Source organism: Lonchura striata, chromosome 2, assembly GCF_046129695.1.
Source record: "Lonchura striata isolate bLonStr1 chromosome 2, bLonStr1.mat, whole genome shotgun sequence".
Taxonomy (NCBI): Eukaryota; Metazoa; Chordata; class Aves; order Passeriformes; family Estrildidae; genus Lonchura; species Lonchura striata.
In genome coordinates, this window is record NC_134604.1 from 11,478,530 (window position 1) to 11,550,618 (window position 72,089).

The following is a 72,089-nucleotide window of genomic DNA, read 5'->3' on the forward strand; positions in this document are numbered from 1 at the left end:
AAATAGTATGGAGCTGGATAGCATTGTTCTGGGGGACCAGACAAGAGTGGCTTATGTAAAAATTTCCTAGAAATGAACAGCCTTGGATCTTTTCTGAAAAACTTTCCTTTCAGATCATAAGCAAAGGAGCCTTGGCTGGGGTTTTCCTTGTTTGTTTTGTTATGTTGTTTGGGTTTTGCTTTGCTTTGTTTTGTTTTCAAATCCATTATAAAGAGCTCTACTGCTGCTCTGGAAAGGCTTTATGCTGGCTATGGATGAGCAACCTGGCCAGTGGGACAGAAAGATTGTAGAATCGTAGAATAGTGTAGGAAGGGACTTTAAAGGTCATCAAGTTCAACCCTGTTAAAATGGACAGAGACATTTTCAAGATGACCAAGCTGGGGAGGGTCCAGACAACAGCCACAGGCTCTGGGGCACATGTGGAAATGTTGACTTTGCTTGATGAGAGGAAGGAAAAGCCAACAGAGTCTCTGCAGCCTCTCAGCACCCAAGGGTGCCTGTCAGGATGAAGATGGAGCCAGGCTCTTCTCAGAGTGCACAGCAGAGAAGCAACAGGCCCAGCTCTGCAATGACACTATAGAAAAAGACAATTTTCCTTATGGCCTCTGGCAGAGCAGTAGAAGAGGCTGGCTAGAGACTCTGTGTGTTCTCCACCCTTGGAGATTTTCACATCTCAGCTGGACAAAGCTTGGACCACTCTCTCTAACTTCAGTGTTGGATCTAAGTTTGAAATTGACTGTGTTCTGTGGAGGGGGATTGACAAAATGACCCCCAGTGGCCACCTACCAACTCAATTATGCAATGATTCTGTTGAAACTGCTTAAATTTAGAGCACAGTCTTTCCATATATGATAAGTTAGACAGATCAGGGATTTGAATTTCATTTCACATATGCCAGATAACAACCTTGTACCACTGAGAACAGAGTTGCTCAAGGTAATTATATGTAAATGAATTTTTAAGCAGCCTGAATTACCTGCTTTAACTGCTCAGCCTGGAAAAAGCCAACAAGAGCAATTAGCCTATTTTTAATTTTTTTCTGTTCCCACAGCAAATTGAGATAGGTTTTTATTTTTATAAGAAGACTAACTGAAGTCCTCACAAAGCTCATCTCTTTTGACTCTGAGAGGAACTCCAAAGTCCAGCTGTATTAAGACTTGACCTTTTAGACCTTTCCATTCATGAGAAAAGCAATATTTACACCTTGATGGCAATGCAACCTGAGAGCACAGCTGTTCATATTTTTAGTGTAGACATAACCCAAATGGTTAGTGAATAAGGAGATGCCATTGGAGTTTAATGATCATTAGATCAAATACAGAAACACTTCAGGTCATGATTAGACTTTCTGAAATGGGAGTAGCCTCATGGTGTTTCTGACCCAGAGGTTTGAGTAAATAAATGCCCATGCACTGGACCTCAGGATGCAGCCTTTACCAATTACTAATTGCCCCTTTGCCAGCCAAGTTCTTCATTCATAAAAAGCATAATGTAAAAAAACAGGGGCAAGAAAGTGAATTAATAAAGTTCCAACTCCAAAAGATAAAAATAGTTGGTTTATATATTTACATTATTATAAATTATTTATAAATATTGGTCATATGGATAGACATAATTAAAATAACAGACATAATTAGATAACTATTCCTATAATATTTATAAAGGCTTATATATTTATGTAATGTAACACTGTTGAATTAATTGTCACGACTCTCTATTTCCAACACTTGCACTTCCAGCAAAGATAATAAAGGGAAGACAGGAAGTGCACTTGCAAATGCTATTTGCCATGCACAATTTACTGGAGGATTTTGTATTCTCCTTGTTAACTGTGACTAAAAATAGGAATGCTGCTGCCTTTCCACTGTGTGGATTTCAAAAGAGGTTTGAATTTTTCTTTTATTGTCTTTATATGTTACAGATAACAGAGACTAGGATCAAAAGGAGAGCTGTGTATTTCTTTCTCAGCAATAATAATCACAACTGCAAAGCAGATGACTGCTGTATAATTCTTTCACCTCTTAAAAACTTGGTTATGGCAGCAAGGCTCTGTTGCTAAGCCTCATTTTTGCTAGTTCATTTCACTATAGCACATTTCAGGGAAAACAAAATCCATTGCATTAGGAGACACTGCTATTTTTTTTGGTCGAAAATTGCATTTGTAGCTCAGGTTGCTGTTATTCTGAGAAATTACAGGCAAACAAAACCCATGCATACTGAAATAGTAGTAAAATGGCTTGGCTTGGAAAGGTCATCACCATCCACACAGGAAAGAATTTCTTCTTAATATCTAATCTAAATATCTCTTCCTTTAGTTTAAAACCATTCTCCCTTGTCCTAGTACTACATGCCCATGTAAAAAGTCACTCTCCTTTTTTTATAACCCCCCTTGAGGTACTGGAAAGCTGCTATAAGATCCCAAGACAGAGCCCTGAGGATCATCACCAACCCTTACCTGGACAGAGAGCCACTGACCACAACTCAGAGGCTGTGTCCCTCCAGCCAATTCCTTATCCAGTGAACAACCCATCCCCCAAATCTGTGACTCTGAAGTGGTGATAAGTGTCCATGATGTACCATAAACATTTGATTAAAGAGTATCTAATGTTTCTCCACTATTCTTCCTCTTTAATTATTAGCCGGGCTGAGAAACTGCTGGGCTGAGCTCAAAGCATCAGCAATACAGGAAGACAGAGAGGTACACTAGGCTATATTTTGTTGAGAATATGATATTCAGTCTCAATTTATTGCAAGCTGCTCTGCTTCCAAGAGTATCTTAATTTAATATTGTCTTTTCACGATGTTGAATTTTCTGCATATGTCTCATTAGGACCCTATGTGTTTGTTTCCTAGTCCTGTAGTAATTTGGTAATTCTTATGTAAAAGGCCATTCTTATCTTTGGTAGATTGTCCAAAGAATAAAATATATTGGCTCTATTTTCCTTGTGAAATTTCTATTTTCTAAATAAACCTGCTATTTGTTTACATGTAAGGAATTTTAAAACAATACTTTTTTTTGGTCATTATTTTGCATTGGTTTCTACTTCAGGGTTTGCTCAGCCTACTTCAAGATATCAGCCTGCTCAATTTTCCTCATTTCCTACCTTCCCTTGTCCCTTTATATGGACTTTCAAACATTATTACACCTCAAATATGCTGAGTTTATCTGTTATATAACTTGAAGAAGAGCTTCAGCCATCCTCAGTTCTCACTTACAGGAGAACTTGGGAGACTACATGGTGTGAGTAACTGTGAACCCTTTAGCCCCTCTGGTAAGAAATCTAGCCCTCAATCTGCTTGCAAATTCCCCCAGTTATCACTACGGATTCCTTGGTTTTACAGACATCTGAGTGCTGCAATCTCATGTACCACTGATACAGAAATACCTTTTTGCAATCGCTGAGATATGAATTCAGTAGTTCCTTCCCTACTAGTTGGAAGAGGCTGATAATTCTTGCAAAGTTTAAATCTATTTCAGAGGCAATTTATTTCAGTAGACTTTATTTCTCTTTTTTTTTTATTAGTCCTCCGCAGTTTAATTTAAAATTTAGAAGCTGAAAGTGCACTTTTTGTAAAAATAGAAAACAGATATCTACTATACATCACAACATAGCCATTAATAAAAAAAATGTGTATCCACCACGTAGAAATTCTCCTCTAAATTTTATATATTTTATATTCACATATAATACACATGCACAGAGCTGTTATACTGTCACAAGAGTGTAAAGTATGTATTAATACGGTATATTCAAGTAGATCATTGGTATTTACTGAATTTAGCTGTGCCTGGTTAAAGTCAAATCACACACTTTCTTTGGCTTAAATTTATGTTATTATTACCCTTGAAAATGATAGAAATAGTCACACAATACTTCTTTGTAAGGAAAGATTTCACAAGACAGGGAGTATATAAATTAACCATAACAGTTCAGTCTCCTCTAACATCTTGTCTTTGTATGTAGGATTTCTATACTAGCAAACTGATGACACTTCACAAAAACTTTAAGTGAATTATAATGACAGGCTTTGTCTGCTGCAACTTCTTTTTTGTTCTGTTTGAAAGGGTTGGGTAAACATTCAATTGGACTTCCATAAACTAGAGTTTCTCTCCTCACACGTTTAAGTAACTTTCATCTGCAAGCATTTCCTTTGTTCCATGGTTTGAAAACTGTCTATATTATTGTTATTATTTTAAAAAAAAAATTTCTTGCAAATTCCAAAGCTAAAGTTCAAATACTTAGGCAATATATCTGAAAAGAAAGACACACAAAATTACCTAAACCATACTCACAAACATCCCATTTGAAACTTGTTACTCATGCAAATTTCAATAACCAGTTGTGTGTTGGTTTCCCTAAATATAGACTTGCAAAACTGATCACCCTTCTCTAAACCAGAAAGATTTATTCAGAATAAAGGGATGTATTTGTTTGTGCTGTTTAGATAACATATGTGGAAATCATAGGTAATAAGAATGCTTCTCTAATTGACGTATTATGACACTTTTGCAACTTCAAGCTTGTGTCCAGATAGCAGCTATCAGCTGAAATACCAAACTGTTCCAGGTGTTACTAGAGGAATCACTCTAGGACATCTTCAAACCAAATAAACCAAATAAACTGGAATGTGCTGGTACATGAAAGGGAAAAACTCATAAAAATAGAGAGCATGCACTGAAACCATAGATGTCCCTGTTCCAGCACTGAGCTTTTTTCTAAATTGATTTGGAGGGCAATGTGAGGACAACATCTTTGAAGGAGCTATAAGAGTACTTAAGATTATATAATTTGAAAAATTATTGAGTTGTTCATAGAATTCTATTTTCAAATATTTGTTTGTCTTTTGAAGTTCCTGTATAGCTTCTTCATGCCTTTATTTCTTTTCAAGAGGTCTGAAATCTGCCAACTCATCTTCTGATGCTATCTGGATTTTCATCAGAGCAAGGACACTGACACAAACCTTCAATGTAATTGAAGGTAATTATTCAATCTGTACACCCTAATTTTCTATATACTGTATGAAAACCCATTATGCAACCTGATTTCTTTCAGAGGATTCTACTTGTCTGCCTTCCAATAGCCAATTTCTTTTTATATACACCAGAGATTCCAAAATTGAGGCAAATAAACCCCTGATTTCTTTATGAGGTTTTCTTTATGAGAAACTCCTTCTGTCTCTAAACTTCATACTTGTAGTCTGTCTATCCAAATATACAGCCAAGTTTCAGACTGAATATGGTTTTTTACTTCAACACCTTCATTGAGTAACTCCTTTATAACACTGGTTCAAAGTGAAATTATATGTACTTTTCTCTGCTTTGCAATTTAAAATTTAAAAGGATTTTGAGCCAGTCAGTTCAAAGGTGACATAGAAGAACAAATAGTATTCCCAGACTGCAGGTATTAACATGTGCTGGAAAAAAGTGAGGAAAAATTTTACATTTCTCTACAAAAATGCTTGTGCAGGAGGATATTACTGAAGGGCTTAGGGATACAATCCCAACAGGCCAAAACAGCATTTTTATTGTGTCTAAGGAAGGAGTTCCATTACCAGTGAGAAAACATCTTTCTAAATGTAGCTTGAAAAAATTGTAAAGCCCACAGAAAAATAGGCTCTTTTCATTGATTTCTTTAACTGCAAATCAGGTGAGAAAGTACCTTGTGTATACTGAATCTATGAGAAATTTGGCTGAAAATTTTCAAGTTCTGTTAGACCAGACAATTCTTTTTATCCACAAGATTATCTTTCATATAATTTATTTGTATATAACCACTTCTGGTCCCTATCTACTATAATTGGGACAGTCAGGAATAGAATATCCTGAGAAACTGTTGTTCCTCACATAAATTGTTGACTTTTCTACCCTAAAGAGACACAAAAAGTCTAGCTTAGTGAGGAAATTTTTTGTTTTTGTTGTTGTCACAGGGTTTTTTATTTTTTTAAGATCCAATTTATGTAGAACATATATGTATACAAGTAAAATAACAGATTCCTGGATCATCTGGTTGTTCAGTTATTTTCTCCCTTTTTGACTGACTGAGAATATGAAAACAAATTGAGTGCTTCTTTACAGAGATGATGAAAAATATGATGATACACACTTGTCTCTTCTTTACAGAAAGAGTTGTGTGTCTCTCGGGTATGGCAGATAAACATGCTTGCATACAACCCAAAGTACATTTATTAAAAAAAAAAATGAAACCAAATTTAGTATTTTTGAGTCTAACCATGACACAAATGCCAAACATATGGTATATTTCAGCAATTTAATATCGAGAAACTACTGACCTTCCAGCCTTATTTTTTGGGTACCATTTTGGTAGACAAGACCACCAGAAAAAGAGTTATGAAAGGCTTGCTCTCTTATCAAATAACTTATTCTGAAAATATCATTAAGTTTAATGAGAAGCAAAAACTTTTCTACCAGATGGACTGGAATATTAGAGAGGGAATTCTGGACCATTTTGTTGGCCTCAGAATGAACTTTTCCTGAAGCACCATTATATGTAATTTCTGATAAAAGTTTGCAATAGCAGGATAAAATCTGCTTGCTTTTATGCTGCCACCTTTACCTCTAAAAAGTCAGATTCAAAAAGATTAATCCTTTAAATGTGATTAGATTTATAAATGGTCCTACCTGTTTTTTTCTTGTCAGTAATTTACACGGAAAATATGAAACTGCAAATGGCTCATTCTTAAAGTACTTCAGGTTCTGTGAAGTAATGAAGTCACTGCATTGCTCTGGCTTCACTATGCAGATTTTTTAAATTTACTTATCAACAAACTCTAATTCAAGAGGTGTGAAGGAATTTTTAATCAGAAGAAAATGACAAATTTTTTAAAACTTTATAGCAATAACTGTGGTAGTTTTCATAAAAGCTTTAATAGCATATATTACACTCCTTTTTCATAGTAAAATAACTTTACAGAATTCTTTCCATTCAAAAATTTCAAAATAACACAAATGATCTTTTCTTCATACAATCCAATAAATTACAGGTCAAATTATTACATCAATACTTTAAAAAATGTATTATTTTAAAAAGAAAAAATTCATACTCACATAATTCTTATTAATGTACACTTAGTAATATGTAACATATTATGAAACTCAAACATGACTGATTGCTTACATATCTCTGAAGACAAAGCAGATGTTTAGCTGTGGTAAATTATTCCTGTAAGTCCTGATAACCTTCCACTAACTTTCATGGGTAATGCATCAGCCCTTAAAAGAATGAAAAGAGAAAAATTTATGTCTCCCACAACAATAACTGCAAGGTTAGGTGAGATTATTTCTCCTGAACATACTTATAATGAGCAATGGTCCTTAAATTCTTCTCCTCTCTTCAAAAAAGCAAAACAAGCAGATTTTTTTTTTTTTTTACTTCAACAATTGGTTTTAAAGTATTGTTCAAGTCAGTGTTTAAATATCAACTTGTTATCATGATCACAAAAAAAAAAAAGTCAAGTGTTGTGGCTTTAGGATTTACAATAAAGAATGATCCTTAAGGATGGACACATCTTTACAGAACAAGTATAAGAGATATAGATATTTGAGCAAAAATGTTTGTTTGTAAGGATGTAGTTCCTTGGTTTTCTCTTTACATAATAATTTCTTTTCTGTCAGAAATTTATACATTCTTTTTACAGAGTGAAACTTTATATAGATATGCGGTCTGATACCATTTCCACCCTGAGGAATTGTTTCCTTCGGTCTTTTTGGAGTAGTGTTTAATAAGAGAAATAACGTTTTAGTTGGTTTATTTGAGACTTAAAATATCTGTAAAAGTAAAACTCCTTTTCAGTTTTATAGCTATTATTTGCACGATGCATGTGTTGAACTCAAACTCTCTGTTTCTGGGAGTTTTCTCCTTGTAATGAGATATTTTCACTGTCTCTTAAGTCCCTACAAGCTTAGAGTTTGGTCATCTACTAAAAATTCAAGATCTGTTAGCCAATGGTCTGTTATTTGATTTAATTAAAATTCCTGACAATATTTATTGGAGAAATAGATTGTTAAGGCAAAGGAAAAAATCAGTGGTGGAACAGTGACCCAACTTTATAAATCACAGTATAAGACTCTCCTGATACTGTAGGAGGGTAAATATATATGTGACAATGTTTGTATTTCAGCTGGGAAATTAAGCAAATGCTACTGAATTTCTTCTTTCTTATGTGTTCTGTATGGTGGCAGCACAGTGGCAGTTAAATAGGATTTTTCTACACCCCCAACACAGTATTCTTCAAATGTGGGGGTTCATTTAAATGTAAGCAAATGTAGAATTTTGAAGAAAAGTCAGGCACTTTAAAAGTACAAAGGACAATAGGCCATTGAGACACTCATCCTGAGGGTACAGGACCATCCATATAAAAAAACTTACATGATTTCCATGGCAGGACAAGAAATTTACAGCTGAAGTCATTGTCCTTGATGATACCAGGTATTACCATCTTCTTACTTAACACTTAACCACTTCCAAGCTCCTGCTCAGTTACTTGCACTGATGCTTCCAAAATAATTTCCATTAAAATTACTGACATTAAGTTTAAATAGATTATATTTGCAACCCTAACGCTTTTTGCTTGGCCTTGGCCTGAAAAAGAGCTCAATGAGGTAATGAGCTCATATTAGACAAGGTGCAGACTGTCTTCATTCAGCATAGAATGGTCTGGAACAAAAATTTGGGTCAGCAATATTGTAAGACTCAATGTCAGAGAGAGTAAAGAGTTATTTATTAAGAGAGCTAGATCACACAAACATTAAAAAACACTCTCTGGCTAGGAGGCAGGAATCTGATTCAGGCTTCACATCTTTTGTTTTTTTTTCTCATTTTGACCAGCAAAACTACCCTGAATCAAGATTTTCATTTTTCTTGTGGAAATTGTCTTTCAGAAACAAAGGTGGAAAAAGAAACAAAACAATTTTTTTGTTGTTGTTTTATAGCTCACAACCACAGAATAAACATGGAGAGAACACCCATAAAATAATAGAACTCAAACAAAGGAATGCAAGGGATTTCCTACCTTTTGCTCTCTACTACTACTATTGTAAAACACACTTACTCTTAGAATCTGTCATATTTATGAAAGAAGACCTTCAAAAGCAATAAAGGTTTTATCAAAAGTACCTTTGTATCGAAGATTTACCCTGTGTTCTGCAAGCTTTAAATCATAAAAATATCAATCCTAACATATTTAAGTGTCTTTATGGAAAATTTCTCAAGGAATTTTCATTATCTTCAAGTGAATATATAATGAATACTATTTCATACTATTCATTCAGGAATCCTTTACAAGAGTTTTACAAAACATGAAGTTATGAATGAACTTTTTTAATCAAAGGATCAAATTATGTCATGCTTAACAGTATACTGGGGGTAGTACGAGTTTTGCCCTTTAAGATGGACAGAAAGGAAAAAATGTCACATATATATGTTAGATGTGCTATCATATTTCTGTATCACTGTTTTGTATTTTTTCCCTTTTGCTGAAAAGCTGCAAGATCCTCTGAGTGCCATTAAGTGCACAAATCTTTTATTAGGGTGTTCAATACCTAAAGAGGACAGGTGGCAGGACCTGGGAAAGAAAACGTGCCAAGGGTGTTTTGCAACAGAAAGCCTAAAGGATATTTTAGAAATTGAAGATATACAAGGACATTAATGATAAGTTTATATATATTTGTGTCTTTGTGTTCAAACAAGGGACATTCTGTAAACTACAGTGCCTTGAAAGTTGCCTTGCAGAAAATACATTCTTGATAGTGACTCTAGAGAAAATCTCTGAGCATCTCAAACTGAATCACCACAGCAGAACCAGGGAAAGAACCCTCAGAATTTACAGGGGTGAAATCCTGAGACTAAGGCCATAGGGCAGAATGCATTTAGCCTAAAAGATCCTAGAAGGGAACTTTCAGAGGCCTTCAAAACAAAAGTTCATCTCATTTCAGGTTGACCTGATGGCTTCAGTGTTATGTGTCAGGGCATTGCCCAAACATCAGTGTCAGGATAAATAAAGTGTGTTCTCACTGTGTCTCTTCTGCTGAAATCTGTAGGAATTGCAGGTATCCAAGTCATTCTCTGTGACAGATAAAACCCAGCGTCAGTCACTAAAGATCATTAGAAAACACGGAGCTACTGCAAGTCCAACTCACTAAAATGATTTTCCTGAGAAGCATTTTTACAGCAGCCAAGAAGTGCATGCAGGGCTCACTGGGTGCAATAATAACTTCCAGCAAAGTGGATTTGTTTGTAAATACACATTCCAGAGGGGCCAGCCTGCTGCTTGAGCGTGGAAAATATACACACATTAACTACCATTTATGCTAAATCTTACATATATTATGACTTATCTTCAGCTTAATGGTATTTGTGAAATGGTAGAGGCAGCACAGAGTAGCAATAATGCAATAAAATGCTTCAGCAATATTCATTTGTTGTCTGCAAGAGGGGATCTGTGCAGTGATTCATCTTTCCACGAGTTACATACAAAGATAACTTTTAATTCCCAAAGTAAAGCAAATACATCAGAGAGGAAAGTTGCTGCTTGCAAAACAACTCTGTCCTAACAGTTCTTTATAATGATGTGAAATTTCAGCTCTTAACATAATTAAGTGAGCAATTTCCCATCATGACCCTTATGGGTTTTTATGTTGCTGTGACTGAGGAAATTACTAACTTCAGGTCTAAAGTCAGATACTTGTCTTTCATAGCTTTGAACAAATATGAATCTTCTATGGAAAAATAATTTCTAAGATACAGCAGGAAGATACGTTATCTAGATAGATCGTGATTAGTGTGAAATGAGGAAGGGAGCTTCCAAAATCAAATCTCTGGCAAATCTTAGTATTTAAAACTGGGATTTCCTAAAAAAAAAAGGAAAAAGACCCAAGGAAAAAAAAAAAAACAACAACAAAAAACCACAAAACCAAACAAACATAAAAGAAAACCCCAGGCAAACAAACAACAACATAAAACCCCTTACAAACACACAAAACAATTGAGAATTTTTTCAACAAATTCCCATTTTCACAGTTTCACATGACTTTTAATCCTTCAGAGCAGACAGGTTGATGGGCAGATAATTTTTATTAACTCCAAAATCAGTATTTTTCAGCAGGTTTTCTTGCACATAGGTTAACTGGAGAGGTCCTAAAATTTCTCAGGATTGCAGAACAATATCACCCTGGTTTATGACATCCTTGTGTAAACTGAGTTTCTTTTGTTAAATCTGGAAATTATTCCTTAAGCAGAAAGATGAACTGTACTACATTCAATTGGAGTGCTCTGCTTGCTGTATTTCACAAGGGCTTTGAAAAGCTTTTTTAAGGAACAACTAGGAAATCATATAATCCATTTTCTAATCACTTCTTGCATTTGACAGAGATGTGTGGGAGAAAGGTGGGGTGGTGGAATCTACTCAGATGTTTCTTTTAGGTTAAATATCATTCAAATAGTAATTACTGGTGCTTAAGGTGGAATATTAATGGCATTCAGACCATTAAGATAATGTATAACATTATGTGCTATACATCAATACCACCCAGGCTTGCAAAACCATTAGGACTTGCTGTATTAAGGGGAAACCCACTCACTCAAGGGCTTGTTGGTGACTAATTTATTCCTCTTGCCTTTGACTATGGTCTGTTGGAGACTGAAAACATTTAAAGTGAAGCAGTAGAGAAAAACTGTGCCTGTAAAAAAACATGTACTCAAAAGCTAAATAACATGCAATGTCATTTGAAAGATTCTCCTAATCTAATTCCCTCTGTTTCCATACATCAAAAGTAGATTACAATTTTAAGTTTCATGCTACAATTACTCACAGGGCTTATCTGTAAATGAAATTCAAGAACATGACATGAACATAATGTGCTGGCAGAAGACAGGGAGACACAGCTAATCTGCCTCCTATCACACTTTATGTCACTGTCCCCATTCATAAGAGGGACTGCAGTTGCTGGAAGATATGTTGTGAGCACAGTCCTGCTTTCTTTGCAATCCTTGACAAGATCTCCCCCACCTCGGTGTAAAGCTGTGCATTAACCATTATCTTCTCTGTTAGAAGTGAAATAACCCAAACAAAAGCCTGTCTGGAAAATATTTTTCTTCGGAGCTTTTATCAGAAAGGCATTGACATGTAAATGAAAAATTAAAAAAAAAAAAAAAAACCTCAGGTCTTGCAGGTCCTCAAGCCCTTTGTTATCCACAAAAATGCATTGTGAAAATATTAGTTCAAATGGCACTGGGTTTACTCCTCTTGTTTAAATACAAACACTACAAAAAGCAGTAAAAAGAAAGTTTTTCAGATGCAATTTCACAGAAATCTGAAGATGAGAGCACAGAATGTGACAGCATACCCACATTTGCACACTAAATAGGACATCATAAAGAATGGCAGGGGCCTGAGTTTTACTATGTATAGGAATCTAAAGTATTTTCAGATTTTTTGAGACTGTTTTTTTCACTCTCTTGTTTACCAATGCCTCCTGGAATATTTAGCTCCCTGTTCTTTAAATGATGCAATCAGAAACTTCTGGAACAAAATGGAGAAGAGTGTTCAAATGAGCCTCTTTCTAGCAATCCTAGTTTAATATTCCCGCAAATATTCTGCTGGTGTCAGGGAAATGTTCTGTTCATGTAAAATCCAGAAAACATTATTTAGGATAGTAAGGAGCTCTACCACTACCAGAAGCTCCATTTAGAAGACAAGAAGAAGCCAGACTTCTTGTATGCAATGTATTCTCAACAAGCCAGCTGACAAGCTTGATTTCTGTTTCTGATATGTGTCAGGGGTGCAAGGGTTTAACAGCAGCAAAACCACAGGAGAAATAGCAAATGACAGAGATCTACCAACTTTTTAAAATTCTATGATGTACATTTATGCAATAAACACCAATCAACCAAAATAAACTAAGATATTTTTGTTAAAACTTTTATTATGAGCTACTCATAGAAAAAAGATATTTTGTTAACAACAACCTAAACTAAATATTACTATTTTTCATAATTAATATTATACCATCAGTACAATAGCTTAAAACCTCTCAATCTCCATTGCTGACACGTAATATTAAAGTCAGAAAATTGTGTTCTTGGTATCTGGAGAAGTAAAGAAACGTTAACTGATATTTTTTTTTTCCCAAAGAAAATTTTGGTACAGAAGAGAACAGTATTTAAGTCTTACAACAGTATTCATTAGATTAATCTTGCTCATTTAGTAGTGCCTTGCTATTCTCAGGTATTGCAAAAAAGTTCAGGAAGGTTTAGATTGTCTTAATGCATATTTAATTTGCACCAGTTTTCAGATAATGAAATTATTAAAAAATATTACACCAAATAAATACACAAATTTCCCAATTTTACTGTATCAAACTTTCTCTGTTTTTTTTTTTCATTGGCATCCTGGTCTGCATTCTGGGTTTGAGTGTTATGTGTATTTGTGGTACTACAAGTAGGTGATAGCAAAAAAAAATTATGTAAGTTGAAAAAATGCACTCTTCCCTTTAAATAAAATTCACAGCACTTCTTGTGGCAGGAAAATGGTTAATTTTCTTTTAAAAACATGGAAAAAATTTAAGATAAGCATCCAGGAAATTGCCTTGCCTCTTCCAAATGCAAGTATAACAAGCAACTGACCCTCCATCCAAACTGAATTTTACCTTGCCTTCTTCAAATTAACAATATCCACTTCATTCTTTTTGTTCTTGGATTTTGCAACAGAACATTAAAAGGGAATTATTGCCTTCAGGATTGTGACCACCTCTGTCAACATTCCAGATCAGAGTATTTAAGTAGAAAATAGAAGAAATGCAGTATTTGCTTCACCGTTAGGGTTACTGGTTATATGGGACACACAGCAGGAATAGATTGCATCAAAATGCACCATTCACAGTCTTTCCAAGTGAGAATTACTCTTTAGTGATTGGAAATATGTTAGTGATGATGGCAGGAGGTTTTCTGATTTCCATTGTCTCTTCTGAGAAATGCTGTCCTGTTTTTTGACTAAGGACTACGGGCTCAAACTGCTGGACACAATGGTCCCTTCTATATTTTAATTGCCAGGGCATTGAGGCACTTTGGCTTAGTACAGATGTACATAATTTCCCTTGGCTAGTTCCTCAGCTATCCCCCTAAATTGCCTCTAATTTCCTGGAGTTAATTGTGTAGAGTGCAATGTAAATTTGGTTGTTTTTGTCATAGCTCACCATCACTGGAAAACCTCCAGTGGCTGACAAGTGGGTTTAATGAAGCACCTGACCTTCAACTGGGTCATCTCCAAGCTTGTTAGTGCTCACGTTAATGACAGACTTGGAAGAGATACTTAGTGGTGTGCTCAGGGGCACATACACACACCGTGCTACACGAGGAAAAACATCCCCAAGATAATCTTATAAAGCATTCCTTAGTTTGGAACTTGCAGGTTTCGAGGCAAACTTATTTATTGCACAGCTAGGAAAAGAGGTGAATTACAGTTTAATTGCTGTGTTATTCTCCATTTTTACATACAGGAGCCAAAGGCATTTACTCATAAAAGTATTTTTATTGTAGTGTAGGACTCAACGTGATTTTTTTTTTTTTTTTTTTTTTTTTTTTTTTGTGGTTTAACCCTGATAGGCAGCTAAACATCACACAGCATCTTACCCACAATGAGATGAGGAAAGAATTGGGAGGGCAGAATAAAAGAGAGAACTCATGGGCTGAGATAAAACCAGTTCAACATGCAAGCAAAGTAGAATAAAGAATTCATTCACTGCTTGCCATGGCCAGGAAGGTTCAGCCTTGTCCAGCAGAGCAGGTCTCCATCACACATAATGATGGTTTTTTCAATGCATTTTTCAGGTCTCATGCTGAGAAAAAGTTCAGCAATTTGCCATATCCACAACAGACTTTTCAGGATGTGGGTCAGTTCTTTTTTCTTTCAAAATAGGAAGCAGGTAAAAAACTTGCATTCAAATATTCACTGAATTCATGAGCATGCCTGTAGGGTGGCCTCCAAAGTGTTGAAATTCTGTTGGAATAAAAGAAACATCTATGACTCATTGATTATTTAAAAACTACAAAGAGTTATGGTACTTTTGTAGAAAGACTCAGGTGAGTTAACTGGAGATATAAAATATTTCCTTGTGTCAGGAACCCACCTGGGCTCCTCTCTCTGGCTCTGTAGAAGGTAATTGTGTCTTGCTCTTAGAAAGCCCTGAGCTCTTTTGGCTCAGGTAATCTTGGAAGAGTTCAGCCTGAGGCAGAGATCAGCTCAGGAAATTTTAAGAATGAAAAAAAGGGCTCTTATTTTACAAACTGCTAGTGAGGCAGCATTACCAGCCACACATAATTAGAGAAGTCTGTGTTTTGTGGGTTTTTTTTTGCCTTTCTGTGTTTGATTGCTTTTTTTTTTCTGTTCTGTAACAGAGAGCAGCAATTATCAACAGACAGGGGATGGGATCTTTAAAACAACATTGTCTGCTTTAAAGGTCTATTAATTTCTTCTTACAAAAGCTATCAGCTTTTTGGCTATTTTCTGTTGATTTTCACAGTTTTGTTTCAATTCCCCTATGTCAACCACATTAGTTGTAAAGCTAACCTTGAAAGCAAGAAGTGATAAAAGGTAATAAAAGTCAATTAATCCTGGTAGTTTAATACCTACTCTATTAAAATGCTTTTATCTGCAATATTTCTATAATTTCAAGATTCAACTATTAAAATGTTTTTCCAGATTTTGTTTTTCCCTGAAAACTTACACAAATAGAAATTTACATAATGGGAAAAAATCTAGCCTTACTTGATTGTACACTATCTTTTTCAAAAGTAAAAATTAATTGCGCAGAATTTTTAAATAGACCCTACTTTTAAATAGACTTTCAATAGACATTTTAAATGTACATTATACCAAGCAAAATAATACACTATAGATAAAAGATGACTACTTATTTCTTGTGGAGTTTCTTGTATACTCACTGAAACAAGTGAAAATCCTGATTAAATAAGACCAAAGATAATTTGGTTCAGATATTTTCAAAATCAGGAGAACTAATTATTTATGTGTGACCATTCTGAAGTTACCTTGGGAAACCAAGCAGTCTTTAATGGAGTAAGAGGAAAAAAACCTTATAGAACAAAAACAAGAAAATCTAATAAATTTAAAAAAATAAAAAATAAAAAAAACCCTAAACAAACCAAACCAAGGATTAGAATTACAGTTTTCAAAACTATCACCCTGGTCAATATTATTTTCAAAATTGTTCCTAAATATCTTATTGTTAGACAACATTCTATTTTTTTTTTTTAATTTCTCATTTGTTCATTTCCATTTGGCTTTAGATGTCAGGATCATAATGAAATTATTAGAGTAAGAAAATAGCTAACATGAATCATGTAGTTTTTAATTTCCTTTTCACAGTTTCATATTCCATGGGGTCAGGCAAAAGAAAAAAAAAGAAAAGTTAAATTCCTAAATGTATCAATTGATGCTCACATTTTGAAATAGACACAATGAATGGTGTGATCCTGATGAATGAGAAAAAACCTGCCCCAATATTTCACAATTTGCCAGGCTGTTATTGTCATTGACAAATGAAGCTTTAATATATCTAGTTCTTCTAAGGCAAGCTCTGCAGAACAGATGTTTTTTTTCCTAATATGACAAGTATTAAAATATCTTGTGAGCATCTTGGAATTTTAAGTCCTCCTAAATGAAATATGTCAGAAATAACATGGACAGGAGGCTCTTAAATAGAAGCAACACAGGCAGTCACGTCTGAGCAGGATCCAGATCTCAAGCTCACACTTGGCTGTGACATCAGCTTGCTCTGGGACTTTGGGCAAGTCATCCTCAGCTCTTTTTTTTTCACTGTGTAATTGTTCTTGTCTACTTACATTGTACAAGTTCTGTGGCCTAGATGGTCTCTTACAGCATTTCTACACTACTGAAATCAGAACACATGTAAATATCTGTACTGCTGTCCAATACTTAAATGCATCTGACATCTCTGGAAATACATAACTCATTTATACAGTCTGCTGAATCACGAAATCGGAAAGTAAATCACAAATCCACAAATTCACCACAATTATTTTTCCCAGTTTCATGCCATCATCCTCAAAGAATATGTATGATGCATCCCCATAGTGGCACTCTATTTATTTCAGTAGTTCTTAATGATCTTTTAAACTTCATTTATTACATAAGCATGTAACATGCCATTTACAGAAACAATATGTTTCCCACAAAATTTTGTTAAACTCCTTTTGAGTATAACAGAAACTGAAGGAACATAGTCCCTTGTAATTATGCATCCCTTTTCTAGACTGAAACCTGGAACAGCCTTAGCAAGTCTCTCTGATAGTATCTGTTCTGCTGGGAGGGAACTAACATTGTGAAATGGAAGTTTTTGAAGTCTGTCTTATTTTTTATGATGTTGCTTGAACCAGGCATAAAAAATATAAGTATATAACAGTAATCAGATTTAAAATCAGCAAAATATAGTGTGTGTATATATAGATATACCCCATGAGGTTAAAAAACCCATATGATTTATACATTTACGCACACACATAAATATAAATAAAACATACAAGTAGTAAGCAGACAATTAATTTACATTTTCCTCTCTTAACCATGGGGCTGCTCATCTCACAAATCATATTTCTGTGGGAAATGAAAGGTAGACTGCTGCCAGCATTTTGTAAGAAATAATGACACACTTTACTACCTGTAAGTGCTGACTGAGTGCTTCTGCTTTTCCTTCCCAAGGTGACTGTAACACAGATTGATGAGAGATTCCGTAGGACTGCAAAGGTTAAAGATGCAGACCTGGAGCTAGAAGGCAGCCCTGACACTGATGGAATACAGTACAATGAGAGTAGCCACATTATTGTCCCATCCTCTGATAACCAATGTAATATGAAAACTGACTAGAGGAGAAGGGAACAAATTAAATCCATTAATCAAGCATATCTGTGCTAAACAGTTGCTCTGAAGAGAGGAACAAATGAAAAATATACTGTTTGTTTCTATACTTGCTACCACCAGAGAAAAAATTAATTATAAAGCTGTGGCTCAACTATTAGTTAAGTTTTTTCTTGAAAAAACATTTATTGCTTTGTCAAAGAACAAATGAACCTCATTAGGGAGATTAGTTTCAGCTGATCATTTTGCATTAGGACAGTCTAATAATATATCCTTTAAAGATCCATTCAAGGAAATAACTTCAAAGAAACAGAGTCCATTCTATTGTATTAGACCTAAATCAGAAATATATGATTTGCACTAGCTAGAAGTCAATTTTTTTTTTCATATTGCCCTGGTAAAGTGGTTACTCTGTTGCCTGGAGTCAGCTGTTTGCAGGTATTCACAACGGGGTCTCTCTGGTTAAGGGGTCTTACAATTCACTCCCAAAACTCTGCTCTTTAGTGCATTATCTGAAATCTGTCTAGTTCCTGAAACAACTCAAAAACCCTAAGTAGGGATTGGTGTGGGGGGAAGGGGGTTGGTTTTTGTGTGTGTGTGTAATAAAATAAGTTGAACCTCAACAGAATTCTTCCAAAACTTTCTATTTATAAAGGGAAGGAAGGTATGTGGAAGTTCTCTAATCTAAACAGAGCAAAGAGTAGAGGTTGTTTTCATGCATTGCTCTGTCATCCTGATGGAATCTTATGAAAGCAGTCCCTCCCCTTTGGAAAAAAGAGAAGCCAGCTCTCTATGAACTGGAAGCCTTCAAGGCAAATAATTACCTGGAGAAGGTCAGAGAAGTTGTGCATCTATTAGCAGAAATGGGTGAGGGTTTGAAGTGCAGCATTTCTGCCAAAGTTTTTAATCCCTTTTTCAAAAAGGAATTTCTTTATGGTGAAAGCCTCAGGTTTGCAATGGGCTCTTCTAGAGTGCTAGGCTCCTCATGATGTAAATGACTCCTCTGGGGAATTGAACTGAAACTGTGAAGATAAAGCAGGCAGATATCACACAATAATTAACTTGTCACTACTCAATTGACCTGATTCCCACTGGGAGTCTAGAGGCAAAGAGGCAGTTGTCAGACATCACAGCTAAGGAAGTCTGCTTCCATTGTTTTTAGGTCTCATCAGTAGCATCCTTGATGGGCAAACCTATGGGAAGAACTTACAAAGCACTTGGTACATTTGAGAAACACTTTCTTCCCCAGGGAAGTAGTCTTATATTGCAAAAAACGCCCTGCTATTATTTTTCACACTTCAACACTGATACTGTGTATTTTCTTGCCCAAATATTTATTTTCCAAAACCTTGAATAAAACTATATTTTGCCTGTGTCCTCTGCTGGAATTGAAAAAAAATTTAAGATGTTACTGAGGGGGATGGAGAAGGAGTTATAACAGCACATGGAAACACAGATATGCCAAATTAAGCAGGCCTGATTTTCTTAGACCAACTAAGAGTTGCTCTATCCAATTATTAGTCATCCACAGAGCAGCACAACATGGATTCTCACCTGCTAAAAGAACAATATTTAAAGATTAATTTTTTTTCAATTGTGAATGGATTCATGGTTCAACACCAAAACCAAGAGCCCCTTCAAAAAACAAACAAACAAACAAACAAGCAAACAAACTACAAAAAAAACCCTGATAACAGATTAAATAATTTTAAATCTAATTTGTTTAAATATGGAAATCTATCTGGAGCAGAACATAAAGTCTGACCCAGAGTCTCCATTACCTTCTGTTGAAGTGGTTTAGCTGGCTTTCTCTTTCCAGAGCATGGTGTAAAATGCAGTAGATATCAACCCAACAAAAGCAGCTGCAAAGAGACCCTTGATAGTTCCTCTTGAAACTTACCTTCAATTGCAAAGCTGCTTTTTGTACAATAGACACAGATGTTTCCTGGGGGTAATGTTCAAAATTATTGAGATTTAACTGCAGACCTCACACTTGTACTGAATGTCCAGGCATTCTTTCAGTTTAAACAAGACAACCTTGTCTGTACATTGCTTTAACTCCCATTAACTCCATTTTGGTAACCAATCCATCCAGCCTTAAGCTATTTTAGCAGGAAAGAATATATTCAATAGAAGTCTCACAGGGTGTTTCAGTGCTTGTCTTTCATAATCCACCTCTGTGGTAAGTGACCAGAGGTTATCTTTAAACACATTTCTCTTTTAGGTGCATGACAGGATAAAATCTTTGACATTATGTCCTTAGCAGGAGATGACTGCATTAGCCTGTGCTCCCCATGGTGCCATTTGACAGACTGAAGTGTGAATGGTGATATCTGGAAGGGAATGTGTCATGGGCATAAAGGGCCATGATTCAAACCTCCCTTCTTGTTTTTTCCACTGCTGGAGAACTTAAATAGCCTTAGTTGTGGGAACCCCAGCCTTGCTCTGGGGTCCTATGTGGTGGTAAAATTCCTCCTCCAACCCACGCTTCCAAAGAAAAACTGCACAGGCTCTTGCTGTTCGGTCTCAAGGCAGTTTATGGTGAGTTATCTAAAATATTGTCTTCTCGAGCTGCAGCTGCTTGGTCAGTGGCCTGGGCAGAGGCACACACACACCCTGACATCCTCCCTGTCTGCTGTCTTCTTCTTCACCCTCCCCGCCCTGGGCTGCGGCTATCTTTTATATGATATATTACGTATTACATGTTCATAGTTTTCCCCCAATACGTACTACCTATATTACAAAGTGCTTTTCTACTCTAAACCAATCTGGAGTTCCAACATCACTAAGAACATGGAGGTAAGGAAGAAGAAGGAGGAAGAACAGGATCAGCCCACTTTCCTCCATCTTAGAACTTCTGACTCCCATGTACAAAATAACAACCCCCCTGTACAGGTACTAAAACACCCCTGTAAAATACTAAAAAAAATTCCCCTCTGTTTTGTAACTACTTTTACTATATTATCTAACCCTTTGTGATTGCTTGTTCCACCTCCAAAGTTGGTAACTCATTCCATGGCTCAAACTCAAAATCACAGCTGTTTCCAGCCGCCTGCCAGGGTCTAGAATGCTTCTGACCAAGGCCTGGAACCTCTAAAAATGTCTGAGAGACATTTTGAGTTCCAACACTTAGTCAGAATTCAAGTCATCCTTTGTGGAAAGAGCACTTTAAAGGTTATCCTGAAGAGCTTTCTCTTTTACTGTAGTAAATCTTCTGTGAATAACAGGCAACTGACTACCATAAAAAGACAATATTTTCTGGAGCCTGTGCAGTCTCTGATGACTCTGGCTTGTAGCTGCATTCATGATTTTGAATGATAAAAGCAGCTTCCACTTTCTTCTGTATAGGTGATAGAAAAGGAGATGGCATGTGATAAAACTATCTGAAATATCTGTTACTGTGAGAGAAGTTTGCAAGTCAAGGAAGGTGACTAGCCAAACATAATACCGGCAACAGTAAATATTTATGAAACAATAATTTGGACTACTGGTGCTTAGCCACAAATGGTAAAAAGCATGTTTGGGTTTTCTTCTAAATATGGAGAGTGTGTGTGTCTCTAAGTAAATGAACTAGAAAATGGATAGTGGATGCTATTATATCTACAGCATTTCATAGAGCTGAATAGCAGCAAATAATGGATTAGCAGAATACATATTAATAAAATTTATTATTAATAAATAACATGTTTTTTGTTCAGCTGTCTTATTGGAAAACAGAGATTAATGAAAAATGGAGAACCAGCAAACTTAGGATAACTGAATTTTGAAGAATCACAAGAGATTATCAATATAACTCAAGATTGCTTTAAAATGAGCTTGAAAAGATTGAAAATTTCAAATTAACCTTCCACTGACAGCACTTGTGTGTGATGTGAAAAGTTGGAGTTGTAGACTGAAATAGGCAAATCTTGAAACTCAGTGTATCATTTTAGAAGGCAATTGTTTCTCTTTTTTGTGTGTGTTTGGGATGAAGTGTTTTCCTCTGTTATTTTTTATATGAAATGCTTTTACAAGTGTTTATTATTCAAGACAGAATAAGCAGACAAATTTGGAGAGGGCATGCAATCAAAAATATTTATTGACAACTTTTTTTAGGCTGGATCTACAGAGAGCATGGCTCTCTGGCTTGGACTTATTGGAACATTTGAATTTTTGTCACCTATTTTATCAAAATAATCTACTGTAGTCTCATCTCAGAAAACTACGTTGACACAAACTCTTTTTACAGGTTTGTTGACTGAAAACTCAAGTGTTTATTTTAGATTTATTCAGGAGGTAATTTGTTCTGATACAACTACAGCTCTTGAGGCTTTCTACACAGCTTTCAAGATAATTTTCTATTTCTCAAGAGGTTAACTTGATATGTAATGGGTTTGACTGCCTGCTAGATATGGAGTCTTCAAAAATCATTTATGATTAAATTTTTGAGACTATAATCTGAAAAATGTGCTTGTATTAGCATTTCATCAGAAAGCTCAAATGACACTTGGAAGCATAATCCATCTGAATTCAGATGCACCTTGTGGTAGCTCCACCACTCTCTCCCCAGATATGCAAACCTAATCAGGCTTGAATCTTGAAGATTTTAGTTAGCATTAATCAGTTTGAGGAGAAAAAGTTAAAACACTTCAGGAATGTCTCTGGAGACTTCATCTTCCCTGAGCAAGGAGGAGATGTTATTGCAAAGGGCAGAGCAGTGTCTCTGGACACGCTCCTGGCACTGCTGCAGACACAGGCACAGGATTTCTCCTCCTGCTCTCAGAGCTGTCAGGAAACTCTGAGACACCAGCTGTGGTCACAGGAACTGAATTAATGACCACAAACTGCAAACACACTGTAACCCCTCACAAACTCTCACTCCTGCCGAGATCAAGTTCAAGCTTCTTCCCCAGTCGAGAAATTTGACCACTAAATTTCTTTGTTTGTTTTTTTTTCTTTGTTACAAACAAATTATGTTTTCTGCCTTCAGGACTCATAAGCTTTTCTTCTTTCAGAAACAGCTGATTTCTAATGCTGCTGACCTACAACATTTCTTACCTTATTAAATTCATTTATCTCAGGGAGGGCTGAAAGCTGAATTCCTTCCAGGAATCATTCATTTATTAATAACTGTCTCTTTCACATAAATAGTTTGTTTTATTAATTTACGTTATTCTAGCTTTGACCAGTGAAGTTATTTTGCCTTGCAGTGTTAAACCTAGAGTGGAGAAAAATTTTAAGATGCAAAACCCCTAAAATTAGTTTTGTGGGTCTCATAAATTACTCATTTTTTCAACAATTTGATAAAGTTTTTATCTAAGTTGTTTATTACTTCTGTAATATAAGGAATTGTTTCTCATACATTAAAAGTTAATATCTAAGGAAGAGTAATGTTAATATAAGCTAATGTTAATATATGCAAATCTCTAATATTACACATTTTAAAAATGTGACTAATATTATCAAATATATAATTTCAAAGACTTTTTGAAGATCTGAATTCTCCAGCTCTTAAGCTAAAATCAAAATCCAGACATATGTCAAAAATGATTTTGTTAAATAGATTAATTACATCTAAAGTAGATAACAGATTTAAAAAAAAGCAAAACTAGAATTTTTCCCCATAGAACTACATGTTAAATACTACTACTACTACTACTACTACTACTACTACTACTAATAATAATAATAATAATAATAATTCCATATTAGATGAGAAAGGAATCGAATTCAAACAAAAAAGTCAAATAAAATTCTTCTTAATATCTAAGTATCACTATTTCTAACACTTTAAAGACTTTCTCACATAAACAGAAGTTTTGTTCTCTGGTTAAGCTAAATTATAAGGAACAAGAATTTGATTGCAGCTCCATGTAGAATGATTCCACAGATTATAGTGAGAATAACAATAACGAAGTCTATAGTATTGCAGTTTAAGTTAACATCTCATGAGGATTTACACTGAAGAAACTTAAATCAGGATGCAGACACTGATGATCCAAAAAAAAACCAAAACAAACAAGAAGACTCTAAACTCAACTAACCAAACAAAAAAAAATCAACAAAATTAGTGAAAGGAAGCATTTTTTAAAGTTACTTTTGTGCAATTTATATTCTCTTTAAGAAGCTTCAAAATAAATCAGATTCTATCTAATTACAAGGCCCACTTCTGCAATTTCTACTTATCCATTCATAACTGGTTTTTCATTTAACAGCAGTATTTAAAATTAGGTGTAAGCAAAAGACAGATGGCTGGGGGCTAAATTCTATATTCCAGACAGGTCTGTTATACTTGTTTCTCCTATGCATCACCTATTCCTTTTTCAAAGTTGCATTATTTTGTACTGAAATTGAGTGAATTTACAACAAAATAAAATTAATTTTACCCATGTCTCCAAAGTGGATGGAATCTAGCAAGAGTTCAAGATTTGCAAAACTTGTGCAGGTGCCTAATTATGAGTTGGTTTTTTTTTAATCTTAATCACAGGATATATTTCTCTGTTGAAACATGTAACAAAATAAATGAGATTATAAAAAAAAAACAAAACAGAAACTATTTCATTTTCACTTGGTTAAATTTCTAGACAGGTAAAATTTAGATGAATGAGCTCTAAGTCAAGCTTCTCATTTTGACAATCTTATTACAAATAATACAAATTAAAAGAAGCCCTCCCTCAGATCCATGGGAAAGACCTCTCACATAAGGATTTACAAATTTCTGATCATCATCATCACAGCTTTTCTTTGTATTTTCAAGGCAAGTATTTCAAAGAATCCTTATTTTCCTGGAGATAAAGATCCTCTATTTATGGAAATTCTAATTCTTTTTCAAAGCCCACCATTCAGAACACCCCTATCAAGTGGATGTTATTCCATATTCAACTCTCAGCCTCATACTGGTGCAAATGAAGTTATTTCTAATTTTGATGGCCTTTCTACATTTCTTTGCATTATCTGCCATACTACAAATACTACATTATGCTGTGTGTTAGACCGTGGTGCTATAGTTGGTTTAGGTAGTGTGGACAGAACACATTTTCCTTATGTGCCCATCTCCTTATTCAAGGCACTCAACATCTTCATTAAAATTATTGCATTAATAAGCACAGGAGAGGCCACTGAAAACTGATTATCCCTGCAAAAAGGGATCTACAGGGTTTGAGGGGACCTACAGGGAAATTAAGCAAGAAAAATTACAGTATGTTTTTCCTTGCATAGGTGAATATTGGAAACCCCTGCAGGAAATCTGTAGAAAAGTGAGGTGCTGAGAAGTAATACATCATAAAAAAATGGTGTTTTGACATGGGAATTGATTTGCTTCCCCCTCCCCACCTTTTTTTATTTTTTTACTTTTTATGAAAAAACACCTATCAAATTAAATTAGTGTTTGAAAAAAAATGAAATGTTCAAATTAAGTTGTGAAATACAAACTCTCTTCTTTAAAAGAACATATTATTCAAATAGTACATAGTGAGTAGACAAAAAAAGAAAGATTTTCATCCTTTCATTCAATCTATTATTAAAGATTTAGGTTGACACAGCTGTAAAATAATGCAATTCAAATTTTAGGTTTTGAATAAAATAATAATTTAAAATTACACTGCACAATCCTAAAATAAAATGCTTACACATAAGTACCCCACATTTGGAAGTAGTCATTTAGCATTTTCATATCATGTTCAGCTTTGTCCTTTTACCAGCTGATGAACCCTTGGATGAAACAAATCAAACCACAAAGAAACTTCAACCCTTCAGCTGTGTTAACTGGAATGAATTTACTCAGAATATATAAATGCCTTTCTGGATCATTCCAGGAATAGAGATACGGTGCATATGAGTATTCATACAGACTTTGGGACCTGTTTAGAATTCTGTATAAAGCCTTGGGAGGCTACCTAGAACAGAGGCTAGAGAGAGTTAAAGGAATAAATATTAAATGGCCTTCAAAGGACACACCTTGGGCAGTACAAGAGCCCGGCCATGGCTCTGCCCAAGATGGACCCAAGATTAACAACTGGTCACAAGTTGTCACACTTTTATAAGTTTTACATATTGGGATTAATTGTTTTATCAGAGCTTTATATTATGAAGTCCCATCCTCCCAGATTGCTCTCCTCATTTCACTGTTGTTTACACTTTTTGGGCCTGAAGCTGCAGCAGTGTTCTTGGTTCTCAGGCTGGAAAAGGATTGTCTGACTAAACAGTGAGGAGAACTTGCTAACACTTTATGTGAAGTTCAGAGTCACACACCAATACAGTACAGAATCTGAAAATATGAAAGCTAAAACTTGAGGCATCAGTAAGACTGTTCCACAAAGGCTTAGGCTGGCCCAGGAGATGTTCCCTTGAGTGCAGAGGAAGCGTGGGATGCCTGGCTGACGCCAAAAGGCTGGGTGGGACCCAGTAATGGACTTGTCACAGCAGCAAGGAAGGAGGTGGGATTGTGATCTGAGGGAAATAAACGAATGCAAATGAAGAAATTTGACAGCTACTTCCAAGGTTGTCCCAATTAGTTAGACACTAGTAAAGGAGGAATATTACATACATAAATACCTTGCTATCCCAAGAAACTGTTTTCATGTAGAATTCAAGTCAAATGAAGGAATGTCACATAGAGTTCTGCTGGGCGCAGCAAAAACAGCAATAAAACAAGTCTGTGTGTATGGCTTCGTTTGCTCTGAGGAATGATGAGCAACGCAGAAAAGTGTTGAAAAAGTTCTCTCAGGGAAAATTGAATCCTGAAAGATAACTAGTAACAGGAGGAACTTTTGCTCAAATTGCTTATTCTTTGAAATAGCAAGGAATTGCATATCAATCTACAAAACCTGACTGTATCTGACAGCATCCACTGGGTGGTCTTTCGATTGAGTCCGAAGTGGAAATGGCTGGTTGGTCCTGTCTCTTCATTCAGCACCTGGCGTGCAGAATTGTCACTCTGATATCACCTAGCACTGTGTGTGTAAGCTGATTGTCAGTAAAGGAGAATTTTTTTTCTTTCTGGTGTTTTATCTGATACCCTGCCCTCAAAGCTTGGTATCCACCGAATCATCTGTAGCCAGCAATACAAAACAGATGATTTTTTTTTTTTTCTATCTCATAGCAACAACAATTAGGAGTCTTTATCTCTAGTTTTTGATTCATAAAGACAAAATATATTGTGAATATAATAAGGCAACGATGAAAATAAAACAACACTGCACCAGTGCTAGCTTTCACTGGATGTTTTACTGCAATCTCTACCTCTTACACTTCCAACTTTTCAAACAAATTAAATCAATTCTTCACTTTGGATGCCAGTTGGATTTTGACAAGTAAAAGATGAGATGATGTCCTTATAATGTGAATAACTCTAAAACCGACTTGCTCCAAATATTATTTCTGCAACTGCAATTTTTTAAAGAACCTTATTTTCATTAGAAATAAGCAAATGTATATGTAAGAGCATCCTAGATTAATGCTCATTAATGCTGGAAGGCAGCCATGAGTGCCTCATCTCTGATTCACATTGAGTCACTGCACCTTCTCCTGGTTTCAAAGTCAAAACCTCCCAGTCTAGATGTGAGATGTATTTAATCTTCAATCAGGCCTCAGAACAGCCTGTCTCTCTTCTGGCTTTAGCAGCACGAGCTCGGTGACACCAGGCTCCTCGTCAACATTAACAGTGTCTCCTGAGTGAATCTCTAGGAAGTAAAATGAAGGCAACTGAAAATAAAATATGCCTACCTGTGTAGGTGGCAAGAACACAAAGTTTAGGGCACAGAACACTGCTTTGTTGGTGTCATCTATTTTGGATTAGATAAAAAAAGAGCAGAGGGAAGTAATTTTTCTGAAGAACATTATGTAGAATCACAAGGCTATAAGACCTTTGGTCTGCATCCTGACACTGAAAAACTCTTCTCTACTGTACATTTCTTACCTTTCTAGCCCTAAGTAAAATAAGACCCACAAGGAATTTCATCATATCTCCTGCTAAGATTATCTTATAGAAGATATGTTGTAACATAAAGAAGCATTTTTCTCCTAACCATTTTGAATAAAATTAATTTCAGATGTTTCTGAACATTTCTTCTAATCCTGACTGATGCCTTTGCTGACATTTTTTTTCACTGGAAGAAATGGAGGAATATCTAAATATTTGAAAGTCAATATGTTTCCCTATTGTTGATCAACTCACAAAGTTACTATGGATTTATATTCTATTGTTTTCTATTGTTTTTATTTTCCATTGGTTTTGTTTTTCAAACAAATTACTTTAGAAATATTTAAAGAGAGAAAAAGATTTTGTATTGAAGGAGAAAAAGAGATTATACAATAGCAGTTTTAGAATTGCTTCAATTCCCTGCTTTTGCCAGGAAACCCACTTCCCATGCCACACAGAACTGGGTGAGGATGTCCTCCAGGTCCCAGGCTGGAGCATCCTCATCCTTTGAGTCCTGTTTCTTACTTTTACCTCAAAAATAACTCAATTTTTTTAACCACTGAACTGGTATCATTTGAAATAACTTTATTATATGTGAAATCCACAACAGATTGTCTCCTAGAATCTGCAAAAAAGCAGCAATTACCCAAAGAGACAAGAGATAAAAGTAGTTCTCAAGCATTAATGTTAGCATGCATTGGTACTGGAGAAAGATTATATGCATATGTATAAATATTCCTCCCTTTTATACTATAGAAATACAGAAATTTATAAAGAAAGTCCAAGTGAGGATGAGATTTTAGAAATCTTAATTTTTCCAGACTGAACTGCTTATCACTTTTAAATCACAAACTTTTGCAATCAACCTAAGAAGGAAATAAAAGGACAATTTATTTTTGCATAGTTATTTTCTAAATTTGAGATTAGAAACTGGAAGAAATGTAGGACTCTGTCAGGAGAGATGCAGCAAAGCCTTCAAACTTTTGGGTTAACCTTTATGAAAAGTTAGAAAATCACTAATTTCTTAAACCTCAAAGACAGGTGTTTTTTATTCAAGAAATAAAAAATGAAGCTAATTGGGGTGAAAAACTACATCTATATTTCCTGCTGTATTTCATTTTCTTCTGCTTTTTATTCTCATACATATACATACTTAGGTTTACGTAAAATCTTGGAGATCTGCAATGCTGAGGTGCAAATCATGGCTAGAAGTGAAATATTCTCCCTTCTCATCTACCTAAAAAACTCAATTGCTAAGCTGCATCTTTGGAATGCATGAGGATAAAGAAGACACTTGCTGTCACTGTGGTTTAAAATATTTTTAAATAAAACTTGTTTGGAACCCAGGTATGGGTTGCCACTCAAAATGGCAGTGGGAACTATTTACTATTTTTCTACAGTAGAAAGACTAGAAGTTTAATACTTTTAGACATAATAATGCTTGTGTAAAAAGGCTATAGGTGCTCAATATTACCTAAAATTCTGTCCTTTGTCAATTTTTTTTTTTAAGAGTAAGCTAGAATTTGGCCATCCTATTTGGGCGTAAGAAAAATCAGTAGTTATCTAACAAGAAAAATCCAGTGTTAGCATATTTAAAATCCTTTACACACAAAAAGTACATAGAAGTATTAGTACAAATTTTCTGATCAAACATGCATTTCATAGTCCTAGAATATTGCAAATGGTATTTGAAGTACAACCATTAAATTAAACCTACCAGGTAACGAGTCTGCTTTATCCAAGAATTTCTCGCTCATCTTTGTCCTGTTTTTTTTTAAACCTCAGATTAAAACATTAGCTGGCAATATGTCAGCTCTAAAATCTTTCTGGAAAAAGTCCTGTTTCTGTCAAAGAAACATTTTGATGGGCTGAATGATATTTTAGTGATGGGCTTTGATAATGTCTCAAACTACATCTGAAAGTGATCTATGCAGCACTTCATTTTAGGTGTTTGTCTTGGTCCTCTTCATGAAACCACACGATTTCCCAGAGAAAGGAGAGAAACATAATTGGGGGAAGGAGGCTGGTTGGATTGTTTTTCAATTGTTCTTCTCTTTTCAGCATTTTAAGAGCTTAGTAGGCACCCAATGTCACCAAGCACAAACTTCTTCAATATTGTGCCTTCACCCGAGATCCTTTTCAACAAAACAAACAATGTAAAAATAAGCACTGTTTATTAGATTAATAATTTCAGAGGATACATGTGAAAAGTCATGATGGAATGCAAAATTTGACAGCAAAGTTTATCACCGTTGTCCTGAAATATTCTGTTTTTCAACATAAACATTACAGCTAGTCATATTAGAAGTATTTGGTGCACATGTTCACATTTTGTTTTGTACTCTATGTTGAGCACGGTTGTCATATTTTTGAAAGGGGTGAATGGTGAGGAAAGGGACAAGAGGGGAGACAATGTGGTGGCTGCTAAAAAGCTACACAACGCCAAGGGAAAAGAGAACAAGTTCACGAAAAGTGGAAGACCACAATGAATTATTAATTATACATTACTTACAGCCATCCCTGGGTCAGACAGTCCCTGAGCAGCAAAATGGAGACTGGGAGACCATGCTGGGACATATCACTGTGTCCCTGCTCTTTCTTTGCTCTGGTCCCAAGGCAGCCTACATTGGTCATTCTCCAAGACAGGATTCAGGACTACCTGGAATCATACAATAGATACCAATATTACAGCTCAAAATCCCTCTTATTGGTGGCCAGTTTTATTTCATATATATAGATAAGCTTTTACAGAATGTTATCCCATTTGTTTCAGGACCACTGATAAGGTACATCTTGTTCATTTTATGTGCAGCTTTATTCCCTTGAAACCTGCTTCAGGAAAGAACAGATAGGCAAAACCTGCCAGACTGCAAGCTTTAAGTAATTTAAAGAGCAAAGTCTTATCATTCCAACAAAGTTCTCAGGCAGAAGTAAAACAGAAAACATGATCAATGCCACAAAGCAAAGTTCTCTACCTTATCTGGAAGGAGCAATAAAAAAAATACTTCCTGGTAGAACTGATATATTTCTGCTGCTGATATAATTCTATGGATAGTTTTCTTTAAAATAATAAAAATTAAATAATTTTTAGACAACAGAGATTTGAATAATAATCCACACAGATGATGCTCATGTACCCATGAAGTATCACTGCTAATTTTAAACATTGAGATATAAACATTTGATTTTCTCATTCTAATACCTTGTTTAATGTGCCAGCAGCACCCTACACAATCATTCCTAGTAAAAGTGAGTTCCAAAGTTATGTCTTTCTCAGTAGCCCATCATTTCAGGGTGACCAGCAGAGGGTGCCTGGAGAAGCATTCAGAGTCAGAGTACTCAAATTCTGCTGGATTCTCTGGCAGCTTCTATTTTGCTATGTTTTATGGATTTTCTGAGTCAGAATAAATGTTAAATATCAACAACGGATCTTTATTAATGCCATTGTGCTTAAATTAGTTATATTTAATAGCTCTTGCTTGCTTTTTATCTCATCAATGTTTGTGATCATTTTAGAACCAGTCTAATGCCACAACATCCTATGCAAATGTGATTCACTCTTTATCTGCCCATGATGTGAATAAGCATCTACTTTGTTCCAGTTAACAATCACTCCCTCCTTTTTTATGAGACATTCTTCATTTCCTTTCTTGCAATCTTGATTTTACTGTCTTATGTCATATTCTCCCTTCAGTGCTCTCTCTTTCGTTCTGAAGGGTCCTTGTCTATAAAATTATTCTTCATACAGAAACCATTCCATAACTCCTTTGATTTCCCTTCTATCTTTTCTAGTTCTTCTATTCCATTTTTAGATAAATGTTCTTGATAGCAAAAGATAATCTTATGGATAAAGCATTAGAGTGTGGTCCTGGAAAAAGGAATTATGTTTCTGCTTGTGTCACAGATCTTATGCATTATTCAGTCTTCTTGTCTGCTTAATTTTGAGTAACTATTCACTGCTAAGTGGAAATATTCTTCAGAAACATGGAACATTTCTGCCTTCAGCATTTAGAATATAACCACTACAGGATATTTTGATATGAAATTATTAATTAAATGACACTATGAGTCTACTTTGAGTATTTTTTTAAACTAATTGAGAACCTCAAATATTTGGAACAGACCCCTAAAGAATCTCAGAGAGCACACAGTACCTTCAGGAGGAGCTCTACTTCAGTGTCTGTGCCTCTCTCCTGTTTGGAATAGCAGCTTTTCAGATGTTGTTTCCAAACTATTCATAACTCCTAACTTTGAGTAAACTTGTGATAAAAGTCCAATATTCTGGATGTCTATGTAAGTTAAAACAGACCCATCTCCCATTTAGGTAATATACACCTAGATATTAAAAAGGTGTAAAAACTTTTACACCTGATAAGCAAACAAACAGTTCTCAATTTCCACACTGCAGGTGAATTGCTTTCATAAATGATAACTCACTGATTTCTCCTAATAGAAAAGCATTATTCATTTTATGCTCTAAAAATGGGTAATGCAGAGAAATCTAGAGAGAACATTGAATTTTTCTTTTGTGAATGTGCGACAATTTCTCCAGTGATATCCAATGATATCTGAATTCTATCATCCAAATGGCATCAATTGCACCACCTTTAATGGCAAACCTGCATTCTTAAACAATATGAGGCTTTCTAGATTTATTTTTACTAAGAGAGAGAAGCTTCAATAATGTCTGTGGCCTGATGCCAGAAAGGCAAACAAGGAGGATGTCAAACTAAATAAAAGAGCAGTTGGACTCCAAGCCTCAAATTAAAACATTACTTTCTAATCAGTGGATAATATCTGAGAATCTCTGTGCCTTGACATAGAGCCTTAGGTATCTCAGCTGCAGTCCAACGAGCCCTAAGGCTTTACCCACACTCACAGCTCCAAACTTAATTTATGTACAAAAAAGAGACTAAGAAAAATCCTCTGTAGGGGTCAAAAACTTTTTATGAAGGATTTGACATATTTTCCAATTGAGAGTGCTTGGTGTAAAGACAGTTAGTAAAGACAGGGAAACACTGTAAAGTTTATTTCTCTCTCTTTAGGCATTTATAAATGTGGACTTTCAAATATGCTGTGGCATAATATCAGAACATGTCCTAGGTATTTAACAGCTGCTTATTTAATTGGGAAATGTCTTCATAGCACTAAAAAAATATATTTCAAAAATTCTATTATATAGATAAGATGAGATTATACTCAGTTGGTTTCTCTGTGAATATAAATAAGACAATATATATAATTTGAATATAATTGAGAGTTTTGGTTTGTTTCACTGAATGCACAGAAATTGTTTTCAGGACTCCATGTGCAAAGCAGCACCATGAGGCACAGGTTGGGTTTGGTCTGTTATTTACAGAGGACAGGAAAACAAAACAGGAATTCCTGTTTCCCTAAGTGCTTTCCTGGGTGACTGCCAGAAGACAGGACTGCCTTTCCCAGGTTTCAGTGTAACACTTCAGGTACTCCTTTTTGGGAGGAGGAAAACCTTTTCCCCCAGTACAATCAACAAGTCAGTTCTATTCACAGCAGCAACTGTTAAAGCATCAACAGCTGTCAGTATTTTGGGTGTCAGATTACACAAACAAGAAAGGAAAGCAAAATTGGACAGTAACATCTTCTAAAGATGACTGCTCTCCTTACAAACCCACTCCAATCTCACAGCAAAGTGCTTAAGTGTTTAACCATTCTATTTTCCTGTCTTGCATTTAATTTGATTTTCCACTTAGGGAATGACTGCACTTAATTGATCCATAGAAGCCCATCTCAGTGGAAGAAGTGAAGTCTACAAAATTCATCAGGGAAAAGCTAATGAAATTATTAGACACAAGCGTCTCCCAGACATGGCCCAGTAAAATTTTATTTCATTTAAAAATGAAAGATACTGAAGCAAGGACTATTTGAGGGAAGGCATAAATAAATAAAATACCGTGGATGATTTGCTGCAGAACTATTGAAAATAGAATTTTAAAAAGTGTTTGGGTATAGTTCTAGGTGAGATAAAACTTGTGATGTAACATGCATTATGAATGATCTGCACTAGGAGAAGTATAATTTGTATCCCTTCATTTTATATAATGAAACAAAAGATATCCTGTAAATTAACAACTATGGCCATAAATCAAATATTTTCCATTACTTACTCTAAAATGACCCAGGCAGTGAATCTTAAAAGATAACTTCATTTTTGAGTATCAGAAGTATCACAAGTATCAGTAAAAGTCATATTTGTTCTTACACAAATTTTTTTCAGTCTTCTGCCTTTGAACAAAATTGTGTTTAGGCATAAAAAAGGTACTTTTTAGAAGGTATTTTCCTAAAAGTATTTATGGTCTATATATATGAAAAATAATATTTAAGCAATTCCATCATATTCTTAAATGCTGCTTTAAAACAATCCTATTTACATTAAACTTCATTTTTCTCCACACTATTTTCCCACACATGCACCTATCAGGAATGTTGGATTTTTTTCTTCTTCAAAAATGAAGTTTGTGTATATCTTTGACTATGACTGCACTAACACAGAGGTTTTCAGCCTTATGAAGTTTTGTTCTGCAAGATTTTGCACAAAGAACTGTGCCTCACATCTTCCAAAAGCACCTTTCAACACAAATCTTAGTTAAAATCTCTTTGTTTCACCATGGTTGTATTTTTACTGAACAGTACCAGTGGAGCTGCTTGGACTCTCTCCAGACCTAATTCACAAAACTTCTCTAAAGACCTTCAAGAATGCAAAGATCATGTGATGAAAATCCAAACTGGAAAAATCTCTTGCCCTTACTTGTGTCCCACGGGATTTTTTTCTTCACTATTTGCCAGACTTTGATAACCAGACAAGCTCCTCTGCCTCTCCTTAAATCTTTGAGTCCTTACAGCCTACAAAATACAACTTTGCAGTAAACAGAAAACTCTGGGACTAGCTGTTGTCAAAACCCACTTTATGGGATATCTTCAAATAAACTGAGCTACCATCTCAAGTCTTTTACACATCTTTTAAACCATTTCTAGCTGATTTTCCATGAAAATGCAGAGCTGGTTCATAAAACAAAATTCTAATTCTGGTGTCCATCTGGATAGCATAGCTGGAAATTGCCTTCCCTTCCTGCAGCTGAATCTCAGTATAATCTTTCAGGGCCCAGCATCTGGGATTTCTAAAGCCATCTCCCAGATCACCTGCTGTTCTCACCTGCTTCTGATTATCCATTATTATCATTGTCCATATTAATAGCAATATTATTTTTGAAATCAATAATAATAAGACAATAAGTCTAAAGACACAACATCTCTATAGATCACTTTGGTTCAGTACTTACCAGATGAAAGTCAGGTTTCCTCTTTTCCCCTTCTTTGTATAAAGATGTTAAAATAAATATATATACATTTTGACTTTTACAATGACAAGAGACAAGGATATTGTCATGTATGTGTCTTGTCTCTGCAGTTTCCAGGTAAATTATTTACTTATTCAGACTGTTGCACATGTTTGTTTTCACATTCAAATATTAGTATGACATCTCTTATTTTAGCCTCCCAGTTTGGAGCTCTTCACAAAGTGCAAGGACTTTGTACATTTAATTAGCTCAACCTCTGATTCAATATTTGCATGTGGCCAGCTCTGTGGAAACAAGGCATTGCAATGCTTCACTTTCATCTGAAGAACTTTTTTTTTTCTGTAACACTGTTGGTCCTTTCTAGGCTCTTCAAAGAAATTTCGCTGTCTTTTGTTTTTGCAGTACACAGGACCAAAATACCTATGGAAGATCTAATAATGAGATAAGTTTGCTGTTGTAGTTATTTTTCACCATGAAAGATGCAATGCCTGAAAGTACATTTCTAACTAGGAAGCCCATGTGAATAAATTCAAAGTATGTTATTCCCCTTTAAAAATGAGCTGACATTTATGTATTGTGTATGCACATGAATCCTTATACCGAGCATTTATGTCTCTTTTTAGGTTCCACAGATTACCAGATTTAATCACCCCTAACTCAGCCTACTGGTACTGTATTGAGGGTATTATAAGCTTGCTGTCATTGGCACAGAAATCTGGTTTTGGTGACAAGAATTGTGTCCAAGGAATTGTGTCTGTGTTTGGCAACACTGAGAGATCAAAACACAGAGTGCTGACTCTTCAAATCTGCCCCTCCTTACAACATCACCTGCTAGACTAGATAGTATACAACATAAAATACACTAAATGTCTTCATTTAGGAAAGCCCATATGGCTTTGTTTTTACTGTTCTTCTCATGGACAAAAGCCCTAAAAACTGAATTTGGTTTTAGTGTTACACAGTCATACACAGCAAGCTGCAAGCTGCACTTTAATAACTTTGGCTGTGTAACAAAAGGTCACCCAAATTTCACTGATGAATTGGTAATAGATGCTTTGATGATAAATTCTAATGACTATCCAAAAATCCAGTTTATAAACCAGTCCAAAAGAAAAATTTGCTGTTTGAAATATTTAAGTGTCAGATCTAATGAGTTGTCTCCTAGTTTCTGAAATACTTCCAGAAAACTAAAGTATACTAGAAAACTTTGCAGGAACTGGTGAAAATATGATAATCAATAGTGGAAATATCAAAAAATCCAATCAAATACCCTTATAAAAATATTCCCCTCATGTCATTAACCTTGTCAATCATTCCTTTAAATAAATCCCTGTTTAAAAATAATAAAAGGAAGGAAATGTACAAGTACATACTTCTAGAACGACTTCATAAATTGATTAATTTTTGACATATTTTACTCTGATTAATGAGAACAAGACAGCAGAAATATGTGAAATATGTTAACTGAAGAGACAAGTACACTCTACTTTTTTATAATATCATTTTTCAAAGTGTTTTCTGAGCATTATCTTAATTTAAATACCCAATACCCCGCATGAAATCTGTCAACTCAAGGATTGTTTCTTACAATCATTATGGCAAGACCTTTTATTATTGCTGTTATGAAAATAAAGTAATAGGTGATTTTATAGCTCTGATGTATATCACCTCACTAATATGTGTAGATCTTCAACTAACAGAGGTGGATCCCTCCATCTGTACTCTAGGAGAGCTAAAATCTATTCAAAGATTCCACAGGGACACCAAAAGACCACAAAATTCCTTTCTCCTCGGCTCATTACAGCACCAGGGTATTAGTAAATTAGTTATTAGTTATTAATTAGTTATTAGTTATTAGTATAACTCCACATTTCTAGAATATGATCAGTGCGTGAGAGATTGACAGGTTCCAAGAATCACATCAAAAGATTCAACAAGAAGCCAGCATTTGAAGTTAAAAAGGTAGAGGTGACTCAGTTTCCAGGGGTTTACTTTAAATGTCTAATCATTGTTCTGACTCTGGAAAATATTTAATATTTAAAAATGTAAAAAAAACTCCAAAACCCTGACTCTTGAGATTATTTTTTTTTTCTTTTCTTAATGTTGTTGTTCTGAAAGTGATAAGTGATATATCAGGACTATGCCTACTATTTGTACTCCATAAAACCTACAAATAAATTATCCTCACTGGTGACAGAGATGGAAAAAATAAGTCTATATTTAAGTTGATGGGACATCTGTGTATGCGAAATCTACAAGATCTAGCTGGTAATAATTAACATCTTTAAATGTAACTTCCTTTTCCATGTCTTTGTAAGGAATTCAAAGTCATCTGGAAGGTATTGGGTATGTAAATTCCAAGGGCTGCCAAAATCCATTAGCTGAAGCTGAAACTTGAGATAAAAAAGAAATAAAAGATTTTTCTGAGAGAGAAAAGTAGGCTGTGTTTCAGCCTGAAATGATCCTGATATCTGATACAATGGAAAAGCTGAAGAAGAGATTAGCCATTTGAAAAATGACCATTTCAGTGCCTTCATTGATTTCTTAAAGGTCTATTCACTAAAAATACATTTAAAGCAGAAATGGCCAAGACCCTACTGGTAGGTCATTACTTGGGTTCGAACTACTTGTAGTCTGCTGCCTCAAAACAGTAAAAAATATTTTTGCTCTAGCAATATTTGCTAGTATTTGCTGTAATTGTGGGATGGCACATGCAGGCACATGCAACAAGATTCAGTACAGCTGTTTGTATAAACCTGAAATTGTGTTGCATTCTACAATCACTTTAACATCACTAAGGATTCCTAGTGGATAATAGCACAAATCTTCATTCTGCAGAAAGATAAATGCCCTTTGGAAGGAAAGATGAGCCCAAAGGTCCAGCAGTTAGGGCCACAGTCAATGCTAGATTCAGTGGTGTGGGAAAGCTAATGTAGTAAAGAAGAGGACATAACAACTTATTTGCAGCAAATTACTGATGTCTGATATATTTGGATTGCTACCTTATTGTATCAGTATCAGGTTATTATTTTCTGGTTAGCTGCTACTCAGAATACCTGATATTTTAAAGACAGATGAGGTCCTAAAACACAAGAAAGTACGGTGACATTCTTTTAGAATTAAGAAAAAATCTGGGATGAATAAGAAAACAAAATATGCAATGCATGAAAGATTACAAATAAACAAGTAGCAGCTGTCAAAACAACTAGTGATGAAAATATTTTGAAAAATTTTTTTTAAACAAGTTAAAAAGTTTAGGGATAAAATGAGAAAAAAAAATTAAACCAAACACTGGGGATAAGATTCAGCTGCTAAATGAAGTATTCATTACCATGCAGGCATCCAAACAGACTTACAAGGCTGCCAGATATGACTTTTGATCCAAGTGAGACCTGCTGTCCTCTAGCTGGGAGTTGGAGGCCAGGCTGGATATTTTATGTAGCTGAAAATAAATAAATAAACAGATAAACCAGACTGAATTTCTCAAAACTTTGTGCTGTTTGCAAACATGCCAGGTGATGCTGGCCTTCAGCGTGGTGAGGTCACACCTGGAGCTCTGTGTCCATGGTGGGGCTCACCAGCACGGGAGAGGGATGGACAGACTGGAGAAAATCCAGGGGAGAGCCATAAGAAAAGGCAAGGGATTGAAGTATCTCTCCTATGAGGAAAAGGTGGGTGTGGGACAGTCCAGCCTGGAGAAATCTCAGGGAGAATCTCATTTGATGCACTACTTGTGCTGACCAAATGCCACCTTGCAAAGACTTTTGCTGGAAGCGATGAATGTAATGCGTTATCCCATAATTACTGCTCAGCCTGCGAGAACAATTAGTGTTTCTGTGAGATTACAAGGTAGTTAATTAATCTGAGTTAAACTTAATTAAAATTTCACTCCCATAAGAAACGTGTTGGTCCATTTAGCATATGTCAGTCTTTTTTCAGCTAATGACCTCAAAAAAGAAAATATTATGTGTTCTTGAAGTTTATTTGTAGAATTCCTGTATATAAACCTCTGCTCAAAAAGAAGAAAAGTGAAGTTTAGTATTTCTTATTATACAGTAATTTTTACTTAACTAAGCAAGACTAAATACTGGTAGGTAATTGTGATATCAGAGCTATTGAGTCAATCAAATTTGTATGCAGAATTTCTGGTGTTTTGTAATATATCCAGAGTCTGAGGAGACTGATTATGGGCAATAGAAATAGAATGTGGGGAGTACTCAGCTCCATTTTCATGGAATTTAAAAATCACTCGGCCACATACTGAAAAGCTCCATTTCACACCATTGCCTCTGCTGGGGAAGCAGCACCATAAAGAAAAAAATGTAATACTGCACATCCATAGAGCTTATAGAAGTTGTGGCTTGCAGATTGAGCTGCCCTTTTGCCCTCATACAGAATGCTGATGTCAGTAATATTTCAAAATTAGGACCTTATGTATCATCAGCGTGCTTTGACTATTTAGAGGCAAAACAGTCATAAAACCGAGCTCAGCTGGCTGGCATGCTCTGCTTCCTTTAGCCTGTGGGTGAATCTATTCTTAAAGTGGAAATAAATTATGACTTAAGATACTAGAAAAAATCAGAACTGATACAGAAATATCTGATTTTTCGTGTGCATTATTAGTACTTAAGTTCTGAAATAATTGGAAAAGATTAGAACTAATAGGTAAACATTCTCCTTATACTATTTAGGATAGGAAGGAGTTCTTTAAGCACAAAAGCATCACAAGGATGTGATAATTCCCCAAGAATAACTGATATAAACTAAAAAATATCCAAGCTTTACACAAAACAATGTTAGCCCACATGTGTACTCCTACTAGGAAAAAATATTTTGAGGAAATATGAAGATATCAACAAATAAAATTAATTGTAGAACATTTTAAAAAATGGCTAACTGGGAGAGGACAATTGTCTTGCATCATAACATATGCTAAAATTTGAGAAATGCAAAACTATTTTTACAAATATTTATGTCCATAGAACACAGACTTATAAACATTATTTCTGGGAAATCTATGAATAAACATATTCTGGCATTTCCATTAAAGCTTCCAATATCCTTTCTTGTTTTATCTTAAGTCACCTTTATATTTTCCTATTCCATCAGTTTACTTAAAGTATTTGAATACACTGAAGGAAAAACTGTGATTTGATTTTCACTATAAGATGTGGAAATTTTAAGGTGGTTTTTTAGTTTGCTTTTTTGATCAGGTTTTGGTTTTAGTTTACAGGACAGGAATCTGTAGAGAAGCTTGTCAGGAATACGTGCTTATTTTATGTATATATTTTAGTTGTTTTATTTTTGTTGTTTTGTTTTGGTTTTGTTTGGTTTTGTTTTGCAGAGTAAACTATTTTTATTTGAAATATAGAAGCCAAAATTTACTAATTTCAAAGTGTAGCAGTTTGACAATGACTGGATGCCAGGCACCCACCAAAGCCTCTCCATCACTCCCCTTCACAGCTGAACAGAGGAGAGAATATTTAACATGGGGTTCATGAGTTGAGATAAAAACAGAGAGAGAGAGCATTTACCAAATGCCATCATGAACAAAGTAGGTTCAACTCCGAGATGGTAATTGAATTCATTACTATCAAAATCAGAGCAGGATAATGAGAAGTAAAAAAATACCTTAAAAACACCTTCCTCCCACCCCTCCCTCCTTCCCAGCTCTACCTCCAGTGGTGCAGGGATGCTCTGCTCATCACCCACCATTTCTGCCTCTGCTCAGTGATAGGGTTTGCTCTCCTCATGCACCATTTGGTCCCTTCCATGGGAGACAGTTCTCCAGTAACTTCTTCAATGTGAGTCCATCCCATGGACAGCATCCTCCCCAGCCTGCTGCTGCTCTTCCAAGGGCTCAGCCCTTCAGGCACAGCCTGTTCCAGCCTGGGTTCCCCACAGGCTCACAGGTCCTACCACCAAACCTGCTCCAGTCTGGGCTCCTCTCTCCATGGGTCTGCAGGTCCCTGTCCCCAGCCTGCTCCAGCCCAGGGCTCCCACAGGGGCACAGCCTTGTCTCAGACATCCTGGAGCAGGTCTCCTCCCTGGGCTGTGGGTGGATCTCTGCTCCCCTGTGCCCTCCCTGGGCTGCAGGGGCACGGCAGCCTCACCTCGGGCTCAGCAGGGGCTGCAGGGGGGTCTCAGCTCCGGTGCCTGGAGCAGCTCCTGCCCCTCCTTCCTCACTTGGTGTCTGCAGGGCTGTTCCTCTCACACCTTCTCACCTGCTCTTCCTGGCCACAATACGTATAAAATACCTATATTCCTATATAAATCTGTTCTCACAGGGCCATTACTATCATTCCTGCCAGGCTCAGCCTTGGCCTGCTGCTTGTCCATCCTGGAGCTGCCTGGCATTGGCTCTGTTGGGCGTGGAGGAAGCTGCTGGCACCTTCTTACAGCAGCCACCCCTGCAGCCCCCCTGGCACCCAAACCTGGCCAGGCAAACCCAGTGCACAAAGATATTTGAGTAGCTTAGCGGGGGAAATGTGACACTCGCCAAAATTCAGGCCTGTAATTTCCTCAAGTACTTTTTAATGAGTTCTACTATTGCGCTGTATTAGGTCTAAACATTAAAATGTTAAAATTATTTATAGTTTTTGCTATTAAAAAAAGGCGTGGTAATGAACTCAATTGAGATAATTTAAAATTATAACATAAGAACATAATTATTATCCTTCATGAGTATGCAAAAAGCACCATGACATTTGAATTTTTTAGCTAAAGTAGTCTTTTGAAGAAATGGATAACTGTAGCCAGTTAGGTTTATTTACTGCAGACAAACACAACAGAAATTGCTTAAAATGTGCTTCTAGTTTCTCCAGTGCCTGGCCCTGGCATCCAGCAATCCTGTCACCTCCAGGACACCCCACCTGCCTTGGTGAAGGGACCACACTGTCCCAACAGTCCCAGACCAACCCTTATGGAGTTTAGGGGGCTGAATAGAAATTTTAAATGAAGACTCCACTGTGATCTAATTTTAAAGAATTCTAAAGCAATGTAATTTTTTTTTTTTTTTTAGGGAAAACATTACACAGAAGCTAATTACTATTGTTGATAATGACCTCTTATACACTGCAGCTGAGTGTTGGCAATCCAAACTGAATTCCAAGGCTATAGGAGGGAGCATAAACTAGTTAGGGACATTCAGTGTAAGCATCATTCAAGGTCTAAAGTGTTTATGACTTGAAACAAGATTAACTAATTGCTCATCAATGGGCTGCATTCTGAGAGACAGGTTTTTAACCAGGGTTATAGAGAATAGTAAACTTGAGGGTGAAAAAGAGAAGTTAAAATATATAGACTAAAAAGATAAACCAGGTCTAAAACACACAAATATTTACAGAAAAGGATGTTTCTCTTCAACAGAGAGAAATATTTTCCTGAACACATTATCACAAAATGAATCTTTACCCTTCCTTCCCTGGTAACAAAGCAGAAAAAAAAAAAGAATTTAAATTGTGATTCAAATTTAAGCTACGCAAACTCAATCTCTAAAAAAATTAGTTATTTTCTGCTTGCTCTGTTTAGTAATATGTTTGCAAATACATAACAATAACTTAATTACACTCAAGCTTCTTGAATGAGAGGTTTTGAAACAGCTCACAAAATGCATATGAATTATAACAGCACAACTTATTATGGTTTATACAGCAAATTTTGGTCTTTTGATCTTTTGATGGATGAAGTAGATATAGCTAAAGCAAAGAGTTAGAAGATAGGAATTTGAAATGAAACAGGCAAGATGAATTTGCATATTAACTTGAGAACACAGATGGAAATGAAGGTGTATTTAATCGGCCACTTTATATTAAGATTGTTGATTATCTAAAGGCTTCTGGTTGTCACAGGAATGTCAGATGCTCTAATTAGATTGTGGTACAACTTGTATATGAACTAATTTCACAGAGGACTGCATATAAAACAAATGCAGTCTGTTTTACACACTTTTCTTTCTTTTTCTTCCCCCTCAACAGATCTTTTACATCTGCTGGGCAATGACAGCATGAAATACAGTTTCTGAATGCAGATTTGCTTTGGGATGTCCAACAACTTTAAGTATGCAGACAGTGTGATTCCTATCCTGGGCTTACCAATGGGTCTATAAAGCCTTGCAGAAAGATTAATTACAGCTTACATCAATTTTGGCCTCTAGATGTCATGTAAAGTACATAACACCAAAAAGGAAGCATAAGAATTTCGATTATAGAGGGAAAAAAGAGAGAATCACAGGAAGGTAATGGAATTTTAAAAAGGGTTGGTTTACTGTTTGCATCTTTTTAGATAACTGAAGTTCTTAAAATTAAGTGAGAAGTAGGAAGAAGGAAGAAATAAGTTCAAAGAAAAACATGTTACTGATTGAAGAACTACTTCTATAAATCAGAACTACTTCTATAATCTAAGATTTGAGAAAATAATAAGCAAAGTTCAAGAACTCACAGATGTCATACCACTATTCAAGGTTAAAACTGGTACAGAAAATAAAATACCTGTCAAAGATGAAGTAGAAATATAGTTATATAACTGACTTTTGCATGAAACTCTACCTGCAGTTCCAGGCTTTTCTGAAAATACTTTCAACAACACCCATAAAACAATTTCACTCATAAAACCATTCCCCAAATATTTTAGTTGTAGTTTTAAAATGCACAGTGCAAAGACCATGAAACCACTTTGCTCCATGATAACGTTTATCCAAGGATCTTAAAAGGCATTAGTCATGCAAGTACCATATAAAGTAAACAATTAGAGTTATATTCATTTTTGCAGGTCAGCGAGCAGGAAAAAGCTACTGAAATGCAGGTCTGAACTCTAATTCCAAATTGATAGCAAAGCCAGGAAAGGAAACTCAAAATCTTTTTCCCACTGAATTAAACATTCCTTATCAAACATAAAACATGTGACAGGAAATAAATTTAGATTCTATAAGGGATCCTGCATGTAGGGCTTGTGAGAGATGATGTTTTCTATGTGGTAACATACTCTGGAGAGCTTCAGGTGCCTGCAGACCCAGTTGTCAACATCAGACTCCTTCTCATCCTTATGGGCACTGTGCTTCCCAACAACACCAAACACCCGCCTAAACCTGACCCCAAAGTGTGCTCATCCTAAAGGGTGAGTCCTGCACAGAACATGCAGGACAAGCCAGAGGGGAAAGCTGACCTGACCTTATCCTCAAGGCCAAAATCCTGATTTTTGTAAGCTGTGCAAGGCTAGAGCTCTCCATTGCTTCTGCTCTCTTTTGCTTTATCAGCTCTTTTTCTCCTAAATGTCCAGAAGCTTGTGCCTTTTACTGTCTTACACACTTCTAAGGTTATCACCAGGACTACCAGCCAGCCAACACCAAAATTTTATCTCCCAGCTTCGATTCCCAGTGACTGAAAATCACTTCCAAGCACAGAGTAGTTCAGGATACAGCTTGTGCCAGTTCTTTTCCTCCTGCTAAAAGTTATTTCAACATGACACTGCAAGTTACTATGAAATGCTTCTTGGAATATGATAGTTCTTTTGTACTACTCTAAATGCCCATTTCTCAATTTCTCTTTCCTCCTTTTTTTCCTTTTGAGAGAATAAATGCATTAATCAAAACCAGTTGCAACAGACTGACCATGCTGATCACACTTAATAGATCTAAGCCTTTAAGTATGCCTTTTCCAGGACTTGAGGAATAATGAGATTATACTCCACTTACCAACTAATACATTCTGCTTGAAATTTCCAAGTGCCTCAAAAGCATAAATACACTCAGCTTTGATACACAACATCAAGTATTTTTAATCAGTCTTTAGTATTTTTAAGCACTTGTAGCTTTATTTCACTTCTGTTAACAGTAAAAAGTGGAAGAGAAGCATTTGAAGACAAAGCAGTGCTTGCTTAATGCCACAGTTCACAAAATTGGACCCTGATCTTCACCTTGGCTTTTGCCATGCTATTTTCTGAGTCTGATGAATGTTAAATGTTAAGTAAAAAGCACCTCTAAGAAAATTGGCTCCAGCCTCAGCTTCTTGCAGTTGCACCCCAAGCAGGTCAGCCACTTTCCATCACTTTGTGCAAACTCTCTGTCGGTGACATGAGTCCAGTTCCAAGTTTTTCTTTTACCATTAAAAAAAAAAGTAGATGATTTTGTTCTCATGCAGATGACTTCTGCACCATAACAGAAATCTCATTTTTCAACTTCTGTTCTTTTCAACACCACCAGGGTATAGTAAGTGGTTGCATCAGCCCATTAAACAAAGATATGAACTAGATTCTAACAGAATGCAAAATGAAATTCAATATGACAATATGGTAACAATTCTGCAAAAGTGTGGGCTAAATGTTAACAACTTGAAATCTTTTGTGGTCGAAACCATCTTCTCAGGTTGGCAGGTTCTACTCTGGGGAGTCCCAGATTTCTGCTGAACTGGCCTTCGGCACATCAAGTCTTTGTAGGGTGAGTTCACAAACTCCCCAATAGCAGTTTATGATGGCAATGGATTCTCCACAAGCAGAAAAGGCATGGGGGCAAAAATGGAAGGAATAAAAAGGAAATAATTTTTAAAGTGTGTTTTTTCTCCTGTAAAATATTCTAAACTTGAAAAGGAAATAGTTTCTAGAAATTAAACAGTAAAATAGAAATGATTTTTTAAAACACCAGTTAATATTTTGTGCCTTGAAATTAATTAAATTAAAGTATATTTCAGGCATACAAAGTGCCTTTTACTCAATTTAATCACGGGTTAATTTGATCCTTCATTTAATTTGATCAAAAAACCAGGAATCAAATCAGCTGTATTAAAAATAGCAAAACTTTCACTCCATATTTTGATTAATTTTGATCGCCTTAGGCAAGTAATATCGTATAATTCAATCACTGGTTATAGTACATTGCCATTTTAATTAATTATGAAAATGAAAAAAATTGAGTGTGAACAGAGATAAGAGCCCAAGGAAGAAAATGTATTTATAACAAAAGGACAATTACAACTCAATGTTGTGTTATTAAGACATTGCTACTAAAATTCACCATTTGTCATGGCAGCCCTCTTGCTTACTGCTCAAGCCCAGTGCAGAACTCCATGCAGGAGTGTACTGTAAGCACAGGAAGATCAAAATTCAATAAAAAGAAGTTCCACCTCTTGAGATTTTCTTCCATGGAGAAGCCACTCGTACAATGACATGCAGCATTTTAGCCTTCTTGGGAATTTCTGTCCTGCCTTGAGGCAAATCTTCTCAGACAGGCTGCTGTTGCTGCTTTCCCACCTCTTCAGGGAAAATTTGCTACCAGAACAGGCACAGGAATGAAATCAAATTATTTAAACAAAGCTGAGGAGAGAAAAGGAGAAAGTATCCAGCAGGTCTTTCCATCACTTCCCATTCCCCTTGCTCCATTCTTCTTTCATTTTCACTACCCCCAGTGTGTAGGTGGGGAAGAAAAAGAGGTCATGTTGGTGACTCAAGAGACAAAGAAATCCCTGAAGATGTGCTGAGGCTGGGAGCACTCAGAATAATGCATAAGACTGGTGCCACAGTTAACTGCTGGTCAAGCAGACTAATATTATGTAGATAAGTGATTCTGTAACTTGTCTTCATAAATATGGCAGGAATACCAAAATTAGTGATGCACATAAATGATTCCAGACCTAGGGAACCAAGAGAATGGGAATAATAACAACCACTATCACCACCAGAACCAAAGGAATTGTTAAAAAATAAATGTGAGATCTTCTCAGCATTTGTTTCCATGTTTTCCTTTTTCTGATTTTTTTGGGGTTTTCTTTGTTTGTTTTTGTTTTGCTTTTCTTGGATTAATAACATTGACTCAATAGTCCATGAATAAGAACCCATTTGTTCAAAACTAGTGGAAATCTGAGATAGGATTTATCACCTCTCTGTTATGCACCAAGTAAAATTTTTAGAGTTCACCATTTTGCAAATTAAGATCTGTTGAGAGCTGGCCTTGAGGGGAAGTATTCACAACACCCAACTGCTCTCAGATTTTCTTGATACAGGTGATACTAAGAAAAGTGAAAATGTCCTGAGTGTATTAAGGGTCTGATCAGTACAAAGAGTAAAAGCCTTTTGAAATGACTCATCAAAACTTTGAAATATATTTTCCTCCCATCTCACACAACTTTTTGACTCATAATCCTATTTTCTTCAAAAAACTGCATTATAACTCTGCGATGCAAAAGTGTAAGGATAGTAATTTTTTTTACATGTAACAAGACCAAGAGCAACTGAGAATAATGCAGTTCCCATTATTTGCTTCCAGATAATGTTCTGGAAGCATCTTTTCAGACTCAATAGATCAAATTAGACATGTTACATTTCTTTTTATTTTTTTCATTTCTTTTTATTTAGTTAAATTCTGAATTTTTATTCTGTCGTCAATTCACACTGAAATGCAACAAAATTCTGAATTTTTGGGCTATCCCTCATAATTCTGAACCATTTAAAACCCTGACCTGGCAGTAGTATAGGTAGTTGGTATTGGATTCTGTGCTGCCTATTTATGCTCATTTTGAGAATATCTAAAAAAAAGTCACATTGAATATATCTATTTAACTTTTAATTAATTTCATTTGAGTTACCACAGTCATGACATTATCTCCTCTTGTTTAGCTCCCACAGATACTCTATGTCCATCCACAGAAAGCTGCTCCTTGTTGAGGTTGTTCTCTTCCCCACACACACTTTAGGTTTAAGACCATAATTTTCAGCATAAACAATATTCTGATGACTGACGGTGAAGGGTTTTATGTTGTTGAGGTTTCTCATAACCTAAACAGGTTGCAAATATTACTCATTTCTGGAATGTTCCCACAAATGAAACATTCCTTTTGGAGTTGTCTAACTTTATCTGTATTTGTCCTGTACTCCCCTCAGGATCAGAGATGTTATCGAGCACAAGATACACCAAGTTTCAGCTATTAAAATTAGCAATTGTTCAGATAGGCAGGAGAATATTTTTACAGACAGTTCATATTAAAAGTCATTTTAGGATCCTAAATTTCATTTTAAAACCCATAATTAATTTAGAATAATGCACAAAATAATTTACCAAGCTTTTGCAATGTTCTTTTTTCATTTCTTGGGTTTTTCTGGGTTTTTTTTATGTGACATCTATAAAGACAATTAAGGTGAGAGTGACTTAGTGTTTTTTTTTTTCAGTAAATAACCTTTCAAAAGTAGGAAAACATAGACTGCAATTAAGAGCAAGTTTGTGACTCTAAAAGATCATCTAAGAAACAGAAACAACACCGGAACAAAACTGCAAGTCTCTGAAAAACAAAGAAAGATAATGCATTTTTGCCAAGATTCTTTGCTCATTTCTTTATATTTTCTCCCACCATCAGATACTGTTCTAGAGAAAATGAAATAAACTTGTCACTTATTTCTTGGATTGTGTCTTCCTTGTCTTAAGAATATGTGGTATTTTCGGTTCTTTGTGTTTAAAACCAAAGTGTTGAAATTGGTTATTTGGGGGAAACATAATATTATGTAATATTAAAGGTATTAGAATGCAAAAAAATATGGATTGAAATAATTTTCAAATATAATTTTATCACTTTTCAAATTTAATTACTATAAGAACAGTATCACTATATTAAAACCTAATTACCTTATACTCTTTCTGGCTTCATGACAATGCTCATAAAATGCTTAATATTCATGTAACATGCTACCTCACCCTGTAATATCACCATATTTATGGAAAGAAATTGTAATCCTCTTTACTGGCTCAGGTTAATTCCAATAAAATATTAAATCCATTTTCTAATCTAAATGAGTTCATTAGGAGAAGCATGGTACTGAGAATACCAAACTCTCTACAGAGTTCAGCTTCATTACATTTCAGTACTATGCATTTCCAGAGCTGTTGTACTACATTTATGAGGATTTATCTGTACTGTTCCAAAAACATTCATCCTAATTCTACTCCTTCTGTGCATGCTAATCATGAATATGTTAAGTGGAAATACTAAGCTAGCAGCCAATCTCATCCCCAGATGGGTTCAAGTTATGATTACAGAAGCAAATTTGCCATAAGCACTCATATAACTGTGCCAGAGAAGAGGAAATGAAGGTTTGGAGATTCTTTTTATTTCCCCTTTTTTTCTTTCACTACCCATGCCATCTTTTTTTTTCATTGTAGTATAGTGGGGAAAAAAAAATCTTTGCTAAGGTAAAAAAATGTCATAGAACAGTTAGAGGGTTATTTCCAGTCCATGCAAACCATTTACATTATGTTAGGCGATGAAATGTAATGCATGGAACAACTTTAAACAATATAAACCAAACTCTTTGGACTGACACCTGGTATCTTCCATAAATTTAAGGGCACCAAAATATCCCTACTGATCCCAAGGCACACCTAGCTCAATCTTCAGAGTGCAAGTGAAATAAATATCTTCATTAAAAGCAGTGGAACATTTTCTTTTTACCAGGTCTTCTACAGCATCACCACCCTGAGTAGTTTTCTCAGATAAAATTTTTCATTTTAAGGAAGAAACCATAAACTAAGATGTAGACATATTATTCTCAAATAACTTATTCTTTATATTTAAGCACCACATATTATGAGTATTTACTGCCAATCTGTAGCAAAGGGTGGCCTTTATCCCCAAACTCTTTTCTTTTCTCTTCAGGAGGATCAAACCACAATTTTCCTTGCACAGCTAATTTGATTTGATCTGTGTCACACACCACCAACAAGGCAAGAAAACTTTTAATGGCCATATACATGTAAATACACTACTGAAATATGGACAACATGGGTCAGCAGGGACCTTTTTGATCTGCACGTGGCAGCTCTGTACAGAATTATGAGAATAGATCTATTCTCGAGGAAAGGAACACTCCTTTAAACTCATCCCCAGAGTTAGAAAAAGCAAAAAGAAATAAATTAGCTCCTCCCTTTACTTTTGAATCATAAAAGCATTAATTTGGAAAAGAATGGATGTGGGTTATCTGCAGGGATATCTGCAGCCACAAGGAATAACTCAGCCAGTTTCAGGTGAGCAGCCGCTGGTTGTCACTGTTGCTCCACAAAAAGGGAGCTGCAGAGGGGAACTTTCAAAAGTAATTCACGCATCCAAAAGTTGCAGACTTTGGTTGATCCCTTTGAGTGGCCAAAGGTAAAGGCATCCACTGAATTTTAACAGCTTTCAGAGCTGGGTTGTTGTGTTAAAAAAAAAAAAAAAAGCAGCTTGTCAAACAGAAAACAATCAGACAATTGGATATTTTTTGGTTATGATAAAGAACGCAGCAGATCTGAATATACACAGAAGAAAAATGTGTGCTAAAAAAACCAAAAAACAAACAAATCCAAACACATTTTAATCACAAGTTTTTAATTCACTTCTAAAGTCCATATGCTATTTAAAGATGTTTTACTACACCAATTTAAAGCCCAACCATACAAATTATTATAAATACAATGCTGCTTACCCCAAATCATTCTCACCTCATAGTAGCTGTTAGTCTCTTCCCATAATCCCTGCATAATATGCAGCTGAACTCCAAATATGCTTTTCTGAGTAGTATCAGTGAAAAATTTGCTTAGAGCATTTACATTTTCCAGCTACTAACACAAACCACTCAGTGGTGCTATCCTGAGTGGCAAGCACTGAGTCAATGCAGTTTCCAAGGTCACCTCATTAGTTTATAATCACCACAGAATCAGACAAAATTGGTTGTGAAGCTGGTCTACCACTTAGTTCCTCTGTTCTTCTGAGCAACTTTTCTGAAGATGAAGGAATAGCCAATTATTTCACTTAAGTTGAAAATAACATTTTTTTAAATCAATGGGAGAAGCTTGCAGGGATTCTCTGCAATTAAAGTTTGAACTTGATGATCATAAAGGCCTTTTCCAAACTAAAAAATCCTATGATTCTATTATGTGACAATTTATTCTGCTAAGGATTTTAATATAGGGATCTTATACCTCACAAATAGTTGAGTTTCACAACAATTTACTTTGACTTTTCACTTTTACCAGGAAGGAAAAAATAAAAAAATTGGATAGAAGAAAGGATACAAATTCCAGGTTCATTCTTCAGGATTCATGTTTGAATTTTCTTTATTTAAATGAAAATAAAATTTTTAAATCAAGGAACAAAATCTTATTTCCTTTTTAAATGTACATTCATGAAAATAGGAACCTAACATTTTACCAAAAAAAAGACCACTCATTTACACTCACACTAATATCTCACTGTTAAATAAATAAACATTCTCTGCTAAATAGCAGCACATGTTAAAATACAAGGAATATACATTTTGCTGTTTTATGCTTGTTTTGAGTAACAGCTAACAGGTAACAGACCAAATATACTTCATGGGTATTTCTAGAGTTGACCAGCAACACATACCTTCAGATAGCTCCTCTTTGCAGCCCATTTTGTCATTTTTTTACAGTTTTCTCTTACTTTTACTGTTTTAGTGAGCTGTTTATTCATCCTCAGTTAAGCAAAAACTCATTTACCACATTAATATTTTTGAAATAACCAGCACTAAGTTCCCTTACAGTGAGTGCCCCTGGGTCCAGTGGCTTGTACTGATGAGCACCAATGAACTGTACAAAACCTCCCAAGTTCATCATGCTCAAAGATGGTACTTTGAGTTCAATAGGTCACAAAGCACAAAATCAATTGAAAAAGCAGAAGGCTAAGAACCAGGCTGGTAACTGATGGAATCCCCACAATGACTGAGAAAAGAAAGAATAAGAGAGACTGTGACTGAGCTTTCTGTCCCTTCACACAGCAGATTTTTGCCCTAAAATAAAGAGTCAGCTGCAGTTTGTCATAGGAGCAGGGCTCCCCAGGAAATCCCATTTTGGTGCATGGGTTATTGGCTTGTTAAAAAAACAAAACAACACTTTGATTGTATGGCACTGTGGAATAATTTGAGAGCTCAAAATCTGCCCAGCATACAGGATAAGAGTTCCCTTCCTGGCTTTCTGTTCTGTGCCCTGCCTAGACTTTTAATACTTAATTCCTGTTGCTTGCAAGGCACAAAGAAGTCAGCAGGGCTGCAGAGGAGTATAAAATTTTGCAGTGGCTTCCAAATGTGCCTGAGTACCCAACAGAGAGTGTATTAGGAAGATTATTCAATTATTGCATAAATTGGAGTCATCTTTTGCAGCCTGCTGTAATCTTAGAAACTCCATTCCTAAAATTAAAAAAAAAAAAAATCTTAAAAAGGTATTTTATTTGTAAGTATAATAATAGGGGCAAAATTGCTTCAACCCCAGAAAGCTATTTTAAAATCCTTTGTAAAGTATGTGAATTACAGGTTATTCACAACCTGATTACATTTCACTACATTGTATAGTAGTTAGCTTTCTTCTGACTGTAAAGAGTTTGTAAAAATGTCCTCTTCCACTTTCAGGTAGGGAATTTCTATAATCAATCTTTTTACTGTGGTACTTTCAGTCAGCAAGGAGCTACTGCATATGGACAAAGCAACTTCCACCTGTTTATTTGGAGGGACTCTCAGTAGGGGTTTATAAATACCTTGCCCAGCAGCTCCCTGAGGAGCAGGTACATCAAAACCAAGCTGTGACATCAAATTGAGAGATAAATCCACACTGAGGCGGATTTCAGAGCTGCAGAGCTCCCTCTTGACAGGGAAGTGATGAGGGGCTGCAGAGTCTGGTCAGGCTCCAAATCTTGAAGCTATTCTGCCAGATTTGGGGGCAGACAAAGGAATTTTGCTGTCCAGGAACCAGAAGCAGATGTCTTTGAGGCAAAAGAGCCATGGTAGCTGTATCATTGTGGGTGTATGGATGCTTTTCTTTTGCAGTGTTTAAGGATTTCAGTAACATGGATGACATGAATGAATGTTTGGGGTTTGGACTTGGTTTGTTCATCCTTTCCAAAAGAATACAGAAAGGAGGAATAGAAAAGAAAAAACAAAACAAAAAAGCCCCTGGAACACTAAGTGCCACTTCAGTTCAGGCTAGATCTTCACTAGCATTTTTGTCCAAGTATATACAAACCAAATTAAATTATTAAATTTGCAGCCACATTATTAAATGTGGCTACAAATTTTCAGAACCTGATTAATTACTTATTCTTTTGTAAGGTCTCATTTTAAAACAAACATGTAGCAAATCTTAAGCCCTACTTTGGTGAAGCCATTAAGCAAATGCTTACCTATTTCAGTGTACCAGGAACAGAGCTGGTACTGTTATATGCAAGGTAAAACCCAATTGGAAATTCAAGGATAAGGTCAAAATGAGCATAAAAGCTTTTCCTACTAGGATTTTTTAAGGAACTACTAAGAAATTATTGTTTGCTAGCAATAGTTTTGCAACTCTTTTAAAGAGTTACCAAATTATAGCTAGCAGACAACAATTTTGTCAAGAAAAAGAAAATCTGCAGCCTAAAACAACATTTAAAGACTAAGAATAATCACAATCTCATTGTCAATATGGTATTGACACTGGTGTTTAAAATTGCTGATTTTCCCACTGCCCACAAAGGAGGGCCATGGAGATGCTCAGAGGGCTGGAACACCTCTCCTGTGAAGACAGAGAGTTGGGGTTGTCCAGCAGAAAGAAGTTGAGCAACCAAAATGTGAAGAAATCAGTGCAGCAGGGCAGTGAAGGAGGACAGAAGGTAGTGCTGAAGTAAGAGACTGCCTAATGCATATATTTCAACCTGGCAGGAGTGACTTTTAAGTAGGACTAATCAGTTAAGTTATCAATTAAAGATGAAGCTCGACTGCATCCACTAATGAGAAAAAAACAAGGTATCATTATGAGTTGTCAGTATTTTACTATTTATTTTTTGTGAAAAAAAAAAAAAAAAAAATACATTGCTCCAAATAGCACAAAAGGGAAGAGGAGAAATGTCTGTATGGAGATGTAGGACTGAACAAGAGAGAGAAAAAGGTACTTTTGGCTGGCAGCCACTTGCATGTCTCATTATGTGCTTATTGTTATTTATAAAAGATGCTTTATTTTGCACTTTGAGAGCATTAACCACTATTCAGGAACAGAAGCACGACAGCAAAATTCTTGAGGAAAAGAGCCACACAACCCAACCATAAATGCTGCATGATTTTCCTCATCAATCTGTTTGGGGAGGTGGCAGTCAGGTTAGCCACCACTCCTGCCTGATCTTCTCAGAGCTAAATTATGCATGAACAGCATAGGCACAGGAGAAACCATCACCAAGATGGTCACAGAACTACTCCTTGCAATGAATTCATTGCTGTTAGGGGAAAAATACAAAATCAGAGGAGGAGGAGGAAACAGCAAAAATAGTGTCAGACAAGTTGAAGCCTGAGGAGCAAAAGACCTTAACTCTGTTTTCATTTTATAGATTTAGACCCTTAATATTTTCTTGTAATTAAAAGTGATTTCTGAGATACAAATGTTAGATTTATGCCTATCACATTTTTCATCAAATCCATTAGAAATAGTTATTTAAAACAATAACAGATAATCAAAACAATTATGGACTACATGCCTTCTCTGTTTTCCAAAACCAGTTGTTCTTCAAGACTTTCTTTACTTATTAGGTATAAGACAAACTATCATAACAAAAACAGTTTTGGAAAGTCTTTTGTTATTTGACTTCACTAACACATTGAACATTTTTGATTCTTTGGTATTCTGCAGTTTAATGGAATTACCTGGTTGAGATATTTATGAAAATTTACCTGTTACTATTTCCCATTTGGGGGTTGGTTGTGGGTTGGATTTTTTTTTTCCTTATCTTCATAGAAATGTCAAATACATTCAACTATGAGTTTGTACAGTCTCATGATATTACATTTCTCCTATTAATAGATGTTTCCCTTTTTTTCAGGTAAATATTATGTTATTCACGTAATTGAAATTAAAATCTTTAAAAACAACCAAAGGAACTCAGTACTTTATCATGGGGTGATTGTTCTCTACCAGAACCCTACCAGATTCCACTGAAAGGTAATATTACTTTTGATATTGTCTACAGAATCAGTATTTTACAGCCAGAGCATTAAAAATAACTCTGAGACCATATACTATCCCCACCAGCTGAGAATTGTACTCCTATCTTAAATTAAGTTATGAATAATTCCCATTCACTTGGGATTAACTCTGAAAGAAATTCCAGAGGGAACCAGCCCAGAGGGCCAGCAATAAAATGAAACTCTTAAGCAGGCAGAGCAGAAATTCAGGCTGCAGTGGAATTATCAGGGTCTTTCCCTGCTGAATGTATCTCAAACCTCTGCCTCTGCTGGCCCCAGGATGGTCACAATGTGTAAAGGCATCCAAGGTGGCATTACACAAAAGCTGCATTGCTGTGATCAAATTGTATCCTTTAAAAAGACATGACTAAATAAAAATAATGACACTATGATGTACAATAAAGTACTTAGTAAATAAGGTTTTTAAGGTGGGAGGATAGGGAATATTAGCTAAACCTCTCAAGTATAAGAAATCAAGTAACATAAAAATGTAACACCTTTTCAACATACAGAAGGTATAGAAAAGAGAGAGGGAAGTGACTGAAAATCCACACAGTAATCATAAATTTCAAAACTGTGAGAGGAAATCAGAATCTGCTACTTTAATTACCCTCTGTGACTATCTAGACTCAGGAGCAATATTTTTTTCCTGAAATATTTTCTGTGGACTTATTTAAGGGCAACACTTCCAATGGAACACAAAGCTTAGTCTGGAAGTGGATCATGGTAAAGCTGCAGCCCATCCCTGCCACGTGGCCCTGGCAGCATCTCTGGCTCCAGCTCCTTTTTCCCCTGCCATGTGCACAACGAGCTCTTCAGACACCAGGCACCAATTTCAGCTTCCTTTTCTAGCTGCTGCCACAGTGCTAAAGCCAAAAGCAAGTGCAAAAAATGAAATATTCTTTTCACCTATTGCTCAGCAGCACTCAAAGGCTTAGCAGGTAAGAGTTGAGACTCAAAAAAGCAAACTAGTCTATCAAAGCCTTCTAGTTTTTGATCTTTGGCAATTCTAGCTACATATTACTTTAGAAAACTGAATTATATAAATCCACCAGCTCATGTTTATTATCATGATTTTTAAAAAATCATTAATGCGGTGGTAGGATTGATTTAAAATATTAACCTTCTCAAAATACTAGTCTCCTACATTAAAAAAATCCAACCTGCATATGATGTATTACATGTGCTTCACGGTGATATGTCCTACTATGTAAAAAGATACAACCCAGAAAAACCCAGAAAAAGCTAGACAAGTATGTAATCTGACTATTTTTTCAGATGGAACTTGCAAGTTATTTGCTAAAAATCAGAAGCCAGACTTAGTGGCAAGCTTCTGAAAACTTGCACAGCTCTGATAAGAAAGGACATCTTTCATAAATATTCATTAAAAATTACCTTTTCTGGATCATGAATTTTTCAAGCAGACACTGGTTTGACCTCTGCAAGGAACAAAATCCAGCCTGTAGCACAATGTCTCGATTTTCTCATAAAAAAGAAAAAAAATAAAACAAATAAAACTGGATTTTCTTGTTAAGCATCTATTTTTTTCCACTACATGAGGCCCAGGTCAATTAGCCTTGCAATCCAAGCATTAATATTAAATTCAAATTAAAGTCTTAAAATTCCGAAGTGCTACCTTCTTATTTTCTTGAAAAATTGATTGTGAGGCAAGGCAATGGTTTGCATTTCAAACAATTTTCTAATCTACCATCACCATTCCTCATACATCTTCCAGTTCAAACAAGACAGTTGTAATTGGTAATCTTAAAGCACTTCATTGACATCTCCTGGGCTAGGAAGATTGGAATACATTTGTAAATCTTCTCAGTCTTTTTCCTGCTGGAAACTGGGGACTCCCTTTGCACAAGTGTTAGCACACCAGGTAAAACATGCAGATTATTCAGTGCCATCATCACTGGTTAGCAGTGGTAAAAATGGGTGCTGGGATAACTGGGATAAACTTTTTCAACTATTTTAATTTTAAATCATCATCATAACGTTGGCAGCTTCAGCTCTTTTGCTGCTCACCTTTACCCTAACATCTTCTTGATGCACAGATCAAAACTCCACCAGCCAACAGAGGCAGAAGCAGAAGGCTTTATACCTCAGCGTCATACCCAAACTGATGTAGAAAAATAAAATTATCCCTTGTAACATTATTTCAACTTGGCTGGTCAAAAGAAGATAGAAACATCATGTTTTGTGCATGTTGCTGCATTAGCATCATCATAATTTCTCCCTATTATTTTATTTTGAAAACTAAGGATGGAAATGTGAGACTTCCTTGCATGATTTCTCCTAGTCATAGGAATCTCAATAGGAGATGTGTTAAGCAACATATAACAGACACTTTCTCTTCAGATGCTCTATTCAATTCCTCTTCCCTCCAATATGTGTGCAGGCAAACCCTATGAACATAGATTTAAATGTAATAGAACCGTAGTTAACAGGGAAAAAACTGGGAAGGTGAAAACTTTAAATTTTGGCATGCTCTTATAAAATTCTGCTTACCACACCATTCTCAAACACCCTGATTCATTTAAGCAAAACCACATGATTTATTGCTTAAGATGAACATAAAATCCTTCCAGTGCACAAACTCACTGGGACATGCTAGCAGGGCTTAAGCTGTGCATTCATAGAGCTTCAGCAGCAGCAACAACAACAACAACAACAAATTATGGGGACAGGTTGAATTGTGTCTACCTCGAGTAGCAGGGTAGGAGCAGGCATGTGGCTGTATCAGCACAGCACAACCTAGGCACAGTAATAGCTACATGCTAAAAAATGATTGAAAAATGTTCAGCATTGAAGGGGACTTCTGGAAACTTTAATCTTGCTTACTTAACTCTTTGTTTTTACATGCATTTCTTTAGTTTGTTCATGACAAGAAAAAAAAATAATACAGTCTGAATTCCAAACAAGAGTGGTTTGTTCAGAATAGAAGACAGAAATGTGTCAGGGGCTTTTATTACATTTTACATCTCGCTGCTTATGTGCAGAGAGAGCAAGAGAGAGAGGAAATGAAGCAACCCAGTAGCCAGAGAATCAAGATGTGGCAAATAATATATGCTCCCCCTTTCAAAGGCAAGGTGCATATACACATATAGGCTATTCATTGTGAACAACAGAATTGCTATTTGCCTATTTCAAATGGAATCCAAATGTGCCAAGCACAGCAAGAATACTGAGAGCAAAGAGTGCTTAATATTCTAGCCCAGCTCACTGAAAAAAGCACTGAATTGACAGAGCAGTGTTCTGTAGAGCAACATGATGTGTCTGCTTTAAATGGAGAATAATGGATTTAAGTTTAGTGCAGAACTAAAGGGCTCAATTACTATTCATGAATTCTGAAATGTTCTACTACAGAAACTCCTTTTGCATGAAATGTTCATCAGAATCAATGTGTGGAACTACAAAAAGTAAACCTTGCCCCCTCGCACAATACAGTACTTACCTAGATTTGTGCATTTACAAAGAGCATTGCTGCAGCATTTATCTAAAGCCACCTAGACTACAAAATAAACTATTTTAAATGTGCTTCAGAGGGTTGCTGTAGGGAAAGCTGCTCTACTAGTGCCATTTTTTGTTGCTTTTAGATAACTGCTTCAGCATTTGCCTGCCCTAAGATGGGACTAGTGCTTCAGGAAAGCTGTTTTCATGAGGTCTCAAGAGAACCTTTTGGGCAGCAGTGTGAGATGGTCAGTTTGCAAGCCCTTTGAAGGGTTTCTCTAAGCTGGCTTTTTGTTACAAACTGTATTAACACTGGTAGTTTCAGAAATCTCTTTTTATTCTTTCTGTAAATATTCAAAAACTCAGTCTTCATTCAGCACAAAGAACCAGCACTTTCATCCTGTACAATTCAATATTTCACTTGAAATACAAGGTTTTTCCTACAATTCAAAAGGCTCATCATCTTCCACAGGTTTAGTCTGTAAAATTTTTACGCAGTATGGGGTTTGATCAGTTGCTAAAATGCAGTCAGAGAATTGTCTTCTCTCTTGTGTTGCATATACAGACATGTATTGATGTCTCATGGAATTATTCTTGAAATCTAAGCACATGACTCTTCAGATATGGTTGCCCTTTGCAGTTTGCAGTATTCATTATAATTAGGACTAATCACAGGGAAAATTTTTGTTCAGAATGAGAAAAAAAGTAGTATAACGCGTCTTTCATATGAGATGTTGCTGGTATATCCCTTCTAATTATGTTCAAGTAATAATCTTCCTTAAAAATTCATATAGCTTTTGTTCCTTTGTAACAAAAGGCCAAATTAATCATCTCTCTGCTTGGAAAACATCTGCCATTCAATATCTATTAGCATATAAAGGATGACAATTCTCCAAACATTTGTGTATCCTGCATTATAATTGAGATTAGCACAGGAAATTTTTGTTTGTTTATTTCCCCAAACCAATGCCTTTTAAAGAGAAATAAGTTTTGTGTCTTTTCTGAATGTACAGATGACCGTCAGTCCTGAAGGGCTTTTAGGGGCTTTGTATTAACAAATTCCTTCTGTTTGCATATTGCATCCCTCAGAGCAGCACATGTATAATTTTCTCATCATTGTGTGCCATCTGGAGTGTGCTGCTTGAACTGCAGGTTGAAAATAAGGTCTGAGGAGTATTTTCATTGCTTCTATCTGGGAATATTATCTATTTCAGGGCCTCTTTCTCATAAAAATCTGAAATTTGGTTAGGATTTTACCAGCACTTACAGTACAGTAGGAACTTCATTTTGGAAATCTGGTTTTTTACCCTGTTTTTTTACCCTGTTCTTCTCCTCCTCAGCCAACTAGAATCCAGGTGAGATGAGAACCAATTCAGATTGCTACCTCTGAATTTCATGATACCTCAACAAAGTAGCACAAGCTATGAACAAAACCAGCCATGATTGCTGATTTAAACTTCTAGTTCCAAAGAATTAAAGGGAAAATGAAGTAAAAAATCACCTACAAAGAAATGGAAAGAAACTGATGACAGTCATCCAGGGTCACTTCACAAAGAAACTTGAAATCAACTTAGCTTCTTTTTAAGTGATGTTTTGAGGAAGAAGGCCAAGAACAGGTCTGATATAACTACAGGAACAGAGATGTCTTTACTAATTTCAAGTTCATCTGAAGAAACTTCACAGAAAAAAAGGCTTCTGCTGCCAGGGAAATGCCACAGGGAATGAAACCCTGACTCCTTAAGCCACAGCCTAAGGTCAAAGAACAGCAAAAGCAGACACATGATACCCTCTCATCCCCTAAATGAGCTCTACGTTCCCTTGTACTAAGGAGCCCTTTTTCTTCTTTCTTTTCTTCCTCTTTTTTCTTTTACGCACAAAAACCTATGAGCATCTTAATTTGGTTCAAAACCAGGTATTTCAGTAGGTGAAACTGCAGTGCACCTGAATTTCTCTGGCACACCAGAGGAGGTTGGGTTGGATCTCTGGGAGCTGGATCCAAGATTCTGTTTTGTAAGGCTCTCACTGACCTGTGGTTTGGGAGGCAAGCTCAGAAATATTGGGAGGGTGTCTTTGTAGCTGAACTTCTGCAAGGCTGCATAGCAAAGAGGTTCAACTAAAATTTTAATGTTTAGAGAGGCTAAATTTCAAAATCTCAAAATGCATTCATTGCAGGGAATCAAACAAAATGTAGAAAGTCAGTTTGGTACGACTAGTTCCTTCAGTAGCTAAGAAAATATAAATATATTTTCATAGAGGAGGCAGCTTTTGTTCTCCACATTGTGGTTATGAATGGGGGCTGCTGTGTTACCTTGAACCCTTTAATGTATCTTGGTTAAATAGTGACAAAGACTAGACTCAGACAATTTATTTTATGCAATCTAATGTCACTGGGCTACAGTGGAGATTACTTTAGGTAGGAAAATTTAACTGGGTTCATCCAATTGAAACAGTATAGATTAACTCTGTTGCCATAGAAACATATAATTTTGGCACAGCAAACACAAGAACAGTACATCTAGTCTGGTATTTCACTTCTACTAAACACTATCATCTGATTATTCGAGGGATGATTATAATAAAGCTATAAAAAACTATATTATTATAAAAATGCATATCAGATGCACCTCTTCATAAATTTGAGACTATTAAAACAGTATCCTTGGAGTTATCAAAAAGTTGTGTAAAAGTACCTCATATTATTATATGCACATTGAAAAAGCACAAAAATAGTAATAATTAAATGTATGCAGGTATATTAATTTTCTGTAATGTAAAATTTTTGACAGATAATTATTTTAATTATTTAAACAACTTTAAGACATATTCAAGTAGATTTTATAAATTCAAGTCAATCTTCTTGGAAAAAACAAAGTTAAATTGTGTGTGAAATTATATTAGTAGCTCAAACATTTTTCTCTTATATGTCTTTAACACTTTGAGAGGTCTTTGTGTTTGCTGTCTTCCTACAAATTAATGTACTTAACATTATTTTTCCAATAGCTATGCCCAAGAAAATTTCCTTTCTTGACTTTCTTCAACTAGCAAATTTCGGAGAAGCATAACTTTGGACATCTTCCTCATGGGTAGTAGGTTAGGGACTCAAAAAAACTTTCTTATTAATTTTTTTTTTCAAATAAATGATTCAAATATGCTATAAAATTTATGCAAAAAGATGAAGCCAGTTCAGTTTTCCACTTTCCAAATTGCCATTTTAGATTGCAAGCAAAATATAGAGAAGCATACTCTAGAAAAAATGAGATACCGGTAAACAGCAACTCCGTGAGACTGGATTCTACATTTTAATTCTGGAACATTTTCATATTAAAGAGACATTCATTCTAATAAGAAATATAACTCAGAAACTGCAAAGTTTTGAGACAATCTTCACTGAACTAAACATATTTTATCACTGCATATTAAATGTCGCTTTCTTTTCTCTTTGGTAAACTACCTCAGTATTAAACACAGATGAAAGCTCACAAGTGATCAGAATTACATGATTTCTATTTTTGTGTACACAGCCTTTTATTACTGTTCTTACCTTGGAGCTGTGATTGGAAAGTTGTCTATGGTATATACCCCTCATTTCAAGTACAGGAAACATCAGGCAGACAAAATTATTTAAAATGTGCTACACTTTTTAAGCAAGAATATTCATGTATATAAATACCAATGCTTACTCCTGAACTCAGTTACTCTTATGGATAACATAATTTTATTGATATCTGGGGCCTCAGGAAAAAAAATGCCAAAAAATATTTAATTTATATTCTGCCTTAGTAGGAGATGGGTAATGTACATTATTTAGAAGGCTTTTTTTAGTAAGTGGCTTTTTGATAGAATACAATATCTTTATTCTAAAATAAAAAAATATTATATTGAAAATTTTTCTTAATATTGTAGACTGCCTATAAATTCATGCCCCAAAAATCTTTCCAACATAAGTAGTATTGTGATGGGATGACCTCATCCAAGTGCCAGATGCTCACCCAACAGTTTTCACTTGCTCTCCTCAACAGGATAGTGGGAGAAATAAGACAGAAAACCACATGGGACAAGATAAACATCTTATCAGTATCCACAGCAGACAAAACAGATTTGACTTGGGGGATATTGATTTAATTTATTGCTAATCGAAATAACTTTGGGTAGTGAGGAACAAAGACAAAGAAATAAAGTAACACCTTCAGAACCTTGCCCAGGCTCAACTTCCCTCCATCATTCCCACCCCTCTGCATCTCCCAACACAAGCAGAGCAGGGGAATGGGAATGGGGGCCATGGTCAGTCCATAAGAACTTCTCCCTGCTGCTCCTCCTTTCCTCTCACTTTTCCCTTGCTCTGGTGCGTGGACAGCCAGCAGCAATTTTTAACCATCTACTTTTTAGACACATTCAAGATATATTAAAATATAGACTGAAGTTGGATCAATTTCAGATTTAGAAATAAGGTGATGCCAGACAAACTTCAGAGCAGACCTGTCAGAGCCCACATATCTGTTTCTTTAGAACCATGTTCTGCCTCCTCATATTCTGCTATCTCACAGTTGTCTGCCATCAGGGTGTGCTTCATCCTTCAATTCCCTGAGGCATCTTTTAAATTAAATCAAATTAAGTTCTTCAGGACCTTTCCTTTGCTACTATCTCCAAGCATGGTACCCGCTGGCATGGCACCTCTTAAATCCAGGCAGCAAACAGAGCTAAACTATATTTCACAATTTGACAAAAAGCAACTAACCCATCAAATTCCAACCACAGGACAAAACTAATTGCCTTGATACAGGAAAGTGTTTCACCACGAATAAGAAAGGACTGCTTAAAAAAAAAAGACAAAGCACATACAAAATGGGTCATATTATCATCTAGCTATTGAAAATATAAGGAGTTAAATGATTTGTACTTACAAAATATTCTGTCCTTCCAGACAGTTCAGTATTCTGCAACAGGCATTGCTTTAGAGTTTGCTTTTCACTCTGCTGTGAACAGAATAGATCTGCTGTGCATCAGCAAAAACAATTACTTGTTTCTAAGAGTTTTTACTACTTTGAAATTATTTTATCTACTAAAGTACTAGAATCCCTGTAAATATCTTAAGGTTTTTAAAAAAATATTTCACCTTGTCATGGCAAAAGCCAATTCTCATACTGAACAGATTATTTTCTAAATGTTTGATTTGATTTTACATTATTTTGTAAATGTTTGATTTTGATTGATTCAGTCTGGAGACATCAAGTCTGGAACATAAATACAGCTGATGGATGTACACAAGAGTTACTGTAAATTAATTTTTTTACTTTTTTTCAAACCTGAAAGGAAACATTTTGTACAATAATTCTGTAATTTCATTTTGCAAGAAACATCTGGGGAAATTACTTTTAATCTATGTGAAACCATACACCTACTGTTGTGAAAATGAAAAAAAAAATCTATAGTTCTTTATTTCCAAAGAAACCACTTTTGTTACTGGCATGACAAAACTCTGGGAAAGGACACACAATGGCAGATATTCTCAGTCCCTTTATAAGCAAACACATATACATTCACCCTTGCAGGAAAGTCCTTTTACCCCTCCAACATCTCATTTTAATTAAAAATACTTGTACACCTTCCTCACATTAGAGAAAGAAACAAAACTTTGCTTAGAAAATATAACAGTTGTGGAATATTTAAATATCTAAGATTTGAACTCCTTCTTGTGTCCTTCCCCATGAGATACTTACATTAAATATTGAATATGCATATCATATCTGATTTACCTGTTTAGATGGGCAAAAGTGTATTAATAAAAATAAATGAAACTTCTAATGCTGGCCCTGCAGCAGCCAAAGTATAAAATGTGTTAGCCCTACATGATATCTCTGGGGTTTTTGACAATATCCCAACATCTTCACCAGGAACGAGAGGGGAAAGACCACAAATTTTAGGTTTTTGGGTTTTTTTTAAATGAGAATACACTCAGGCTGAGAGTCCTGATGCTTCTGGACTTCTTCCCACAATGACATGTTTTCAAAGGAGAAATCATAATTAATTTTTTAGACTAAAATCAGGATTACATAGAATTTATTCTGAGGTGATTGTGGCTTTCTACACTTTTGGTTTCCTACAGCACTATCCCAAGTGATTTGGGAGTGAACTGAATTGTTGTATGACAAAAACATATTATTGAATGACCAAAATGTAAGTCTGAGAGACTTGTGCACCTCGTTAGAAATTTTGATGAAAATATAAATTTAGGGCCATTTTGGAGGCCGTCTCTTTTCTTTCACACAGTATTTCTCTCAAAGGGTGCTTGTTAGAGCAGTGCTCCCTGTTCTGGCCCCAGGTCCCTGAGGAACTCATCAGTGGTCCTTCAGGGATCAATGGAAGACTCCTACTTAACTGTGAAACTGAGCCACCATTTACAAACAGGGGTCCTTGCAGGACAGGAGAGGTTGTTTCCAGGGAGGTTTCATGTGAAAAGAAATAAGTCAATATGTAGTTTTAAAAATAACTCTATTCAGGGAAGAGAGGAAACAATCATACAATGGGACATTTTTAAATTGTTTACTGCGTGCTGCAGTCCCAGGCAGCAAGTACAGCGTTTTCTATGCCACACATGAAGCAGGAGGCATTTTTCCCAGTGGAAAACAACACCAGTAAGTGACATAATAAATTGTAGCATCTTCCAGAAAGAGCAATAATTTTAAAGAAAGGAAGAAATATATAAGAAAAATAGGAAATAAATGCTAAAAGCCATGCAAATGATCAGCTCCACTTTGTAAATTTACTCCTTTGAGTGAGTAATCTTATTTTGACTTTGTTTTTCATTGAAGAGAGGACAGTCTCACAAGTTTATGTCAAATGGTTTGTATTTACCTGAACTGGTTTGCAGAATCACACTATAACCAGCTATTCAGCCTGGAGGCAGTACCAGTCAGAACCAGGTTTTCACAGGTTGGTCAGCTCACACCTGGTTGCATGAATTCTGACAAGTTCAAAGTGATTCACAGCTTTTATTTTTGGAAAATCAAGTAATCTCTCTTTCCATATCCTCCTGAAATTTAGGAATCCATTGTCAAATGCCTAACTTGCCCCCCAAATTCTTTTGAGAATTTGCCCAGACTATTGTTGAGATTATGGCAGTATATCTGAAACCTGTGATACAGACATTAAAATGCAGAGCCTGTATTAAAAAACTAATTTGTTTTTGAGATCTTGGCATAAGTTAGTGCTTGCAGGGAAGAGAGGATCAAAGATCCTTGCAATGACACCTTCAGTAAGGTCAGGCAAGACCCCCTGAACTGCTGCTCTGCTTGGCTCCAATAATGCAGCTGGCACATGGTTTTAGCATGACCTCTCTGGCACATGCAGGATTCATTGCAAGTGGCTAATTTAAACTCCATTAAAAACACCTCCTAAGTGTCTTACACACAGAAGATGTTCTCCATGACCTTTCCTGCCTCTGCAGGAACAGTTCTTATTGACTATTTACAAGTGTCTTATCTCTGTACAATTTAATCAGTTTTGCAGCAGAAACCCCCGAGGCAGTGTTGAGAGGAAGGTTCAGATTCTCCAGCACAGATGTTGATCATCACAGTTAAGGACACAAATCAGTCCTTAACTGTGGTGAATTTTTGTTATAAAAGAATTTTTGTTTTTTGCCTGGATTTTTTTTCACAAGTCTTCTTTGAATTTATATAATTAAAGTAATTATCAAAACATCATTAGAATACAGTTGTTAAAAAGCACCTGTACCTGAGAAAACGAAATATTTCTGTAGCACATGCTGTGTCACAAAATGCAGAAGTTACCCACAGAGCACAAGAGAAATTTTCTCCCATTGCCAACTTCATTTTATACTACTTGCTGTTTTGTCACCTTTTAAGAATTTCTATCCTTTTTATCACTGAAGAAAAACACAAGGCCTATAAAATAAAACCCTTGTAAATTAGCATCAATGTTCATATTTAACAATAGTCACCAATTCCTGGTTGTAGAATTTTCTTCTTGCCCTCTTTGTTACAACAATCAGTAAAATGTTGTAAAAAAACAAAACTAAAACAAACAAAACAAACAAAAACCACCCTCAAATCAACAATGAAACCAACTGAAATGAATCTAAAATGGGAAAGATTGGGGGGAAAAATGCTGTAATATGAACAACAAACAAACAAACACACCTGAGTAAAAATTTCTAAAATACCAAAGGGTCATGGAAATCTCATCCCATTTTCAAAAGACACAAAGGAGAAGCAGTAAGGACTCAGTGGATTTAGGGAAGCATACTTTTCACAAGAGCATGTAGTGATAGAACAAGGGATTCAAACTGAAAGAAAATAGGTTTGGATTATGATTTTTTTTTAGATTTTCTTTTTCTTTTTTTTTTTTTTTATTTTATTTTTTAATTTTTTTTATTTTTAAGAACACTGCTGCTACTTTTCCACTACCAGAAAATGAGAAAGGAAATAGACAGGAAAGGTTTTTCTTGTACTTGGCAATCAAAGTACACAAATCTGTATTTTCAACTCCTATGAAAACTGTCAGTATATCATGGTTAACTCAACTGCACAGATAATTTGCCTTAGGAGATGGGAAGATTGTTTTTAGAAGGCTGCTGCTCTCACTGATGGATTTTAGCAGCACGACAAAGCCAAGTTGCTGCATCTTTCAGAACTGCTCTGTCATCTGTGTGTTAAGTATTGCAATAATTGTCCCTTTGTTTTACCCATTCTAAACTTCTATGTGTTGTTATTTTGAGGCAAAAACCCCAACTGATTCATGTGGCCTTCCTGGTGGAAAGAAACCTCTGAGCCTCTTGCAAAGGCTGAAAGAAGAAAGCAAATGCAGGGGCAAGAAGAATGATGCTGAAATTTAGAAAATATTGGGAGAACATGATGCAGAAAACCTACTGTTACTTATCTCCCAGAGGGTGCTGTGTCAGGTATCCTACAATTAAAAGTTGGCTAAAATACAACCTGGAAACACAAGGACACAGAGGCTGGAGGAAAAGTGGGATGTAAAGCCTTTACTCACCTTTGCTGCCTAACCTGGCTTGTCTGGCTTTCTCTCTTTAAAAAGTTAAACAAACTAGTTTATAGTTTAAAATCCACTGAATTTTCTTTAGCAGAAAAATCTTCTGAGCTTCCTTGGGAATCTCACTCTCAAAAAACAAACAAACAAACAAAGAAAACCCCAAGCAAACAAACAAAGAAAAACCACAAAATACTGAAACACACACACACACACACACACAAAAAAAACCCAAAACCAAACAAAACAACAAAAAAAATTGGTCTAAGCAGGTGTGCCTGCTGGTTTGGACCCTCATCATAGTTATCTCTCTTCCTGTGTTTCCTGGCACAGGGCAGCTGTTAGTGGGGACCCTCTGTCCCCACAGGCCCTGCCAGGGTACATCTGGAACAAGAGAGCAGCAGAAGCACCAACCTGAAGACAGAAAAAAGAGTAGAGTGAAAAAATAGAAAAAAAGAATAGAGTGAAAAAAATAAGGAGTGAAGGGAATATGGATCCCTGCAATCTAGGAAGTGCAGCAGACATCTGGAAGAAATTCATGTAACAGCTTTGTCTACTTATGAAATCACTAAAAACAAACTCTTTTTTCCTAACATCACCTTTCAGATAATCAAAAGATTTTTAGCAGTCTACAGATGGATCAAAGAACTGAAAACCAATTATCAATTTAGCCCATAAAAATCTGAAAACATAGGTCTCTAAAATAATTATTTGAGAAAGTGAAGCATTTCATCTGAGAACTTCAGAAGAGGAAGAAACGTGTGTAGGAAACTTGTGAGAATTTTTCATCAAATCTGAAATCCAGTCAAAGTCCTCTTGAATTAGAGAGTTTATGGAAACACAAACTGTGGTCAAATGGTAATGATATTAAAAATCAAGATGTGAGAAAGAGCGTGCTTTGACATCTTAACTAATATTAATAAAATTATTAAGGAATTAATTAATTAATAAAAGAAAGCAGCACCATAAAGTATACACTTAAAACAAATGGACATAAAATTATGTCCCTGGTATTAAACATGAGGGCTTTGGAACAGGAAAAGGAGAGCAGAGATGAAGTCTAAAGAGAGAAACCTGCAAAATGCTACTGGAATGAGTTGATATAAGCTACTATGAAAGGTTATTCAAAATCTTGACAAGGAAATAAACCAGGAGCAGTACTCTATGCTTGGATGGAGTCATTATATTTGAAATGAAAACATTTTGCAGAAGTCTGCAGTCAAAGAACTGAAATTGCCTGAAGAGAAACGAAATATGAATCATATGCAGAGTGAACAAAACTAAAATTTCCTTTATGAGAACTGCTTAAGAGAAAGCCACATTCATAGGTTGTGTTTATACACTTAAATATGAAAAACCTTTGTGGCTTACAGTTCACACTGATAACATAAGTTAATATGATAACAGTAGTTCCTTAAATAAGTGGTTTTGATAGAAATAAAGATGATGTATAACACCCATGTATGTTGGAATTGACACCTTGGTGGAGATGAGAACAGTCCATGGGCTACCATATAATTTTGGATACAGACATAAGTCTGTAAAAGTAATCTAGTGGGAATCATAGAGAATTATAGAATCATAGAATCATGGACAGTTTCTATTAGACCTTAAAGATCATCTAGTTTCTGTTTTGTGCAGAGACAACTTCCCCTACACCAGGTTGCTCTGGACTCCATCCAGCCTGGCTTTCAGCCCCTCCAGCAATAGGACACCCACAGCATCTCTGGGCAACCTGTGCCAGGCCCTCACCTTCCTCACATCAAAGAAATTTTTCCTGATATCTAATCTAATCCTACTCTCTTTCAGTTTGAAGCCATTCCCCCTTGTTCCATTGCTACAAATTCCTGTGAATTATTTCTCTCTCCATCTTTCTTGTGGGCTCCTTTCAGGTCACAATTAAGTCACCATGAAGCCTTTCCTGCTCCAGATTGAGCCAATTCAATTATCTTGGCCTTTCCTAACAGAAGAAGAAGTGTTTCATCCCTCTGCTCCCCTCGGTGCTCCTCTGTCCTGGCTGCAGCAGGTCCCTGTCCTTGCTGTGCTGGAGCCCAGAGCTGATGCAGCCCTGCAGGTGGGGTCTCAGCAGAGCGGGGCAGAGGGGCAGAATCCCCTCCCTGCCCTGCTGCCCACGGGGCTTGGCATGAGCCCAGCACACGGCGGGTTCTGGGCTGCCAATGGCCAGGGCATGGCCAGCCTCTCCCCACCAGCACCCCCAGGGCTGCTCTGGATCTGTTCATCCCCAGCCTGGATTGGTGCCAAGGGTGGTCCTGACTCAGGTGTTACCCCTTGGAGCTGCTAAACCTCATGAGATTCCCATGGGCCACTTGCTGAGCTTGTCCTGATCCCTCTGAATGGCATCCTGTCCTTCAGGTGTGTCAACAGCAAATTTGCTAAGGGTGCTCTCTATCCTTCCATTTGTACCATTAATGAAGACTTCAAATAACACTGCTCCCAGTGTGGAACCCTGAGAGACACCACTTGTCACTGAGAAAGGACTGTTGATAGCTGGTACACCTGAGGTAATTTTTGCAGACACAAGCAAGAATGCATTTGCTACTCAGAACAGCTAAAGCTAAAATGGCAGGAAAGACTAAATCTTTTCACTTTACTCCTGACTTCTGCACAGAAAAGAGAAGCTACTCTCAGTTTCTTCCAGAAAAGGAGATGGAAAAAGAAATGAACATTCAGAATTTAAGGTCCAACACAGAGGAGACAGGAGAGGAGATGGTGCAAGCAACAACTTGGAGAGATCCAAACCCCCTGAGGTACCTTGGATGCTGCAGGGCAGGGGGAGCTCTCAGGCTGCTGTGGTGTCTTGACACGAGGCTCAGAGCTGCAGTCCCAGCTCACTTTTCTCTCCTGCTTGCTGCCTTGAGACACGTCTCCCGTGTGCCCAGCAGCATCCACGGAAGGTCAGGCAGTCCCACGTTGCCTCCCTCCTCCTGCTGCTCCTCCTGTGCCTTGCCTCGTGTGTGGAGGTTTCTCTCCAGGGAGCCAGGTCAGCACAGTCATCTGGCAGAAAACATATTGCTTTAGCAGGTTTGTTTTCCACCAGTGAGGCAGCTGAGCAGCTCTAGCTTGCAGAGCCTCCCTTACAGCTTAGTTAACCTGATTCATTCGTTAATGACTCCCCTTTTCAGTTCTGCCAAAATCATGATAATATATCCTCATGTACAACTGAAATAACTATTGCAAGACTCACATCTAGAGTGGGGAGGAAAAAAAAGACTTCTGCCCAGAAAGGAGTGAGAGATTGAGAGATGGAAATAAGAAATTTAATATCACCAAACCCACCAGGAATCACAAACCTATTGAATAAATTGTTAACTGTGTCATCCAACTACAATGTCAAAGTTTCAGTTGGATATTTTTTAAAGGGTTCTGCCCTGGCCTGATTTCTTTCCTCACTGAAATCTCACCTTGGGATATTTCAATGACACAACTTACCCTGGCACAAGAAAATATGAGCTGCAATACATAAGTGGCATGTATAATATGGAGAAGGTGAGAATGAGCAAATCAATTTGCTGCTTATTGGAAACTGGTTTTTCCAAGGGCTGGTCACCTAAGCAACCTAATTATGCTATGCATGCAATCTGCTTCCCTTGAACATTCAATATTGATCATTTTTTGTGACTGCTATATACAGAGACATAGACCACCTCTGGTATCTGGACAAGTACCATGTCTTTCTAAAATAGATGAGGTTTACTATTACTCTATGCAAGAAAGTAAAAAGGGTTGTAATTCACACCCTGGTTTTCCATTGGGATCTTGTATACTCTCTTTCCTACAGCTATGTGCAGAATATAATTACAACCCATTATTTTTTTCCTTATATTTTTTTTCCCTACTGGGAAAAATGCAATTTGGCTGAAGCTAAATGTTTTGTGAAATTTAATAAATCTCAATTAAACATTTGCTAGGATGAATTCTTGCACACAGAAGTCTTGGATTGAGAGCTAGGAAAGGACAGGTTGTGGAAAGAGTCTCTTAGATCCGAAATAACAATTGCTTGAATAAGAATGGGCAAAAATTAATAAAACCTCTCGGCTTCAAAAGAGACAAAGCATAAAATCTAGTTCAGCCATTCTCACTCCATACTTTAAATACTCAGTAGTATCCTGTTTTGAAGTCTTTCTTCCTCTGTGAAAACCTAGTCTCACATTCATTTTATTGCACAATGAAATAGGCTTCAAACATTCAATGTTTCATAAAATTGATTTGCTTTTCCACTTTAATTATAACAGTGACTTACTTAGATAGGTGGTCAGCTTTTTTTCATCACACAAGAAATGTCTTGTTTGAGAAAATCCTTCCTACTCTATGCTAATTGGAAAGATGTAGCCAACGCTAAACATCCTTCAAGTCAGGCAACAAAAAGAAGGAGTACAATGCACAGCTCCATTTCTGCTTGCAGGTGGTCCTCTGATATTTCATTTCTTTGAAGAAATGACCATGCAAAGAATCATGATGGTCTCAGATTAAAAAAAAAAAGAGCCCTTGGAATAATAGGTAGAATAGTGAATCAGTCAGGTGGGACA

The 72,089-nt window shown here is 36.0% G+C and overlaps 1 long non-coding RNA gene across 1 annotated transcript; it reads right to left on the bottom strand.

The window, feature by feature from the left end:
- Window positions 1-14,594: 14,594 nt before the first annotated feature.
- On the bottom strand, window positions 14,595-35,330 carry LOC110475178 (uncharacterized). The gene is made up of 4 exons (XR_002466217.2): window positions 35,122-35,330; window positions 30,318-30,464; window positions 18,732-18,929; window positions 14,595-15,012 (listed from the first exon to the last, which is right to left on the bottom strand). It is a non-coding gene; the product is annotated as an uncharacterized LOC110475178 (long non-coding RNA).
- Window positions 35,331-72,089: the final 36,759 nt, after the last annotated feature.